The following is a 72,089-nucleotide window of genomic DNA, read 5'->3' as shown; positions in this document are numbered from 1 at the left end:
ATTAAGCAAGTTGGGCCCCAGGAAGATAGAATGGAGATAAGGTTCCAATACAAAGCTATTAAAGAATGTGAAGTAGGGCTGGGCACAGTGGCTCACACTTGTAATCCCAGCACTTTGGGAGGCTGAGGTGGGCGGGATCACCTGATGCCAAGAGTTTGAGACCAGCCTGGGCAACATGGTGAAACCCTGTCCCTATTAAAAATACAAAAAAGTAGCCGGGCACAGTGGTGCTTGCCTGTAATCCCAGCTACTTGGGAGGCTGAGGTGGGAGAATGACTTGAACCCCAGAGGTGGAGGTTTTAGTGAGCCAAGACTATGCCATTGCACTCTAGCCTGGGTGACAAGGGTGAAACTAGAAAGAAAGAGAGAAGAGAAGAGAAGAGAAAAAAAAAAAAGAAAAGAAAAAAGAGAAAAGAAAATAAAATAAAAAGAAAGAAAGAATGCGCATTAGGCAAAATTTGTCTTCAATCTCCCTTTTATGTCCCCTTTTCTGTCTTGGGCTGGTCCTCTCCTCCTATACTTGTTCTAGTCCCTCTATATCTAATGTTATAGATTTATCATTTTAAGTGAAGCAGCCCCTTCACAGCTCCTTTGAAAACCACGTGACTCTTCTTCTACCCTGACCCAAACACACACAAACCTCATATGATTGGATCAGGTGCAGGAACATGAATGAAGACAGCAGTTATGACAGGAGAGAAAAGATGAGGATGAGCCGGATTCATCAGAAATATCTCAGGAACTTACTTATAACAAGTGGTAAAGTATTTTGTTCCTTTTTTAGTCATTATAAATAGGATTGCTTTCCTGGCTTCCTTTTTAAGTAGTAGATGTGTAGACATAAAGACAGAATAGAGAGCCCCAAAATAAATCTACATATCCCATGTTGAACTGATCTTTGACAAGTGTGCCAAGAACACAAAATGAGGAAAGGGTAGCCTTTTTGATGAATGGTATTGGGAAAACTGAATGTTCACAGGCAGAAAAAACGAAAATGGACCCTTCTCTCACGCCATATACAGAAATCAACTCAAAACGGATTAAAGACTTAAATGTAAGACCTGAAACTGTAAAACTCTAGAAAAATAGGGGAAAAGCTTTTTGGCATTGGATATCACACCAAAAGCACAGGCAACAAAAGCAAAAAAGACAAGAGGACTTACATCTGACTAAAAAGTTTCTGAACAGCAAAGGAAACAACAGGGTAAAAAGACATGGAGAAAATATTTTTCAAACCATATATCTGATTAGAAATTAACATCCAAAATATAAGAAACTCATGTAGCTCAATAGAAAGCAATAGAAATAACTCAATAGAAAAACAAACAAACAAAAAAACCCAAATCCCAAATAACTCAATTTAAAAATGAGTAAAGGACTTGAATAAACATTTCTCAAAAAAAGACATTCAAATGGTCACTAGATGTACAAAAAGATACTTCAATAATCATCAGACGAACGTGAACTACACAATGAGATATCACTTCACCTGTTAGAATGGCCATTATCAGATACATGAAAGATAGTAAGTGTTGGGGAGGATGTGAAGAACAGAGAACCCTAGTATACTATCGATGGGAATGTAAATTGCTATAGTCATCATGGAAAATAGTATATAAGTTCCACCAAAAAAAAAAAAAAATAGAACTACCTTATAATCTAGCAATCCCACTTGTGGGTATATATGCAAAGGAAATCACATCACTATTCCAAAGAAATGAGTGCATTCCCATGTTCATTTCAGCATTATTCACAATAGACAAGCTATGGAATCAATCTAAGTGTTCATGACATATATATATATTATATATATAAAATATATATTATATATATTCATATATAGATAGATATACACACACAGATACACATAAATATTTACAGAAATACATATATAACATACATATATAATGGATTATATATATTTACATATTGGACTCTGTGTGTGTGTGTGTGTGTGTGGGTAATGGAATATTATCCAGCCTTAAAAAAAAAAAAGAAATCCTGCCATTTAGGACAACATGGTAAATGTGGAGAACAGTATGCTAAGTGAAATAAGCCAGTCACAGAAAATCAAATACTGCATTATCTTACTTACATAATCTAAAAATCTCAAACTCCATGGTGTTTACCAGGGGCAAAGAGGAGGGGACATGGGAAGACGATGGTTGTATTAGCCCATTTTTAACACTGCTAATAAAGACATACCGGAGACTGGGAAGAAAAAGAGATTTAATTAGACTTAACAGTTCCACATGGCTGGGGAGGCCTCCAAATCGAGGCAGGAGGTGAAAGGCACTTCTTACACGGCAGTGGCAAGAGAAAAATACAAAGGATGCAAAAATGAACACCCTTGATCAAACCATCAGATCTCTTGAGACTTATTCACTACCACAAGAACAGTATGGGGGAAACCGCCTCCATGATTCAAATTATCTCCCACCAGGTCCCTCCCAAAACACATAAAAAATTATGGAAGTACAATTCAACATGAGATTTGGGTAGGGACACATAGTCAAACCATATTATTCTGCCCCAACCCCTCCAAATCTCATTACCTCAGATTTCAAAACCAATCGTGCCTTTTCAACAGTTCCCCAAAGTTTTAACTCATTTCAGCATTAACCCAAATGTCCATAATCCAAAGTCTCATCTGAAACAAGGAACTCCCTTCCACTTATGAGCCCGAAAAATCAAAAGCAAGCTAGTTACTTCCTAGATACAATGGGGGTACAGGTATTGGGTAAATACAGCCATTCCAAAGGGGAGAAATTGGCCAAAACAAAGAGGGTTACAGGGCCCATGCAAGTCCAAAATCCCGTGGGACAGTCAAATATTAAAGCTTCAAAATAGGCTGGGCGCATTGGTTCATGGCTGTAATCCCAGCACTTTGGAAGTCCGAGGTGGGCAGATCACAAGGTCAGGAGCTCGACACGAGCCTGGCCAACATGGTGAAACCCCGTCTCTACTAAAGATACAAAAAAATTAGCTGAGCATGGTGTTGCGCATCTGTAATCCTGGCTATTCAGGAGGCTGAGGCAGGAGAATTGCTTAAACCCAGGAGGTGGAGGTTATAGTGAGCTGAGATTGCGTCACTGCACTCCAGCCTGGGCAACAGAGTGAGACTTCATCTGAAAAACAAAGTTCCAAAATGATCTCCTTCGACCCCAGGTCTCACATCCAGGTCACACCGATGCAAGTGAGTTCCCATGGTCTTGAGCAGCTCTGCCTCTGTGGCTTTGCAGAGTATAGCTACCCTCCTGGCTACTTTCACAGGTTGGTGTTGAGTGTCTGTGGCTTTTCCAGGCTCAAGGTGCAAGCTGTTGGTGGATCTACCATACTGGGGTCTGGAGAACAGTGACTCTCTTTTCACAGTTCCATTAGGCAGTGCCCCAGTAGCAATTTTCTGTGTGGGGGCTTCAACCCCACATTTCCCTTCTGCACTGCCCTAGCAGAGGTTCTCCATGAGGACCCTGCTCCTGCAGCAAACTTTTGCCTGGACATCCAGACATTTCCATACGTTTTCAGAAATCTAGGCAGAGGTTTCCAAACCTCAATTCTTGACTTCTGTGCACCCACAAGCTCAACACTATGTGGAAGCTGCCAAGGCTTGGGGCTTGAAGCACCCTCTGAAGCAACATCCTGAGCTGTACCTTGGTCCCTTTTAGTCACAGCTAGAATGCAGGGCACCAAGTCCCTAGACTGCACACAGCACCAGTACCCTGGGCTCGGCCCACAAAACCATTTTCTCCTAGGCTTCCAAGCCTTTACCGGGAGGGGCTGCCATGAAGACCTCTGACATGTCCTGGAGACGTTTTCCCCGTTGTCTTGGAGTTAACATTCAGCTCCTCGTTACTTATGTAAATTTCTGCAGCTGGCTTGAATTTCTCCTCAGAAAGTGTTGTTTTCTTTTTTATCACATTGTTAGACTGCAAATTTTCTAAATTTTAGGCTATGCTTCCCTTATAAAACTGAATGCCTTTAACAGAACCTAAGTCAACTCTTGAATGCTTTGCTGTTTAGAAATTTTTTCCACCAGATACCCTAAATCACGTCTCTCAAGTTCAAAGTTCCACAAATCTCTAGGGCAGGGGCAAAATGCCACCAGTCATTCTGGTAAAACATAACAAGAGTCATCTTTGCTCCAGTCCCCAACAAATTCCTCATCTCCATCTGAGACCACCTCAGCCTGTACCTTATTGTCCATATCGCTATCAGCATTTTGGGCAAAACCATTCAACAAATCTCTAGAAATTTCCAGACTTTAGCATATTTTCCTGTCTTCTTCTGAGCCTTCCAAACTGTTCCAACCTGTGCTTGTTACCCAGTTCGAAAGTTGCTTCCACATTTTGGGGTATCTTTTCAGCAGTACCCCACTCTATTGGTACCAATTTACTGTATTAGTCTGTTTTCATGGTGCTGATAAAGACATACCCAAGACTGGGAAGAAAGAGAGGTTTAATTGGACTTACAGCTCCACATAGCTAGGGAGGCCTCAAAATCGTAGCAGGAGGTGAAAAGTACTTCTTACATGGCAGCTGCAAGAGAGAATGAGAAAGATGCAAAAGCGGAAACCCCTGATAAACTCATCAGATCTCATGAGACTTATTCACTACCACGAGAACAGTAAAGGGGGAAACCAACCCCATGATTCAAATTATCTCCCACCAGGTCCCTCTCACAACATGTGGGCATTATGGAAGTATAATTCAAGATAAGATGTGGGTGGGGACACAGAGCCAAACAATATCGATGGTCAAGAGGTACGAAGTTTCAGTTATGCAAGATAATAAAGCTCTGGAGATGTAATGTACAACAATGTGACACAATAGTTAATATTTTACTGTATATTTGAAATTTACTAAGTAGGTAGATATTAAGTGGTCTCAACACACACACACATACACACACACACCAATGTAACTATGTGAGGTGATGGATACGTTAACTTGATTGTGGTGAATATTTGACAATGTATACACATATCAATTCATCCAGTTGTATAATTTAAATACATACAATTTTTAACTGGCAATTATACATCAATGAAGTTGAAAAAAAGTGGTGAAGCAACGAGTATAAACGACGGCAGCTGAAGCCAAGACTATGAGTCTGAGTTGGTCTGAAGAAGAGGAAGCGGAGGCGATGCCATGAGTCATAAAAAGCAGGTCACTGATTTCCTTAGCAAATATTTATTGAGCACTTACTAATGTGCCACACCCAACTTCTGGTCTGGAGACAAGATAGTGAACAAAGTAGGCAGAGTCCCAGCTCTCATGGAACTGACATTCCTGGAGAGAATGACAAGTGCTATGAAGAAAACAAAACAGGAGGAAATGATAGTGTGACCTCCAGGGATGGGGCGGTGGTAGAGGGGCACTATGGGTTGGTGTGGTCAGGGAAGGGCCCTCTGAAGAGAGGAGACTTCAGCTGAGTCCTGAGTGACACAAAGAAATAAGCGCAGGGAGGCTCAGTAGAAAGAACATTCCACACAGAAGGTCCAGCAAACACAAAGGCCCTGAAGAGAGGGTGAGCATCGTGTACACCCAAAAGAAAGAAAGAGGGTCTTTGTGACTGGAACACAAAGAGCAAGAAGAGTGCCACAGAATGAAATAGAAATGGTAGTAAGGGACAAATCACTCAGGCTTTGTAGGTCAAAATGAAGAAAACTCGGGGTCTTATCCTGAGTGAAATGGGAAGCTGTTGTAGGCAGGAAAGTGACATGAGTGGACTTACGTTTGAAGTAGATCATTTGATGAAGAACAGAGTGTAAGAAAGACAAGAATGGAAGCAGGAGAACAGGGAGGACACTGACACTTTAACATCCAGGTGAGTGAGGGCAGAGGTTGCACAAGGGCAGGGTAGTAGGGATAGACAGAAGCAGAGGTTGGTGTGTTGGGAGCACCTTTTAGCAGTTTGCTACGGGCAGGGCTCTCTAAGGAGGAAAAGGCTTTACCAAATATTCAAATACTTGTTACTTTTCACAATTCTTCCCCAAAGTTATTGAGATATAGTTGACAGTTAAAAATTGTATATATTTAAGCTATTGACACATGTATTCGTTGTGAAATACTCACCACAATCAAGCTAATTAACACATCTCCCGCTTCACATAGTTACCTTTCATGTATGTGTGTTGAGAATACTTAAGATCTACCTTCTTAGCAAATTTCAAGTATATAGAACAATATTGTTAACTACTGTCACATTGTTGTGTATTAGATCTCCAGAACTTCATTATCTTGCACAACTGAATAGACTACAGGGAAAAAAATAAAAATTAATTAATTAATTAATTAATAAAAAGACTCAATTTCAGTTTCTGTTGAGAAAGCAGTAGAGAAATGCTCACTCTCATGCACATTACACAATGGTACAAATCCTGCAGAGGAGAGGGCTTCCTGATGGATTTGATGTAGGAAGAGGATAGATGGAAAAACAAAAAGTGGTGTTTAAACTTCTAACGAGCAACTGGATGGTTTATGATGTTATTGACTGAGATGGAGAAGACCACACAAAAAACATGTAAGAGAATAAATGGGTAAACAGGTGATCGATTCCAACCCAGTTAGTTTAAGTTTGATTTTAGATGTGTTATATTTGAGATCCCTATTACACAGTCAAGTGGCCATACCAACAGGAAATTGTATATGCAGGTTTAGAGCACAGGCTAGAGAGGTATATTTTGAACTCAGCAGATTAGCTATGGTATCAAAATCATGGCCTAAACGGCCTTCTACGTGCTTGCTACCTCCAAAACCCTCTACAGTATACCTGAGATAGATCATAGTGGTTCTCAAACTGTGAGGCTCATAAGAATCACTGGGAGAGACTTAAAAAATTATGCATGCAAGCATTGAGGTGGACCCAAGTATTGATATGGGATACATATTATAAATGAAGATTTTCTGGGGTACATATTAAAAATGAAGATTCATTCTGATGCCAGTAGTCCGAAGGTCACACTATGTGAAAGAGCCATAGAACTCTTCAGAGACCAATTAAATAACCTGGGGATACGTTTTCAATTTATATAAATGATCAATATTTATACATAGATGGGCCTGCAACATTGGCTAAGTATTTTATGTTCACAAACTCACTTAATTCTTTCTTTTCCTCAATTTTTATTTTTTAAAAGGTAACAAATTCACATGGCTAACAGTTATATAAAAAGAGAGTATATTAAACAGTATTGTTCCCACTATTCTCAACTATTTTATTTCCGGCTCTGTGTCCCGTAAGGAATACTATTTCTATTATCTTGTTCTGAACATTAAAAATATTTCTTTCTGAAAATATAGCGAATGCAAATATATTCTCTCCCACCACTTCTCATCTTTCTTACATAAAAGGTAACCCATAATATATAGTGTCTGCTCCTGTTTTCAGCATAAATGCTAGAGATTTTTCCACGCCAGCATACAGAAAGCACCATCATTCTTTGCTTTATAGCGGCATAATATTTTGTGGTGTGAGTACATCACGGCTTATTTCGTCAGTACCCTGTTAATGAGCAGCTGAATTGTTTATCTTTTGCTATTAATTAAGGATCATATTAATATGTATTTATTTTCATGTATATACATATAATCTGTAGGATACATTCCCAGAAGTGGAATTGCTGGGTCAAAGGGTAAATGCATTTGTAATTTTGATAAAGATTGCCAAATTGCCCTCCGCAGGGGTTGTACCATTTTGCACTCCTACCAGCAATGTATCAGAGTGCCCATTTCTCTGCAACCTTGCCAACAGAGTGTGTTAAACTTTTGGGTTTTTGCCAATCTGATAGGTGAGAAATGTTATTTCAGTGTAATTTCACTGTGCTTTGTCTCTGATGAGTGAAATCGAGCCTATATATATATATCTATATAGGATCTTTGTGTTTTTTCCTATAAACTCTCTATTGATGAACTTTTTGGCCTTTTTCTTCTCAATTTCTTGGAGCTCTTTATATATGACAGAGACGAGCCCTTTGTGCTAAGACACAGCTATTTTCAATTTTTCTTTCATATTTGATTTGCATATCTTTAAAATATATTTAAATGGTTCAATTTTTCTTTATGTCCTCTGAGTCTTGAGTAATATTTAAATGTATCAATTTTCTCTTTTATGGCCCCTGGATTTTAAGTAATTATTAAAAGGCCTTCCCCTGCTCCGAAGTTATAAAAGAATTCACTCATTCCCTTCATTGTTTCAACAATCCTCTAAGTAGATCTTAGTCACCTTCTTTTATGAATGAGGAAACTGAAATTCAGGGTTTACAGTAGGTCTCTCAAAGAGTAAGAGTAAGAAAATGATTCAAAGGGTAAGAAAATGAATTTCTTTTCTCAGTGTCACTTTAAAAACATTTCGCAGGAAAACTTTTGCAAAATATTATCTAGGTTGCTAAAGAATATGATCCTGTTATTTCTGAGGCTTTAAATAAACACAGAACAGCTCAGGTTTTGTCAACATTAATGTTTGCATTGAAAGAAATACAAAAAGTCTCCCAAATCTTATAAACATCCATGCTCAAAGCCAACATGTTGAAACTGCCAGGACCCGTGCGCACCACCTACGGACGTCAGCAAATGTCCCTTTTAATTGAACGCTCAAAAGGATATCTGCAGGCAAGCAGAGAGGCCCTGCAGTGGCCACACTGGACTGCATTAAGGGACACCTGGAATTCATGGCAGCCCTTCGTCCCTGTCTCTCCCTTTCTCTCTGCCAGGGACAGCAGGGAAGGAGAGTGCTGACGTGTCTATTGAGGACTAGGAAAAATACTCGGTGTGAGAGCCAGTCCTGTGAAGGAGGATGACCCAGTTGAAGGTTTAAACCTGCAATCTCCTCTCCCTACCAAACTCCAGAACCCTGAGAGGCCAGTGTCCACATAAAAAGGTTACTGAGAGATTCACCTTGTGCAAATAGCAGGAGAAATGATTTATCAAGGTCACCTTCCAGACCCAGAGTTTGTGACACGTGTTCCTGAAGGATCAACTCTGATCAGTTGGTAAGCACTGCCTAGAGCATGTGGTTGAGATGAACTCAGAGGCCACAGTGCTACAGAGTGCTGGGATTCACAAGTGATGTCAGCTGAGACCATAGTAGGAGAAATAATTTGCATCCCTGCCAAGCGTCTGCCAATATTGACTGAAAACATTATAATTCATTTATAGAATCAAGACCTGACAGAAATGACCGAGATATGCTTGTGCATCAAAAATGCCAAAGTTTTAGAATGCCTGGTTCTGAAGGAGCTGCCCCGATTCATTTTCCAGAGGGTGGTATTTTATTATCTAAAAGGGTGCCTTGTGTTTGATTTTCCTTACCCTGCAATTTGCACATTCCATTACCTTCTCTAAAATCCAGTGCTTCAGGACATAACACGGTGTATTCCAACAGTAGATGTTCCATGAACACTGAACTGAATTACATCACATACAACAGGTTTGTGATACTTTGCACATATTCACATATTCATTCAACAATGACTTGATTGATAACACGGTGTATTCCAACAGTAGATGTTCCATGAACACTGAACTGAATTACATCACATACAACAGGTTTGTGATACTTTGCACATATTCACATATTCATTCAACAATGACTTGATTGATAACACGGTGTATTCCAACAGTAGATGTTCCATGAACACTGAACTGAATTATATCACATACAACAGGTTTGTGATACTTTGCACATATTCACATATTCATTCAACAATGACTTGATTGATAACATGGTGTATTCCAACAGTAGATGTTCGATGAACACTGAACTGAATTATATCACATACAACAGGTTTGTGATACTTTGCACATATTCACATATTCATTCAACAATGACTTGATTGAATAATTAGATATAGTCTCTAAGGTATATATTTTTCCCAAATGCATACTTTAAAAGTTTTAACTTTTGATGAAGGGCAATGTATTAATTTTTCATTTATAGCCCATGCTTTTTGTGTTAAGTCTAAAAACTGTGCCTATACTAACTGTTGAAATGTTCTTCTATTTTCTTTTCTAAAACGTTTATATTAACACTAAGAGAGACGTTCCTTTTTATTGCTGGACATGGGTCAGAGTTCTAGCTCTCATATTGTCTTCACTAACACCACACTGGCAGTGACTTTGCTATTTCTGGGCAATGGTGAAAGTCCTGACTCCACGTGAAGCTTCCTCGGCAGCACTCTGATGAGGAGAGGGAGAGGTACCTTATTATTGCCAGGCAGAGTGGAAGTATAGACTCCTGATATGATCTCCACAGACACTGGGACGGGAGGGGGCCTTGTCACTGACTGGTAGGGATGGAAGTCCCGGCTCCCTACTTGGCCTTCTCTGACTACCCATGCGAAGATGCCAGGGCACCTCATTTCAGCCTTGATGGTAGAAGTCTAAGCTCCCCACTTGGTATTTGCTGGCATGGGGTGGGCAGGCCTAGCTATAGGTAGTCTTTTCTGTAGTGTTTGCCTGGAGTTAGAGAAAGTATTGTCTGAATGTTTTCTGTCTTGCTAGGCTGCCTCTTTCCTGATCCTTTGGCTTTTTCCCCCTCTGTGTCTATCAACATTTCTGGTTTCCCGGATTTTTTTCACACCAAGTCCGGGATATATGAGAAAAAATAAATCCAGGGAACTCACCACCATGTTGTTCCTTGAATTTCAAGTTCCCTAGCCAGTCTGCCTTCTTCTTTAACATTTTTCAAGTCCTTCATGTTTATTTTACGTGTAATTTCCAGAGTTTTTCATTGTACTTGGAGGAAGGAATGGGGAAAAGTATATCTATTCCATTTTCCCAGAAGCAGAAGTCTGCCATGTGCTTTTTATGTCTTTTCTCTCTTTTGATCTTTTAGATCAAGAGTTTATCCCGGGATCTATCTCTGGACTCTGCACATGAGAGATGCTCAAAAAATACATTTTCATTTTATTTCATTTTAGAACATAAGAACAAGTACATTATTATAGACGAAACTTGTCATATTATTTCTCAACCTCATCATCACTGACATTTGGGGCCAGATGATTCTTTGGGATGAAAAGTGAAGGGGGATTTTTGTGTGTGTTGTAGGATGTCTAGCAGTGTCCCTGGGCTTTTCCCATTAAATGCCAGTAGCATCCACAAGTTGTGACTGTCAAAAATGTCTCGAGACGCTACCCCGTGTCCCTTCGGGGCAAAAATCACCTGTGGTTGAGGACCCCTGATACAGATTCACACATTCAATTTTTCTCAAAGATAGTGGGATTTTTTAAATGTACTGACCCCCCCCCCCAAAAAAACTAGCTTGACAGATATACTGCCTCCTATTTGATTGTGGGGGGCGGAGGGTGGGAGGGAAACACAAGGCAGATTTTCTCTTTGAAAATTGTCACACTGACTAGAACATTGCTTCACTTAGCGCTTTTCCTGCTTGTGGGACATCTGAGGGCCTGATGGGGTCCATGAATGGCTTCAGCGTGGCAGTGCAGTGGTGGGGAAATTTGTTAGCCACATGTGCTCCCACATACTTCACAAGCAACCGGAAAGATGGGAGAATAGAAATTATATTTCACAGTTTATATTTCAGTGTTGAATTTAGAAATGGGAGGCAGCAAACTAACATTTCCAGCAAAAGCCTTCATCCTTTTGTTAAATACAGAATGGAAAGATCTTTATCTACTTGTTAGGCAATGACAACTTGTTTGGAATTTGAGTTTATGATAAAACACAAAAGAGCACTTCTGTACTTTCCCTATAAAATCTCCAGAACCCCCAGAGTTGTTGAACTACAAAAGATGATTAACTGTGAAACAACGAAAGGACCCAGCTGCTCCTAACCACTGTATAACCTTGACAAGTCACCTCACCTCCTGGTGCCTGATGCTTCACCTGTGAAATGGGGATAATAATAGTAGCTACTTAATAAATGAATTAATAGATGCAAAAACCTGAGAACACTGCCCTCTGCAGAGTAAGGGATAGAGAAGGGCTTTCTATAATTATTGCTATTGTTTTTGTTAAGAGATTTTGGCTGATATCAAGAGAGAAAGTAAATGCTGTGTCTATGAAATCTCACAGGTTTCAGGTAGCACTGGGAGGTTTCAGATAAACATCTCTTATCAAATTAACAGAACCCTGTGGTGACTCTTTAGAGCCTGATATCCCAGTAAAGAGCTCCATTCAGGTAAATGGTACTAGAACCACCCCTTAGACCCACAGGGCATACATAAGTTTATGACTTCAGGGTCTTGGGAGGGACAGCCGTGGATTGAATTTGTTGGAATATGTTTCACATAAATCTGTTATTTTCTCTTATTGCACTTTGTTCTCTCTCCTCGGAACACTTATGCAATCAGCAATGAGATAGTAAGCTATTAATGTGTTTATTTGTTTAATATCTCTTTCATTACAAAATTGTGAGTGTAATAAGGCAAGAATCATGTCTCTTTCTCTCACAATTACACTTGTAGCATCTAACACAGTGCCCAACCCATAGTTGATTCTCAAAATATATTTCTCGAGTAGATGAGGGAATGTTAGAGAATTGTCATCCAAACAGGGTTCACTGATAGCAAACAGGGTACACAGATAGCAAAAATATATATGTGTGTGCGTGTATATATATATATATATATATACACACACACATATAAATATACTTTTAAGAATTCAGTTTCTTAAGCATTTTTTAAGTTTTGCAGAGGCCAAATTATGTAAAGAGTTTATTAGGAGATAGGAGGCCTGGTTCATTTTCAAAACTTATTTAGATATTTTATATCCAGATTATATTCTTTATCCTTCCCCCTTTTAAAAACTTTACTTATTAATTCATTCACTGAATTTATTAAACAATACGTACCAGATATTGGTCTAGTGCTGGAGATATAACAGAGAATCAACGTCGTGACCCTCATGACATTTGCAAAAGAGTGAGGGAGGCAGACAAAAATAAGCACATACATTTAAACCAGTGGGTGGCCTAAAGACATAAGAGAATCCCCTGCTGTTCTCTTTAAAGTCGTTCATATTGATGCTTCCATCTCAGCCCAGAATTCTTTGGTAGAGTTAGCCAAGCGTACAGACCCCTCCTCCTTGCTTCCTTTCCTCCATTCATTTAATGTACGCTTAATGAACCTACTCTATGCCAGGCACTCTCCTAGACTCTGAAGACAACAGCAAACGTGGCAAAGTCCCTGAGCTCACAAGCTCACATTCTAGTGCAGAGACACAAGACAAGCAAATAAATGAACAATCATCAAAATGTCAGCTAAGGGTCAATGCCACAAAGATAAATACAGCGGGCTGAGAGGCAGAGAGGAGCAGGGCAGGGATGCCGTTTTGCATAGGGAAGGTCATGGAAGGCCTCTCAAGTAAGACGACATTTGTGCTGAGACTTGAACAAAGTGAAGCCATGTTGATGTCAGGAGACAGTGATCCATCCAGGCAGAGAAGTACCTGTAGCCAGGACGTACCTGCTATGCTCCAACTACAGCAAGGAAGCCAGTGAGGCCTGGTGTAGAGGGAGGAGGTGGAGAGCGGTAAAAGCAGACATCAGAGAGGTGAGTGGGGCCACACTATTCCCATCTTTGCAGGCCACAGTTAAGATTTGGGATTTTTTTTCTTTTTTCTTTCTTTCTTTTTTTTTTTTTTTTTTTTTTGAGACAGAGGCTTGCTCTGTTGCCCAGGCTGGAGTGCAGTGGGCAATCTTGGCTCACTGCAACCTCTGCCTCCCGGATTCAAGCGATTCTCCTGCTTCAGCCTCCCGAGTAGCTGGGACTACAGGCCTGCGCCACCACACCTGGCTAATTTTTTGTTTGTTTATTTGTTTGTTTTAGTAGAGACCAGGTTTCACCAGGTTGGCCAGGCTGGTCTCGAATTCCTCACCTCAAGTGATCCGACCGCCTAGGTCTCCCATAATGCTGGGATTACAGGCCTAAACCATCATGCCCGGCCAGGATTGGGATTTTATTTTGAGTAAGATAAGAGGGACTGAAAAACTCTGGCAGAGGAGTGACATGATACGTGCTTTAAACGGACAGTTCTAGCTCCCCTCTCCAAGCATCAAAGCGCGTCTCCAGTCTCCAGTTCCCACTCTCCATGCCAGTCTTCCAACCAGAAGCCCAGGCTGTAAACTGTATCGTGGGGCTAGAGCCTCAGCCTGGAGACCAGTCAAATCCCCAGACAATGCCAGTAAGTATAAGGTATGGAGCATCACCGCTCTATAAGACAGAATTGGATTCAGCTTGAATGACAGGAAATAAATGGGTCTGGCAGTCAGGAAACATACATAACTAACACAATCAGGAAACCTCATAACTATGTTCCCCTGGGCCATATATTTCTACCACCTGAGGCTCAGTTTCCTCATCTGTGAAATGTGGGAGGTTGAACTCAAAGACCTCAGGGTACTTTCCGACTCTCAATCACTGTGGTCTCCTGACAGTTGATGTGTGCATAAAGGCAGCTGCCTTTGGACAGTAAGGTTGTGGGGAGAATTTGGGGGCCAACTTAATTATAACAAATAGTTCACACAGATCAGGAGCTTACTACGTGTCAGGCTTTGTGCTAAACTTGTTATGTGTGATATCTCCTTTCCACTTACAAATGGAAAAAAAGGGGTGGGGGCCTTGAAGAGATTCTAGTGAAGGCTAACCCTAGTGTCCCCTCAATGAGTTCCCTCAAAGTTCTGCTGTTCACTAGATACATCTGTATGTGAATAAGCATCTACCTTGTGAAAAAGAACATTTGACAAACTTATGGCCATTGTGGTTAACTCTGAAACTGTAGCTGGATTTAAATTAAAGAGACATCTTTGATTTCTGTCAAGATTATTCACAATAAATGTCTTTGTCATTCTGTTTTTTGTAAAACAAAAATCTGATTACAATTGGTTGTATATGTTGCTAACTATCTATGTAACATAACACACTAATTTTATTGGTACAGGTTGGAACTATAAAAGGATGAACAAATTACAGCATTCAACATACGTTTAAAAATAAGAGTGGAACAATGTTGCAGCTTTTGGGTGCTGATCAAATAGAAGTAAGTTAGTTATAATGTATTGAGTCTTCAAATTAATACAAAATATTTTCCAGCTAGTAGGTGAAGAATGTTTTCTTCTTTTTCTCCCTCCCTTCCTGTCTTCTCCCCCCACCCCAAACCCCTTTTCTTCCTTTGTTCCCTCTTTATCTTTCTTGCTCTCTCTCTTATGAGTTGTTCTTCTTTTTGGAAATTTCTACTAGTGAAATATTAATGAAAAATGCTCTACAGGTAAAATAACTTGTTAATTGCCCAGAGACTAAAAAGATGAGTGTCTATTTCCAAGACTGTTAAAATTTGCAGACTTAAAGAAGAAAAGGTCATAACCCATTCCTTAAGAATTGCATTTTTTCATGACACTTTCTTTTATTGAAGATATGAAAAGACGGAAGCATATTTCCAAAGTGACTGTATAGTGATATGAGAGCAGTTGAATGTTATTTGAACAAATTTAAGTTCACTTTATTGTGCAATATGAAACAAGTACAGTGATCATCAGTTCTGAACTGGAGGTAATGAGGCAATGAGTATGAATATCTTTTAGAACATAGAGACAAAATATTTGAAATCAGGGCCATTCCACAAAGTCCAAGATGTATGCTCTCCAGGGAGATAAGCTATAGCTTTCATTGTTGTTTTTAGGTTTTGTTTTTCTAGTATTGCTGTAATTGCATCTTTAAAATGCAGTGGGTTTTAAACTGTTCTGGAAAATGTCACTATTGTTGTTTAGATATCACTGGAAATTATGAGTGAAAGAAAACAGGACTTAGATTCATAGGAGAGAGAAATCTTGAGGGGGGAACCTAAATCTTCAAATAAAAGTATAGAACATCTGACTTTCAAACGTAGCAAATTTGCCTGGTTTGCTTGTGAAACATCAACTTTATCAAAGTTAGGAGTTCTCTGCTGAACATATGGTTTGGAATGTCTTTCAAACTAAAATGTAGACATAAGTATTTAAAATAAAATGCAGGAAATTGTAGCTATAGTGTTAAGTAAACCAAACATTCAGTGCTGTGAATAAACTATGGTTTGGGAGAGGCAACACGGTATAACTAATAGAACTGATCATGATAGAACTGACCATGTCATGCCCATGCTCAGAATGCCCGACCAGCTATCTGTCATACTTGAAACATAAAGTCCTAACATGGCTTCTGAAGTGCTTTATAATCTGACCCATGGCTCCATCTGTAACTTCATTTTTTACCATGGTTTGCCTCACCAACCTGCCTTCACTTTCAACCAAGCACTCTGTGGTCTTTGGTTGAGTTTTTGTCATTGCCACTTGACTATTAGCTTCTTGAATGAAGAGATTATCTCTCTCTCTCTTTTTTCTAATCTCTATATTACTGTGTCAGGCCTATGGCAAGTACTCAAAAAATATTTTTGAATGAATGAATGAATGATTAAACAACAAAACACAAAATTACATATTTGTTAACTTAAAAGTCAATTTCTTCAGTAAGAATCATGCAATCTTGGGAAGGTTGTTCAATCTATCAGTGTCTCCGTTTCCTCATCTCAAAAATAAGAAGGTTTCACTTTGGGAGGCCGAGGCAGGAGGATCATGAGGTCAGGAGCTTGAGACCATCTGGTCAACATGGTGAAACCCCGTCTCTACTAAAATACAAAAAAATTGTATATATATATATTTTTGGCCCATGCCTGTAGTGGTGGTGGTGGCCCGTGCCTGTAGTCCCAGCTACTCAGAGGGCTGAGGCAGGGGAATCACTTGAATCCAGGAGTCGGATGTTGCAGTGAGCTGAGATTGTGCCACTGCACTCCAGCCTGGCTATGGAGCAAGACTCTGTCTCAAAAAAATAAAATAAATAAATAAATAAATAAAAGCTTTAACAAGGATAGTAAACTCTTTCTTTTCAATAATTAATAATAAAAGATGTGTTTACAAAATGTTATGTTTTAAAGATAATGGAACACCATTTTCTGGCTGTACATGTGCCTAACATCAGTTAACAATACTGCTTAAAAGCCCTGGTGCATGAGAACCTGGATGGATGGATAATCTGTGTTTTCATTTTGAAATTTGTCTTGAATTAGTGATAAGTATGTATGTATCCACCAGTCCATGTCTTTGTATTGTTAAAGTGTATTTCATTTTCTGTCACTGGATATAAAAAAGATGGACACCCAACATTGTAATTTTTGCCATCTACATTTTGTGGTTCTCATGTAGTGACAGGAACTGGTTGGAGTAATGTGGGCTTCAAAGCAAGACTGAAATGCAGTGAAATGCTGAAAGCTAGATTTTTAAATAGCCCCCATTAAAGTTGTTGGGAAAATCCACAACCCTTAGTGTTTTATGATTTTCAGTTTGACTGGTACTCCTTGTTTCTTACAATGAACTCAAGAGGTGTTGCTTTAAAGAAAATCAAAACTAAGATTGGCATATATAACCCAGTGATCAAAAAGCATGCTACAATTTGATGAAAAGATAAAATATAATTAAGAATTGTGTCATCTTTAAGCCTAGAACTCTATATATTCTTAAGTAGGATCCAAAAGTTGGAACCTTTTGAACTAACTAAATATTCTCATTGTTTAAATGTCTTGTACACCCATTGCATTTATCTTTTCTTCTTCAGCTATATTTCATAGTAACCAACCCTCCTTCTATGATTTGGCCCCTATTTAAAATAAGCATGTACAAATAAAAAATTAAGCTAATAAATAAGGAAGTAAAGTAGTGCTTAGAAGAAATCAACATAAACAATGACCTCTAACTCTTCTGTTAGAATTTATAGTATTACAATAAAATCATATACACCATTCAGATGTTTATAACATAAAATTTATGCATTAGCATTGGTGGTAAGCATCTTTAACACATATCATTCTAAAATAAACAGACCAGGAGTTGGTTAATATCTTTCTTCTCTGTTTTTCAGGCTAAGGCATTCATAGACACGTGTTATTTGTTCTTTCAAACAAACAAGATTAAATGAGAAAACCAAACAATGAAGAGAACCCAGCGCAGAGCCAGGTATGTCATTAGCTCTCAGTTAAATGTGTTTTCCTTCTTCTTTATGTCGTACACTCTGTCACACTAGTCAATCTAATGGCTCATGTCTAGCCAACTATCTAAATGTTGTGTTAATTATCACCATTGCCAGAAGGAGCATAGTAGACCCTAAGCTCTGTGATTAGGGACTGTATGTGCAATAGTGGAAAAATGACAGTGTGAAGTCAAATTGAGGTAAGTTTGTTTTTATTTGATGCTTTAAATAAAAATGTTTATATTGCTATATCTTGACATTTTCATATTTCAGGGTTTTGTTTGTATGTATGTTTGTTTTTTTAGACAGAGTCTTGCTCTGTTACTCAGACTAGAGTGCAGTGGTGCCATCTTGATTCACTTCAACCTCCATCTCCTGGGTTCTTCTCACGCCTCAGCCTCCCAAGTAGCTGAGATTACAGGCATGTGCCACCACACCCGGCTGATTTTTGCAGTATTTACTGGAGACAGGGTTTCACCATGTTGGCCAGGCTGGTTTCGAACTCCCAACTTCAGGTGATCTGCCTGCCTCAGCCTCCCAGAGTGTTGAGATTACAGGTGTGAGCCACCGCACCCGGCCAGTTTTAAACATTCTCTATTGACTTTCCCTAACAAAGAAAAATGTCTTGCTTTCTCTCACACTACCTCCATCCCTAGTCACTCATGAAGGCTTCTCATCTTTTTATACTGTTATATTATACTGTTGGTTATACCATTGTCAGTGTTCCTATGACTGTAAATTCCTTTCGTAGCCGAGATGTGGAGTATCCCATGCTAACTTTTATTTCCTTATACATTTATTTTTCCTATGATTAATTATAGTCTTCTTTGTTGTTAGTTGATTGAAAAAAAATTAATCCGATCTTCACTCACTCCATTCATCATCTAAATCTTCTCTCAAGATATTTAGATGTTTCAGGTACTTAACGATTTCTGCTTTTTGTGAAAATATAGAAATGGAAGAACATTCTGACCGGCTTGTAGGTGGAGTTACTGTCCTACTCCTGCATAGCCAACAGCCTGCAGACTCCCTTCCACCTCTTTTCTGAGCTGAATCCTCAGTTTCTTGTATCTCACACCTTTCTCTTTCTTGGCTTTATTTTGGTGGAGCATATATTCCAGTTGGTTTCTAAGAAACTATTTTTTTAAGGTAAATTTTTGAGAACTTACATCTGAAAATGCCTGCATTTTACCTTTATATTTGATTGACAGTTTGACTGACTATTCTGAGCTAGAAATCATTTTTCTTAAGAATGTTGAAGGCATTGCTCCCATGCCTTGTAATTATCAGTGTTGTTTTTTACAATTCTAAATAAATTCTGATCTCTGATTTTTGTGTATACTAATTTTCCCTCTCTTGAAGTCTGTAGGGTCTTCTGTGGGGCCTTTTCTTTATCCCAGAATTGAGAAATGTTGTGATTATATGCCTTGTGATGGTTGTATTTTCCTTTTTTTTTTTTCTTTTGCTGGGTACCAAATGGACTTTTAAAACCTACTAACACATTTACTTCCTTCCTTTTTTCCTTATTCTTACAAAAAGTATTTATTGAATTTCTACTATAGGCAAGGTATTAGCCTAGGCACTGAAAATGCATAAGAAGATGAAATCACAACTCTCCTGGAACTGACATGCTATTAGTACTTTCAGTTCTGAGATATTATAGTGAATTATCCTCTTTATAACTTCCTACCTTAGGCTGTTTGGACTGCTATAACGAAATACCTTAAATTAGGTGGCTTATAAACAACATAACTTATTTCTCACAGTTCTGGAGGTTGGAGAGTCCAAGATCAAGGAGCCAGCAGGTTCGATGTCAGATGAGAGCCAACTTTCTGGTTTATAGATGACACTATTTTGCTGAGTCCTCATGTGGTGAAAGGTGATATGATATGCCCATCACAAGGCATATCATCACAACATTTCTCAATTCTGGGATAAAGAAAAGGCCCTACAGAAGACCCTACAGACTTCAAGAGGAGGGAAAATTAGTATACACAAAAATCAGAGATCAGAATTGATTTAGAATTGTGAAAAGCAACACTGATAATTACAAAGCATAGGAGCAATGCCTTCCCCATTCTTAAGAAAAATGATTTCTAGCTCAGAATAGTCAGTCAAACTGTCAATCAAATATAAAGGTAAAATGCAGGCATTTTCAGATGTAAGTTCTCAAAAATTTACCTTAATTAGTCCTTCTAAAAGAGGTCCAAGAGAGTCTCCTAGCACCTTTCACCACACGAGGACTCAGCAAAGTGGTGTCATCTATAAACCAGCAAGTTGGCGTTCATCTGACATCGAATCTGCTGGTTCCTTGATCTTGGACTCTCCAACCTCCAGAACTGTGAGAAATAAGTTCTGTTGTTTATAAGCCCCCTAATTAAAGGTATTTTGCTACAGCATTCACCTTTCACCACATGAGGACTCTGCCCTCATGACCTAATCACCTCCAAAAGGCCCCACCTCCTAATACCATCACCTTGGGAATTCGAATTTCAACATATGAATTTTAGAGGACACAGGCATTCAGACCGCAGCACTTCCTCCCCTCCATTGTCTCTGTTAAGATGAGATGGTCTCTAAGATCATGTCAGATTTTAGAACAGGAAGGGACCAGAAGAATACATCAATGACAAGCCTCCAGGGGCTGAAGATGTACCAAAGATCATTCGTATCAAATCACCAATAAGGCCAGTTGATATGTAAAGCTTTTAAGTGACTTTTCCATTGTCACCCTGCAGGTTAGTCTTAATGTCCTCTATTAACTTTTTCTATTTTATCCTTTATAGGCTGGAAATTACTAAATTTGAAATAATAATTGATCTTTTTTGCCTTGTGTTTTGTTCTTTTGAAAAGAATTTAATGAACCCTGTATCTGTCTTAAGCTCATTTCACCAGGAGAGTCAAATCTTATGATAAAACTTACTTTCATTCTTAAACAAAACAACAAACACCCCAAAAAGAAATCCCTACTCTCTGATTGCTAGGATTTTTATTCCAGAAGATTGCCTCTAAAGAATATCAAGATTTTTTAATCAGTTAAGTTCTTTCTTATTAACTGAAAAATAAGTAAGACTTTTTTTGCAAAAATTATTACTCTTCGCCCATTGGTGTCCTAGCATTGAGCTGTTTCTGTTGTAATTCACTCAGCCCAAGAGACTTCATATCACTTATTCATGAAATGAGAATGCCATTTGTTAACTGCGTGTTCATTGTTAGATTAAACTTAATGGCTTATCTTATGTACCTTTTGTATTTTTCAGAATTCCCAGCCCATACTGTACATCTAATAAGTAATGCTTAAACTCTTATGTAAGTGAATTACTTTCTTCCTATAACTTTCTTAGATATGTATTCATTGAAAAGTTGTGGGCTTACTCCCTATACTCAAATATATATACAGTCATATACTTGAATTAAGGAACACAACTCATATACAAAATTTCTTATAGGGAAGAAAAGAATAAATGAATTTATATCAATTATTTTCTAATGTAGCCTCTAAAAACCCAATTTTAATTTTCTCATGTATGAATTGTGAGGTCTTAGCCTCATTATTTTTTATTGGAATCTTAGTGACTTTTAGTGATTTATATGAATTACACATATTGGTGATTTTAACTTTTTGTCTAAAATATTTGTCACTTTTTTTATTTTCTATATTTTGTATTTTGTTATTTACTTCTTAATTAATTTGACCCAGGCCAGGTAGAGTGACTCACGCCTGTAATCCCAGCGCTCTGGGAGTCCAAGGCAGGTGGATCACCTGAGTCAGGAGTTCAAGACAAGCCTGGCCAACACGGTGAAACTCTGTCTCTACTAAAAAAAAAATAAATAAAAAACCCAAACAAACAAACAAAAATTAGCTAGGTGTGGGGACAGACGCCTGTAATCCCAGCTTCTCAGGAGGCTGAGGCAGGAGAATCGCTTGAACCTGGGAGGTGGAGGTTGCAGTGAGCCGAGATCACGCCACTGCACTCCAGCCTGGGCAACAATAGCAAAACTTTGTCTCAAAAATAATAATGATAATTAATTAATTCATTAGGCCCAAAAAAGTCCAATCCATTGCTATTTTCCAATTGGTAAACTTTCCCATGCAAGGTTTTCTAAATATTCACTTTACCCCACCCAGAGATTTTTTCAAACATTCATTTGTTTCTATTTATTTATTTATTTATTTATTTATTTATTTTGAAACAAAGTCTCCTTCTGTCGCTGGGCTGGAGTGCAGTGGCGTGATCTCAGCTCACTGCAACCTCCACCTCCCAGGTTCAAGCAATTCTCATGCCTCAGCCTCCCCAGTAGCTAGGGCTACAGGTGCACACCACCATGCCCGGCTAATTTTTTTCTTTGTATTTTTAGTAGAGATGGGGTTTCACCACGTTACCCAGGCTAGTCTTGAACTCATGACCTCAGGTGATCTGCCCGCCTCAGCCTCCCAAAGTGCTGGGATTATAGGCGTGAGCTACTGCACCTAGCCTCAACTTGTTGTATTTTCTAGGAAGAGAATTACTTTTCTTTATTTTCAGTGGAAATACCTACATTTCTGTTATACTCCTTACTGCATTTGCCAAAAATTTCAAAGCAATGTGTAAAAAATAATCATGACACTGTTATGTGCTGCTACTTAAAGTAGGCTATTAATTTTTGTCATGCTAAAAAAAAAATCAACATTGAATATGAAATGTTACCGTCATTTCCCTCTGTATTAGTTTCTAGTTGCTGCTGTAACAGGTTACCACAAATTTAGTGGCTCAAAACAACATGAATTTATTTTCTTAATGTCTGGAGGTCAGAATCCAAAATCATTCTCATCAGGTTTTTAAATTAAATTTAGCGTAAAGCTACCTTTTCATATATTTTAAGTTTAGGCTAAGGGTTTATCCATATCAAGTGAACTGTAATCTAACCAAATGTGTAAACAAACTTGCTCTTCTAATAGTCACCAAGTTTTGGCCAATCACAGGCAGCCAACTGTTCAAACCATCTTCAAATAAGGCAAACACCAAGCTGTAACCAATCCAGCTATTTCTGTACCTTTCTTCTATTTTCCATATGTTACTTTCCTTTCTGTGTTCATAAATATTATCTGACCATGTGGCAGCCCTGGAGTCTCTTTGAACCTATTCTGGTTCCAGGGGCTGCACAACTTGTGAACCATTTTTTTGTTCAATTAAACTCTGTTAAATTTAATTTTTCTAACATTATCATTTTAACAGGGCAAAAGGCAAGGTGTTGGCAAGACCAGTTTCTTCTGGAGATTCTGAGAAAAGAATCTGTTTTCTTGCATTTTCCAACTTTTGGAGGCCCTCTGCATTCCTCAGTTCATGACTCCTTCCCTCTCTTCAAAGCATATCATGCCAGTCTCTGCTTCCATGGTCACATGGCCTTTTCTAGCTCTACCTCTACTGCCTCCCTCTTACTAGGACCTTTGTGATTACATTGGGCTCACCTGGATAACTCAGGATACTCTCATTATCTCAAGATCCTTAAATTACATATTCAAAGTCCCTTTTGCCATATAAAATACATATTCATAGGTCCCAGAAATGAGGATACAGACATTTTGGGGAGGCCCATTATTCAGCCTACCACACCCTTCTATTAAGGTGATTATATATATTTTCTTATTTGAAAGTTGGTTTGATTCAGTAAGCTCTATTGACAAATTTTTCTTTTTCTTTCTTTTTTTTTTTTTTTTTTTTTTGAGACAGAGTTTTGCTCTTTCACCTAGCCTGGAGTGGAGTGCAGGGGCACAATCTCAGCTCACTGCAACCTCGACCTTCCAGTTTCAAGTGATTCTCCTGCCTCAGCCTCCTGACTAGCTGGGATTACAGGCACTCACCACCATGCCTGGCTAATTTTTGTATTTTTAGTAGAGACGGGGTTTCACCATGTTGGCCAGGCTGGTCTCAAACTCCTGACCTTGTGATCCACCCACCTCAGCCTCCCAAAGTGCTGGGATTACAGACATGAGCCACCAGGATTGGTGACAAGTTTTTCTTACATTAAACCATCTTTGCATTCCTGGGATAGACTTTGGTTATGGAAGGTGTATTACTCAGAGTTCTCCAGAGAGACAGAACCAACAGAATACATATCCATAGATATAGAAGATGAGATTTCATATAGTTTGGATGTTACCTCATGCTGAATTATAATCCCTAAATTTGAAGGTGGGGCCTGGTGGGAGGTGTTTGGGTCATGGCAGTAGATCACTCATGGCTTGGTGCTGTCCTCAAGATAGTGAGTGAGTTCTTGTGGTATCTGGTTGTTTAAAAGTATGTGGCATCTCCTCTCTAACTCTCTATCTTACTCCTTCTTTTGCAGTGTGATATACTGGGAACCCCTTTGCCTTCCACCATGAGTTAAAGCTCCCTGAGGTTCCCCAAGAAGCCAAGCAGATGTCAGGACCATGTTTCCTATATAGCTTACAGAACCATGAGCCAATTAAACCTTTTTTTAAAAAAATAAATTACCCAGTCTCCAGTATTCCTTTATAGCAGCACAAGAATGGCTAACACAAGATTTGTTAGGGGAATTGGCTCATGTGGTTATGGAGGCTGAGAAGTCCTAATATAGTTCATCTGCAAGTGAAAGAAACAGGGAAGTTGATAGTGTGACTCAGTCCAAGCCCAAAGGCTTCACAACCAGGGAAGCCAATGATGTAACTCTCATTCTGAGGGTAACAGCCTGAGAACCTTGGGGGACTGCTAATGCAAGTCCTAGAATCCAAAGGTCATAGAACCTGAAGTTCTGATGTCCAAGGTTAGTTGAAGAAGAGTGTCCCAGCTATAGAATACAGTGAATGAATTTGCCTTTCCTCTGCCTTTTTGTTCTATCTGAACCCTCAATGGGTTGGATGGTGTCTGCCCAGATTGGATGAGGGCAGATCTTTCTTACTCAGCCCATTGATTCAAATGCCAGTCCCTTGCAGAAGCATTTCCACAGACATACCCAGAAATAATGTTTTACAAGCTATGTGGCTATTCCTTAACTCAGTCAATTTGACACTTAAAGTGAACCATCACAGTGAGTCAGTCTTTTTATATACAACATTAATGCTTTTTTCCATAGTATTATTGTGGTTTATTCTGTATTCATACCTGATATTAGTCAACTGTGTGTGTTTTGCTTACTTAGGTCTGGTAACTGAGTTAACCTGATATTGTAAATGGTCAGGTAATAAAAACTCAGCTCACATTAGCTGAAGTGAAAGGGAGTTTTCTTCACTTATATTGCTAGAAAAGATACTGGACTATCTGAGAAAACTGAAGGAAAAGTTGAAGGAATCAGGTCGCAGGAATTGCAAGTAGTAACCTGTGAACCCCAGAACTTTCTCTCATTCTCTCTCTCTCTCTCCCTCCAGCTGTCACTTGTATTTTGTATTAGGATAGACAGGCTCTCTCTGTGTGACAGAAAACATGGCTAACAACAGACCAGCTGAAACAAATCCAGAGTAAAGAAGATCTTTTTTCCCAGCAATGAATGTGGGAGATGCCTCATCTAAGGTCATGTCCCTTTCCAGGGTGACCCACATTCAAAGACTAATTGATGTGGAAATAAAATCTTTGAATTGTGTCATCCCAACTAAGGGCTGCTGTAGCCTCAGAGTTTCTGTAGGCCCTGCTGAGAATGTTTGGGGGCCTGTATGACAAGTCAACATCTTCCTCTTCCTGCTCCTGTTTCTCCTGTCTCCCTTTCAGAGAAATTCATCCCTAGCACACTTCTTAACAAACATCCTTCCTGCTAAACGCCATATTTATTTTATTTGAGACAAGGTCTCTGTCTGTCACCCAAGCTGGAGTGCAGTGGAATGATCACAGCTCACTGCAGCCTTGATCTCCCAAGTTCAAGCAATCCTGTCACTTCAACCTCCTGAGTAGCTGGGACCCTAGGCACGTGCCACCATGCCCACTTAATATTTTTATTTTTTGCAGAAATGGGGTCTCACTTTGTTGCCCAGGTTGGTCTCGAACACCTGAGCTCCAGTGATCCTCCTGCCTCGGCCTCCCAAAGTGCTGGGTTTATGGGTATGAGCCCCTGCACCTGGCCTAAACATCATGTATGTTAGACTCTGTTTCCTAGAGAAAGCAGTGAGAATCCTGTGATACTTAGGATGAAATAGTGTTCTGGGAAGACTAAACATCTGTAGCTGTTAGCAGTGGTGAATCTGCGTGGGTCTGCAGCAACCTCAATTCTTGCCTCTTCAGAAGAAATAATTCAACTGAGGAGACATAAGGCAGAGAGATAGAGGCAAGTTTTAGAGCAAGAGGGAAAGTTTATTAAAAAGTTTTAGAGCAGAAACAAAAGGAAGTGACACACACTTGCAAGAGGGCTGAGCAGGTAACTTGAGATATTCAAGTGTGCTGTTTTGATCTTTGACTTGGGGCTTTATATGTTGGCATTCTGCATGTGCACTGGCCTGCAAGCACTTGGGAGAAGTCACATTTGCAGTGTGTCTACTGAAGTTGTACGTATGCTGACTTGAGGCATTTTTTCCTTACCAGTTGAGCATCCCCAGAGGAAGGTCATATAGCAGTTAAACTGCCATTTTGCCTCTTAGTTAAGATGCTTGAGCCCACTCGCCCAACTCCTGAGATTTTATCAGGAAGCTGATGATAACCAGTTTAAGGTGTTTTCTGTCTATTGTCTCAGGTGCCTTTCCCTGGTTCTTGCTGCAACCAACTATTAGTTTAGAGAGACAGTTTAACAACTGCCTGACCGTCACCTACCTGATGGTTGCCTGACATTTCTGGTGGTGAAGGGGGGCCTCTCCTGCCCTGCTTATGTCTGCCTAACTACCTACTCATATAACTACTATAGTCATCTTAATTTCATCTGATACTATTATATCTAGTATTTTTTCTACTTATTCTTACATGGGGTTTATCTATAGTATTCTTATTAGTAGGGGTAGGAGGATTCTTATCCAGTTTTATATCAGTGTTGCTATCTTTATAAGGTTAAATGGAATGAGGTTATTTTTTTTTCTATTTTTACAATGCTGTAGCGTGGATTATTGTAACACACGTATTTTCTATTTTTTAAATTTTAGGGAAAGATTTCCTGTAAAACCAAATGGGCCCAGAAACTTTTTTAAAGGTCATTTTTTTAATAAAGGGGGAAAACAATTGCCATGTTGTTAGATGACTGTGCCTAAGTTGAACGCAGTGCTGCATTTATGCACTTGGGCTGAATGAAGGCAGCAGACTTATTTAATGCCCCCATCCCTTTTGTTTTTACTGCTCCAGTCCATACATGCTGTTTTGATTTTGCTTCAGAAGGTAAAATATGGGTATTCCAGGATATATTTCTCTGACCAATGCCATCAAAGCTATAGTTAATAAAAATATTCCCCTTTCTGTAACATATAGCCTTGTATTTTTCCCCTCGAAGAATGGTTTTAGTCTCTCCCTCTCTTCTTGCATTTTCATGTACATTTTCATTGAACAATGAGAGAGAATTTCTCAGGAACTATTAGCATCCCACCAAACTGACACAGAAACCCTCATGTCTTTCTTTAAACAGAAAGAACTTCACACTAGCCTATGTTATAATTTCTCCTGCTGTCCTCACTCAAAGAACAGCTCTTGCACACTCACCCTCCACCCCCAACACCAGAGCACTGAAAGCGTTCCCTTGATTGCATTAACTGTGGATAACAACGCATACTATTAGCACTTCTGTCGTGTTTGATAAATGTGATCAGATTCAACTTGGGGCAATACGATACTGGGGAATTCTTAAGGTAGAATTTCCCTCTTGGATTCCACAGTTGTCTTGAGGAGTGGTGAAATGATAAGGTGCTTCTCCAAGGAAACTCCCTGACAACTCTTGTTTTCTAAAGAAAAGCAGAAAAAAAGGTGAGGAGAAAGGGAGAGAAGAGAGTAAATTTAAATTCAGTCTTCTTTTACTTCCATTCATTCAGTTGGTCATATGCATTGTTTAGCTGCAGGATTCCCTATGTGTTTATTCTCCAAGTGGTATAAACAATGCTTTATAAATCTGGCAATATGATTGTACACCAGAATAAACCCCAATTTTCCTAAACAGAAGTATTTTTATACTTAATAGAGAACTTAATTCAAAATATAGGGTACTTGGTTCTGGTAACTGAAATTTTGGAGTGACCAAAACTTTTTTAGTGCAGCCTTGACAAATGCTGTGCTAAACTAGAATAACTGCTCAGGCAGAAGAGAAATAAAAGGTAATTATATTCGTTCCTTTATCTTAACTGAATCAGCATGTTGCGAGTAACTTTTCATGTGAGCTGGTTTAGGTTTTGTTTTGACCCCAAATAATAATTACTGGTCCTGAATAAATAAGAATGTCTGCCCACTACATATTTCTTTTTTGATTTTTTGTTTTTTTTCTGTCCTAGACTACTTTCATGACTGGTAGGGGTTGATGAACATATATTTATCTATGAGATTCAATTAAAATAAACATTTTGATCCCTGAAAGCTTCAACAAAATTATCTCTTTTCTTTGCTTACAGACCATAGTGCTAGAAAAGAGATAATGTTAAACTTTAACGTGCACATTACTCACTTAGGAATCTTATTAAAATCCAGATTCTAACTCAGTATGTGTGGAATGAGGTCTGAGATTCTGCATTATTAATAAACTCCTGAGTGATGCTAACACTGTTGGCCCATGAGTCACACTCTAACTAGATCACAAAAACCCATCCCTTCCAGTCCTAGGCCTACCACTAACTGGCTGTGTTAGTGATATTGCCAAGCATCTTAGGAACCTGCATTTCCTCTTTCACAAGGGAAAGTTATTTGCCTACCCACGTGTATGAATGCTCTTAAAGAAAATCTAACCATGGAGATTCTAAGGTATCAAAGGGTAAATCACAGATAGTATCTTCATTTTAAAAGGATTTCTTTAAATAGAAGCTTAGAATTCACAAGGGGCCATTTACAAGTATTTTTGATAAATCATTCTACTTAATTCAATAAATGTTTATTGGTCTTCTTTTAGGTGAAGTGTTTTCTCAAGTTACCTTCCGGCAATTCCAAAATAGTGACAACGTCCCTTCCCTATGGAAGTTTGTACCTTGCAAGGTATTCAGTAGCACAGAATAAAATTTATTGTCTAATATCTCCGAAAGAATTTCATGTGGGAATGAAAAATGTGAGATTCTATTGGAATATTTACGGAAAACCTTAGGAGCTTCTTATTTTGTTTCCAGTGCGTGGACTAAAAGGAAATTAGGATACTGTGTGAGCTGTGCTTGGAAATTTGGGGGCACTTGGGATGGTGGAGGCCCAGCAATGGGAAAGTAAAGGAAGGTTCAGCAACTCCACTCAATATAAAGCATATATTTTAGAGTTTAGTATGAGAGAATAAGACTAAAATAGTGAGAGCCAGATTATGAAAAGTTTTGAATGGCAGGTGAAGGGTCTGTAACTAATCCGCCACATGGTGGCGATTCACTAACTGTTGCAAGCAGGTAAGTAATATATTTGAATGTGGACATTAGGCAAATTAACCTGTCTGTTGTACAGATTTTTGGGAAAGAAGACCAATAGGAAGAACCATGAGAAAGGCAGTAGTAGTTGGAAAGAAAGACAGGGGATGGTTTGAGATTCCTTTAAGATCAATTGGAAAGACTGGAAAACTGTTTTCATATAGAAAGTGGGATATTAAACAATCATAAGTCAACTGATAAGCGGGTGATGGGAAAGGTTTGAAACTTTTAAATGTTAGCCTCTATTGTTGATGGAAAGTCATTAGAAATAGTCTCTGAACATGTAGAGTAAAATCAGTATTTCTATTTTCTCTGAAACTTTATTGCGACTTGAAACAATGTAACAAAATACCAGTCTAATGCCTCATTACTGATTTTACCAGTGCTGTAATTTTTAAAATAATAAATATACACTTTATTAAAAATAAATAAATAAAAGAAATAGTCTCTGAAATAATAATAAATAAACATTTAAAGCCAATTTTGTGTGAGGCCCTGTAAGGCTTTTTGGAAACATATAAGGCCAAGCCCATTCCTCTAGGAACTGATAATTGAGTAGGTCAAATAGAAGTCAATGATCAAAGACTGCTTACTTTCCCTCTACTTTCAAACCATTATCACAAGTCAGTTATGTTAACCATTTATGTTTTAGAATAAAATCTACCAATTATTTTCTTTGTAAAATCTACAAAATACTTCTTTCCTTCTGTTATTTTAATCATGGAATTTGAGAACTGGGAAGAATTTAGACTTCCTCTAGTGCAAGTCATACATATTACAAACAAGAACATTTAGGTTCTAACCAGTAAATGATTTCCTTAGGGTCACACAGCTAGTTAGCGATAGAATGATTGCCGATCTAGTTGAGAATTATCCACCATAACACTTTTAACATGGCTCATTACTAACAGAATTTTAGATAGTTGGTCCAAAGCACTTTTTAAAAATCAAAATAACTTTGAAGTTACATACTTTCTAAAGATCAGAAACTCTCAGATCAGTGACACTTGATTTACTTCGAAACCTGGGTGTTTGTTTTTTCCACACAAACAAACAAGTGGGGGAGGGGTGCAGCAAAACAACCCTGTTTTTCAGCAGTCCTAGGAAACTATCACCAATACCCCTCATCTGCTACTTTCTAAAATTATACTCTGGGGTGTAAATTCCTGCTATTTAACCAGTTGGCATAGGGAGTCTTTTATTTTTCCTAAAATGTAGATACCGTTTTGTCCAAAATACTCAAAATCCATTCAGCCATAAAAGCTCCATTTTGCTGTTTGACATCATAGAGCATTTATTTGTCTTTTCACTAAGCATCAAGGATGGCTAACAGCACAGATCATTTGCCAATCATCTTGTCTTTGTGCCATATTTATTAGTCCTTTGTGACACTATCTCCATCTACTGATACTCTTGTCCCCAAATCCTCTTTCCATTTTCTTGTGTGACACACAAACTGATGATGGGCAGTCTTCAGCTGAAACACTGTGACCCTCCCCCTGTTTCACAGGTCCCCTTTCCCCCACTTCCCTGCTGGCACAGAGCAGGCTCAGCATCAGGAGTCTGCTTCTGATGCCACACGCTTTCTGAAATGGTTATGTCAGCATGGTTTTCCTAGGAGATGGCAACGCTACAACTCTCCACCTTACCTATTTCAGCCAGTGCCAGGATTTTATTTTCCACTGCTTTATTAAAAAACAACATACTGTGCCATTTTGGGTGCTTCTAAAAGTGGGCCTACCCTCAATGGCTCATTAACATCATTTCTCAGTTCGACTTCATCCGCTAGTCTCTGCAGTGGTTTGACATCAGTTACATTTCTATCTTAATTCTGACCCAATAAAAGTCATCTCTTCCCAGCTTATCTTTATCTTCTCTCAAGTGTGAATATAAGATTTACCAGTTATTAAGCTGTTTATTTTTTTAAAGGTATCTAGCTTTGTGTCAGTGTTGATTTCACTATTTGCAAACTGACTTTGTCATTTTATTGATAGCACTTGAGTGAAGAGCTCCCTGTTAATATATGCAAACTCACAGCTCCCAACAAGCTTTCCAGCCCTGTTAATGAGAGGATTAGCAAGAGCACTGCAATGTATTTAACCTGCGGCACTAGCTCTGTTTCAATAAGACTTCAACAGCCTATTAAATGGAGTGGGGGCTCAATTAACCCACACAAAGGCCACTCTACCCAACGTGGCAGGGAGGACCACATTTAGCATCTGCCTAAGCAGCTTGTTGGAAGCTGGAAATAAAGGGGGTGACATGTTCTTGCCTGGAGCTATGATATAACTGAAATGGTGATTCTAGTTCATCTGGGCTGACTGAATAGGTGACAGCATTGAAACCCACTATCTCGCCATATGACAGTTTTTTGAAAAATCAGAGTATACTCAACGGTCACTCCACCCCCCCATGCCTTCTTCTAATGGAGCACCCTCATTGTTCCTGGTGCAGTCAGTAGGAGTCATGGATCATGAATTTGAGGATGGAGGGTGTCAGGGTGTGACAATTTGTGTATGGGGAGGAGGGATGATGGTGTACACCAAGATGTCCCAGGAAATGCATTATGTTCAGACAGCATTTCCTCATGAAATTAGAAGTTAGAACTGGCTCCTCATGTCTCATAAGCATGCTTCACCAAACAGCCAACCAAAGGCCAGCCATTTTGTGCTGGAAATCAAAGTATAAGCAATGGCAACTCATTGAGCTGGATACTTCTACATCTTCACTTGAAGCTTGTTAGGATTATTGAGTTTTGTGGCTTATAGTGTCACCTACCTGTCAGAAAATCCAAACAAATGGTTCCAACATTTCAAGTTGAAAATGAAAGTTGACTAAGTAGACTACTATTTGCTTGCCCAGGAGGGCATGAATCAACTATAGTGGTAAACTGAAATCTCCTCTAATTTTCCACCTGTGAATTCTCCATGTCATAAAGTCAAAGATTTTTTTGGGATCAAGAGATATGCTGGTTGATGTTTCCTCTCCAATTTTCCAGTCTCTTTTTAACAACATCTTCTCTTGAAACTCAGCCATACCCAAATATTATTATAGATTGACTATTTAACTTTCTGTGTTTATTTTTAAATTTATCATTGTTTTTATTTTTTCCCATTGTATGCTGTATCTAGGTATTAATGAAACTTCCTATTAATGTGCCTTACTTTTTTCTCCCATTGCTTGTCACCTCCAAACATACTATATTATATACTTACTTATATGTTCATTGTGTATTGTCTTATCTCCTTGCTACAATTCACATTTAACAAAGGCTGGGGTTTGGTTTTGTTTATAGATGTAATTCAAGCATCTAGAAATCTGTAGTCTAGAATATAGGAATTTAACATTTGTGGAATACATTAATGTAAAGAAGCAGCACAGGTTATGTTCTAATTATGGAATCATAACCGATGGTTCATTAGACAAAACTGCCATATAAGAATAGTCCGTTCCACCCTTACAAAATAAAAAAAAGCTCTAAATTCTAGGTTGACAGGCCAGGTGAAGTCACCAGAGTGAATGTATATGATGGTGCACCATTTCCTTACAACGGAGTGGTGATGGCCTGGGTGGAGGATAATTTCTTAAATTTGGTGGAACCACACAGTGTTGTGAAGTGGGCTGTATGCTTATTAGATCTGAACCCTTTCACTTACTTATTCTGGGATATGCTAAAGGCACAGGTTTATTTAGAGAAAATTAGAGACATAAATTACTAAGGCATTGTATTCCAGATGTATACATGGGGACTGATGGAAATTCTGCATGAATGCACCACGCTCATTGCAATTTTGTACAAAGCATTAAGCTATGAATTGCTAAAAAGGAAGAACACACTGAAGACATCATACAATGCTTTTGACTATATAACTTATCATAATGTAACACTAATAACCCATTTATTGTGGAAATTCATTTGCCTGTGTTTCCAGGCTTCAGGTTACCATAAAACTAGAGAGTGTTTTACACTCTTGATCATGAACTCTTCACATTAATAGCACTGACAGCTACAACTTCCATTTGTATATCTGGGTAACCTCACAGCTGACACAAATTTTTAATTTTTTTTTCCTTTGGATGTTCATGTAAGCAGGTGGGTACCTGTGACTGTTCCATGGAGGGGCTACTGGAAAGACAGCTCTAACTCCCAGTCTTGGATACACTTTGGGCCTCTTGATAGGTAAGAAAGAGCATTTTCTGTGGGTGTGTTCTCTAAAGACAAGAGCTATCTTCTGTTTGCCAACAAAAGAACCCTGTTCAATGTAGATCCCAGCTGTACCATTGCCTCTGAGGCACATGGATATGATAAAGAATGTATCATAAGAGAGCATGTTTTCACTTGTTAGGCTAGAAAGACATTCTCAGGTAATGAGATCAGTGGTACTCCAGGGTACATAACTATTCTCTAGTTGATTCTTCCATCAGTTGATGGGGAAAGATCAGAGAAAATCATGAAGAAAATTGTATTAATTGCGCCCCATTCTTACTCCACTGTCTGGGCACCAAGACGCTAAATGTTTGCCCCATTCTCAAAGAAACTTGTCTGTATCTCTTTAGTTCATGAAGAAGTTTGTTTGACATTTTATGTTTAAAATGTTGACTGTACAAGGAGACACAAACTAGATCAGTAAATGTTCTAATGGTATTGCTGTCTAGAACAAAGATTTCTCTAGTTAGTATCAAAGTATAACTGAAAAGATAACTTTCAGTTAATTAGTATTTCCACTAAATCTTCCATACAATGAGTTATTGTGAAATTTGACATTTGAATGAAATATCTTTAGAATAACTGGAGCAACCACCTTATTCTGACCCCAGTTGAGTCACAAGGAGACATAATAGCCTTCATCAGCAGCCTGTCTAGGGTACTGTTCATCACTTTTTTTGTCAATAAATATTTTTCCGGTTTATGAACACACCCTCCAAAGCTGTGATGTAAAATCACTGCTACTTATCTATTTTATGGAAATGATATCATGTAAGATTACTCATCTCTTTATTTACAAAACAGAAACAAAGAAACAAAATAACCCTCAAATAACCCTTAGCGATTTTTTTTTTATCCAAACCACAAGATGTTTTACAAAACTTATGGTGGTAGAAAAACTACTTAGAAAACAGAAATGAGGTAATTTAGAATCTAGATAGTGCCAGATTGTTTGAATAAATTAAATTTGTCCCCAGAAACAACACATAAACAAAATGGAATCCCCTACAAAAGCCACCGAGATGTTTAGCACAGTTTGAAATCATTGTTATTGATTTTGGTTATTGGTTTTTTGGGGTCCTAGCTTTAACCTGATTGGGGAATAAAAGAATGTGGAGATTTGCTGCTCAATATGGATTTATTGAAATGGGAGGAATGATACTCTATTTCATTTTATTAAGACAAGAGATGAAAATATTGAGAGCTATTTCCTGCAATAATCTTCAGTGTTGCTGATGTGTCAGGTGCTGCAGATACAAAATTAAATAAAATTTAATAACTAACATCACAGAAGTTTGAAGGTACTCAAACAATTTCAATAAAATATGATAAATGCTAATATCAAGAAATACGATCAACGATAATCTCTGTTATGTGAACATGGATTGCTCATGATTGAAACTAACAATATTTCTCAAATGGATTCTGGAACTTGGGTCTCACTCTGTGATACAGCCGTCCTTCATTTTCTGTGCTGTATTTGCCATATTGTATGGTGATAACCATCATATGAAAAGTAGATTCAAACTTGGTTGAATCTCAGTAAAATGGAAATTAAAATTCCTACTTCTTGGCTTGTTGTGCAGGTCCAACAAGATTAAAGTAGTTGCTGAGTTCAGTGCCTGGCATATGGTAGACCCTCAACAAATAATAGCTGTTGTTGATACTGTTCTTGTTATTGTGGTTATCATTAGATTCTGAGAAACTCCAGTAAGCAATGTTTTTCTGTTACCGTTGTGTTAAATTGCAGCACTTTTGACTGCCTGTGGTTCACCTACTTGCTGTTGTTTGTTCCTCTCTTCCTCTCTTTTTCTCATGCCCCTAGTGTGTTTCCATTTTACCAATGAGTAACAGGCATCTCCCCTCACATTTTTCTTCCTTCCCAAATCATTCTCCTTTCAGGAAAAAGAGTATGAGATATGAGAAATTAAGGGGTGTGGGCGTTTTCATGGGAAAGGAGATGAGAATTAAGTAGGTGAGGACTTTTAATTGATTCAGACACTCCAGGACATCACTGATAAACTTTAGGGGAGTCTAGAAACTGATGGGGGATCAATTGACTTGGTCTGAGAACAAGGTAAGGACATTTTTCTATGTTTATCAGAATACTTGAGAGAATGTATTGATATGAATATTCTGTAATATTCAGAAAGCCTAGTGTAAGTAAGAGGCAAGAGAAGCCAAGAGAGGAGGAAAACGAAGCACCAAGAGTAAAGCTTTGGCAGCAAGAGACCATTACAGAGTCAGTCCGGTGCGTGGGCATCAAAGACGACGAATTTGGAACCCAAACTGTCATTGAGCACATTTTTAAAGCTGGTTTTAGTTCTGCAGTTATTAGTAAGTAGTCAAAATAAAATGACAATGCCCTGTGGCTTTAGGAGATAGTAGAAGGTTAGAGAAATTCCAGAAATATAATCAACTCTGTGGAAGATTTTGAGCATCTATTTCTTATATGTGGTCAAAATATATCTTTTCTCTTTAATTCATACTATATTTTTCCATGCTCTTTTCCTCTTTAAGAAAAATAGTTTCAATGAAGTATAATATACCCATTGAAAAGTACACAGAAATGTTCAGGTTGGGAAATTTTTACAAAGTGAACACACTCTTGCCACCAGAATTCAGATCGTGAAACTGAACATTATTAGAACCTCCCAAACATCCCTTGTACTGCCATTTAGTCATTAACACAACCTCCCTTCCTTGCTCTGCAGAATAGGTGATGATCCTAACATTTGCAGCTTAGAATAGCGTCCCTGTTTCTGTAGTTTTTTAATGGAATTATACAGTATGTACTCTTTTTAATGTCTGACTTGTTAATCTTTTTTTGTTTTTTGGTAAGGTCCCTCTACCTAAGGCTTTTAATAGTAAATAACATTTAATATAACTGTTTCTAAATAAAATATGTATGGGATTGCTATCCAATATGTTGTATATACATTTAATAAAAATTAGTAAATCTTTTATAAATTGGTTTATTCATTTATTTAATTGGCATTTCTGCCATGAGAAACAAGGAAAGGAGAGATATAATCCCCGCCCTCAAAATCTTAGCATCAATGGTGAAGACCAAAATTAATTCCAAGGATGAGCATCTTCACCACTGATGATCTCAAAATCTCAAGATTTTGAGAGCAGGATTATATCTCTCCCTTTATCCCTTAGAATAAAGGATGGCATGAGTGGGAACAAAGTGGAACGCTTTGGAACTCTTAATGCATACTTAGCTTTGGTAGAGAAGTCAATGGAGTACTTAGTGGGATATTGGGAATGATACTCTCCAAACACAGGCATTGTCTGTAAAGAATTTAAAAATAATAAATCGCAACTGAAAATGCTTTTTATTACTATCGTGCACCAACAATTTAAAACTTATCAATGATTATTCCCCACACACACATAACAAACTTTTTGAGTTTAGGTTCTAGACAATTGCTATAAATGTAATCTTCAGATTAGCATATTTTTATTGCCCTTTACTAAACAGGTAGTCTACATGGAAGTTACTCTGGAAGATTCTCAGTTTTGTGGTTGGCTTCTGACACCTGTGGACTTGACTACACGTGTTTGTTTCAGCAATGAATTCTCAATAGTTCTGAGTCATTCAAGTTTGCTTCAAGCACAGTTTGAGTCTTAAACTCCTGTGGTGGGTCCTAAATTACCAATAATAAAGATGAAGCAACATAACTCAAGTTATTTCATTTTTTTCTTTATCTTTGTGATCACTTGGAGTTTTAATTTATGTTTAAATTTAAAACAGTGAACCAGGACATGAACTGCAAGATGTAGTATTTCATTTGGTAAGTACAAATTTTAGTTTATACATAAAATATCTTAAATAATGAATATCATTTGAATAACTTAAATTTGAGTATCTTTAAAATTGATGTTTCTTCTTTAATGTTAGTTAATTAACTAAGAAATGAGCAAAAACCTCCAATGTTAAATTAATGGTATGATTTCATAGTTACTGAAATTGGACATTTTGCATTTAATTTAAAAGTATTAATCCATTCTTCTTTTTTTAACTTTGGTATTTTATTTTATTCTATTCTTTTTTACTAACATGACTAGATATACAAAGTTCAATAAAATAACATTTTTTACTGTTTACATTTATTTTCTGATTATCATACATTTAATTTCATGATTATTGCTGAAAATTTTTGTGTACAGAGGGGGAGGTATTAAAAATGATGTATCCAGGGTATTGGGTACGCTAAGTATGCCACCAAGAGAAGAAAAGTACAAGGTATTTTAGATATACAAGATGCTGTTGCTTATGGATTTAAAAAGACAGTTATTTACCTAAATGTGTTTGAGGGAGGGCTAGTTCACATCTTTCTCCAAATGAAAGTGAAAATGGAGCTTGCCTGTCATTGGGAATGCTTAGTGAGCATTAGAGTTTGGAATAAAGATGAAAGCGTTGTGCTAACACGGTGTTTGATAGGTCCACTGCAGCCTGTTCAGTTTGGGACAGAACTGACCATCTGCTTAGAGCTTTTTAAGTGTGTTTAAGCAGTCTGAGATGGTCTTTGTTGCTTTGGGTCTTTGTGTTGATGTGTATTATTATTCCAAATTGTTGGAAGCCAGTCTTGCAGGAGGTAAGGTTTTGAATTCCTGATGGTGTGTGAATTTTTGTCCCCAAGGTTTCTCTCTGGGATGAATTGATTTGCTGGCCAGAAATGAGGCTGAATTCCTCCATCAGGTTAAAGGCTGCTGACACAGGGTGTTTGGTTTAGCAGCCTGCCCCAAGCGCCTCATCTGCATACTGATAAAGCCTGCTTGCCTCCCAGCCCAAGCTTGGCAGTGGCCAGTTGCTAATGCAAGCTGTCTGGGGAACAAAGGAGAACTCAATCTAGTTTTCACCTGAATGTAAGTAGGCCAAAAGGAAAGGTTCCTCATCTTTATTAAAGTCTACTCCCTTTATTTTTAAGCGGGCAACTACCTTTAGTCACATTTCACAGACTTCTGCTGCCTCAGAGACTGAAAGAACTTCAGTTTTTCTTAATCTTCCCCTTTGCCCTAATCAGGCATCTCTTCTCCAGATTTTCTAAGACACTCTATTAATTTGCTAGGGCTGCCAAGATGAGGTACCACAGACCGGGTGACTCAATCAACAGAAACCTGTTTTCTCATGATTCTGGAGCCTAGGAGCCCACGATCAACAAGATCAAGGCATCAGCAGGGTTGGTTTCTTTTGAAGCCTCTCTTCTTGGCTTGCAGATGACCATCTTCTCTCTGTGTCTTCATTCACATGTTCCCTCTCTGTGTGCCTGCCCTAATCTCCTACTCTTATAAGGACACCAGTCATATTGGATTAGGCCCAACTATATGACCTCATTTGACCTGAAATACCTCTGTAAGGTCTCATCTCCAAATACAGTCACAGTGTGAGGCACTGGGGCTTAGGATTTCAGCATATGAAATTGGGGACAAGAAAGGGAGGGCACAAGTCATCCCATAACAGACAGGATCTTTCAGGTGTAACTTCAACCTAGGCATGACACTTCTGGTCCCAAATGATGTATTAGCCATCTTTTTTCTAGCCTTGGAAAACGTTCTGGATTGAAATAAAATATTGCCTCAAGACAGGCTAGACCTACACATACATGTCTTGGCAAGTCAGCTCTCAGTGGTATAGATGGGCATTTTTTTCTGATTTTATACTTGTGAGTACTTCATTCCAGAGCTTTCAAAGATACTTGGCTGAATTTCAAAAGAATCATCATTGGGCAAGACTAATATGCTGGGGAGAGGATTGTGAAGATATTATTATGATTATGATTATTAGTAAATCATGTCTAAGTTCTATTAATGGAATAAATAAGTGGGTAAAAATCTAGCAAGCTGGTCAATAATTTGAGGAGGATAGAATTTATTTGACATTTTCTATATAAATGGATCCAGGTATTATTTTAACCATTGTCTTGATGGGTGAAAAGTATATGGTCTCAAAGCCTGACACTAATAAGAAGTGGGGAGAAAATATCAGCTAGGACTATTTCTATATGATTCTAGCATATTTTGCTTATAACAAAGAAAGTGGGTAGCTTGGTCTGTTTCAAGACTTGGACTTTGCCAGGAGAGAATATCTACTTTTTAATCATGTTATAACCACTGTTATTATGTGGCCTAGGAGAAAGAAATGACTGATATAATACATATGGCTTTTTCTGACTTTATTTAAATACAGTAAATGTTAACTTTTAAAATATTTTCTTTGTTCCTACTGTATTCACTTTTTTCTTTCAATATGCCTTGTTATCAAGGATAAAATGGAGCTGCATAGATGAAGAGTTAGAATGTGATGGGGAGGTATGGTCCAATGTGTAGCAAGGTAGAGTGTCACAACAGCAATGATAAAACTTAGTCTGCATTTTGAATTCATTCATTCATTCATTCACTCTACACTGGACCATGTTGCAAAGAAATCAACAAGACAGCCAGAAAGTCCTGGTCTTCCAGGAAGCCGACATTTGTAATGAATGTACTACATGGATGTGGCAGGCAATCACTAAGATAAATGATTTTTCCAAAAACAAAGTTTGAGCATAGCTTATAAAAACTGAAAACATAAATTAAAATGTAACAGAAATTTTAAATTTCTCCTTAGATTTGAAGGCTGGTACTGCTCCAACATGCTAGAGTTGAGAGTCTCTAACAGGGGAAAATCAAAACATTTTTTCCAAGTAGGATTAAGGGAATCTGTACACTGGCTATGAAATCAAAGAAAAGCTTTTACTTAATAAGTTTGAAATTACTTGTAATTTTTCCTATGATTAACTATCACAAACACCCAGGAAATTCTGCTCAGAGCTCAAGTTATATCTGAAATAGTGTGTGTCCCAATAGTTACAGACCTGACTCTTTTCCTTAAAAAAAAAAAAAAAAAAAAAAAAGCTCTATACCCTTGCTGTTTTCTAGGGTTACTATGTTTAGTTTAAATCAGGTGTTAGTTGTCATGCATTTTTGAGAGCCATCCATTCACTGATATAATCATCATAAATGTATCCATCCACCTGTCCATCCGTTCATCCATCTATCCATCCGATGCCTTGGCAAGTGTCTGGCCTATTTTAGGCCTTCAGCAAATATTTGTTGAGTGAATAAACAAATCCACCTAACCTTGATTGTCTACCACGTGCAACTAATAATCTGCAGGTATAGTAGCCCAGTTATACCATTGGCTTATTACATATTCACTTGCTGCTTTTGAGGAGGATTTTGTGTTGATTGTTATGATGGTGACAGGGGAAGTGTGAATATAATTTTTGTAACAAATAGCTTTCCAAACACAAAAATGTCCCAATAATATGTAACTTTTAGATATACATAGGATGAATTGTTAAGAAAACTAAGGATCAGATTCTCAGATTAACAGTTAGAAAACTCTTGCAGGCAGTATAAAGTGTGATATTCCTGTGACTTGCTAACTTAGTGTTTGTCACTTTCTCTGAAGGGAGAATACAGTGAATCAGATTCACTTGAAAAACCCCCAGAAACTTGCTGGAATCTACCTTAATGTCTCCTTAGGGAAATTAAATCCACAGGGCCAATCAGTTCTCAAAGAATTTTTCAGTCTCCCAAGGGAAGTGGAACAACCTTTGGTGGATGGTATTAGAGGGAAGAATTCTAGAGCTGGTGGATATAGGCATATACTAAAAATGTAGCGGAACAAATTTATGCTTCATTTGTGTGTCCGACCCCTGGCTCTTGGTCATACTGAAGAAGCTTAGCAGACACCAGATGCGTCATCTCAATTAACATTTTTTGTGTTTTATGGTTTGCCAATGATTTTCTTAATGTTTTCCAAATTGTTCCTTCAAACTACCTTAAGAGCAGAATGGAGTATACATAATTCCATAGCATCTAAGGAGTGGCTCTGTACATCCAGAGCAAACCAGAAATTTGCTCTGAAATGTGTGTTTTAGTATGAAACCATGTGTATTCCTTTCTATTTAAATATAGCTCTGTGTTTGCTTTAATGTGGACAATGCTTTAAATTAATTTTGGAGTAAAATGTATTCTGAAAACAGTAATTTTCACATACCATCACCCCCCTTTACTCTTCCCTCTGAGCTGTACATTCAATACTTACACTAACCATATGAAATTAATATCACCATTATCCTCTTCTTCAGAAGAGAAGTCAAGGATTACAGAGGTCAAAGTTGATAATTACCTAAATAATACTCATTATCTCAATTAATAGCTTTATACACATTTAATTCTAACAGCCACTCATCACCACCACTTTATAAAAGAAGAAAGAACAATGTTTAGAGGTTAAATAACTTGCCTTTGTTCTCAGAGTCATAAGGAATGAGACTGGATTCGAACCCAGTTTTTCTGGCTTCAAAGAACCCACTGTTTTCATTATACCATTACTCTTTTCAAATGTTCCAAATGAATTTGACATCTTAAGCAATCTGAGTAAAGTAATAAGAGGGGAATTTTTTTAAAGGAGGGACCCTGTTATCCACTAATTCTTTTAAGGGTACCAGAAAGGAATTTTTGAAGTTGTGGATTTGCCACCTGGAACCTTTGAAAAACATAATAGGAAGTGACCTAGAGATACATGTTCCTTCTCTGTCAACCTGCTGAGGAGATAAAACATAGCTCCTTCCATTAGTCAGTCTGCAAGGGTCAATATGCACTATGTACTTAGCCACTTATGGTATACATGCAACCACAGTCTTGCTTTTGATGAACTTATAATGTTGTCATACACTTTGGTGAATACTTCTGAATTAGTCCATTTTTTGCATTGCTATAAAGAAATATTTGAGACTGGGAAATTTATATAGAAAAGAGATTTAATTGGCTCACAGTTCTGTAGGCTGTACAGGAAGTATAGTGGCATCTTCTTCAGGGAAGGCCTCAGGAAGCTTACAATCATGCAGAAGGCATAGGGAGACCAGGCAGGTCACATGGCAAAAGCAGGAGTATCAGAGTGAGGAAGGAGGTGCTACATATTTTTAAATGACTAGACGTTACAAGAACTCACTCACTATCACGAGGACGGTACCAAGCAAGATGGTACAAAACCATTTATGAGAAATCTTCTCCCAGCATCTCATCACCTCATGTATTAGTTCATTTTTGCACTGTTGATAAAGACATATCCAAGACTGGGAAGAAACAGAGGTTTAGTTGGACTTACAGTTCCATGTGGGCTGGGGAGGCCTCAGAATCATGGCAGGAGGCAAAATGCACTTCTTATGTGGTGGCAGCAAGAGAAAATGAGAAAGATGCAAAGGTGCAAACCCCTGATAAATCCATCAGATCTTGTGAGACTTATTCACTACCACAAGAATAGTATGGGGGAAACTGCCCCCATAATTCAAATTATTTTCCATCGGGTCCCTCCCACAACATGTAGGAATTATGGTGGTACAATTCAAGATGAGATTTGGGTGGGAACACAGAGCCAAATCGAATCGCCTCCCACCAGTCCCACCTCCAACAGGGAGATTACATTGCAGTATGAGATTTGGGCAGGGACCCACATCCAAACTGTATCAACCACTATCAAGCAATATATGGTTAAGTGCCAGTAAGTAGATTAAACCTCATTACTGCAGGTATGAAGATTCGTGGAGGAGCTGTGTCACTGAAGAATGGTACAGCAGGCTTTATTTGGGAGAAGAGGATGGCAAAGCCCCCATTCCATTTTTACCCAAGACGTTGTCGTTTTTCCTTTTCAATGCTTTACTAATATGTCAGTTCTCCAAGATATTCAGATCATTTTTTCTAGTTTTTTTGGTTCTCGGTAGCACCGGAAGGAGAACGAAGTGACTAAATTGCCTAGGGCTTCCTGCAAGCCTTTCCTCCTCCTCCCATCAAACTCTGTGTGCACATCATCTCTCACCTCTCTCCCTGTATATGTGAGTGTCCTTATATATTCACCTAGAAAACATCCATTCATTTATGAAATATTTGTTAAAGACCTACCAGGTGCTGGGTATGATAGTGAACAATATAGAAGTGACTACAGCCTTTAGGTGGAGATAAGAGGTAGAACAGAGTAGAAGGACCAGAGAGAGGAGATAATTATAAATGCACATATTTTCTATATTCACCTTTCTTTCTGCTATTCACCTTCTTAAAATAACTATGCCTTCATATAGTGAGAGAACGGGAGCTGAGAGGAGGATGTGGTCATAATTCTGTGTCTTTAAGACTCATACCTTCCTGAAATAATCTTTCCAGACTCTAGCCTGAATAACATGATTTGAAACAAACTTACGCGGTGGGATGGCTCTTTCTGAATCAAACAGTCCACTTTTGGCAAGTCTTACTGACAGCTGAGAAGCAGTTGTTGGATTGCTTGTTAGCCCTAGCAATTAAATAACAATCACTTTAAAAACAGTATATGGACCAATTGGAAGCAGTATGATGCTACATGTTGGGTATAAAGTTGCCTGGACTTGCTGTGCCTGGTGTTGATAAGGTAGCAGATGGTCTAATAGACTTCATCATTGAGCAGCTAAATTGGTAAGGTCTTAGTTTAATAATCTTGTGTTCTAATGATTTAGGCGAGCGATGAAAGGCAAGGCAATTACTTGTACTTGTAATAATGCCCAGTTGGCCTGGATGGAAGGGACACTCACTCATACATAGTGTGATGTAATTAACTCCCATTCCCCAGAAACATGGCTGCATGGCTGTTTGTAGACAGGCTACCTTGATAATATACATCTCACCTTGATACTAAAACTTAAAAGCATTTTCCAAGTCAAAAATGACTCTTAATTACTTAAATCACTCAAGGAAAGAAAATTTAACTTTTTCTATTTTTATATTTCCAAAGCATGAGTATGATGTTATTGGATTCTCAAATATGTTGCTGGGGAATAAAAAGTACTTCAGTGATATGAAATATTTACAGATGAGATAGTCATTCAGTGGCTTGCCCGAGCCACAGAAAATATCTGGAAGGCAATTAAAATCTAGATATTTCAAAGCCTGGGTCTGCAATCTTTCCCCCATCTTGTTCTCTTTAGACTCATTTTACCCAATACTTCCTCCCTGTCTCTTTGCAGGGCATCTCATCAAATCTATGGATTAAAATTTCGTCTTATAGTTTTCACTACTTGAATCTTTGCTAGAAACAAGTTGAATGGTAAGAATACAATGTAAGTAGTGATCATTACACTTTAATATTCCCCAAGATATGATGTAATTTGCACAGAATAGACTACTAATAAATACATTTTAAAATAACACTGATTCTTAAAAGATCAATTTACAAGATCAACATGCAAAAATCAATCCCATTTTAAAATACCAACAATGAACATGTGGAAAGCAAAATTTAAAACACAATACCATTTATAACCACTCCAAAAAAATGATATAAACTTAACAAAACAAGTATAAATATGAATGCTAAAAATTATAAAATATTGATGAAATAAATCACATAAGACCTAAATTCATGGAGAATATACTCTATTCATAATTGGAAGACTTAACATATTAGTGATGTCAGTTCTACCCAAACTGATATAGAGGTTTAACAAAATTCCTATTAAAATTCAAGCAAGTTCTGTTGCAGGTAGAACAAGCTTATTCTAAAATGTATATGGAAAAGAACAAACCATAGAATAGCCAAAAAAAATTCACAAAGAAAAATAAAACAGAAGGAATCACTCAACCAAATATTAAGGCATGCTATATACCTACAGTAATCAAGACTGTTTAATACTGGCAGAGAGATGGACGCATAGATCAATGGGACAGAGCAAAAAGTCAGAAAGAGACTAGAACCCACACAAATAGGCCAAAATTATTTTTCTCTCCCAAAACACAGACCAATTTAATGGAGAAGATTAGCTTTTTTAGCAAGTGATGCTGGGGTAGTTGGACATCTATACACAAAATAATGAACGTTTACCTAAACCTCACACCTCATAAAAATTAACTCAAGATACACAATGAACTTAAATATACAACTGTAAAACTTCTACTAAAACAGAAGAAAATCTTTGGAATCTAGGACTAGGAGGAGTTCTTAGACTTAATACCAAAAGCATAATCCAAGAAGGGAAGAAATAAATTGGACCTCATAAAAATTAAAAACTTTTGCCCAGCCAAAGACTCTATTAAGACAACGAAAAGAAAAGCTACAGTTTGGGAGAATATATTTGCCAGTCATAGATCTGACAAAGGCTAGTATCTCTAACACAAATTGCTCTCAAAATTCAGCAGTAAAAACGAAAACAATTCAAGTAGTACATGGGAAAAGGACATGAAGACACATTTCACCAAAGAAGATATACAGGTGGCAAATAAGCATATGAAAAGAAGCTCAGCATCATTAGCGATTAGGGAAATGCAAATTAAAACCACAATGAGATATCACTACACACCTATCAGAATGGCTAAAATAAAAAATAGTGACAATGCCAAATGGTGGTAGGATGTGGAGAAAGAAACTGAATGACTCATATACTGCTGGAGGGGATGTAAAATTGTTCAGCCACTCCGGAAAGTAGTTTGGTGGTTTTGTCAAAATAAAAAAAAAGAAAAAAAACACCTATTAAACATGTAACTACCATACAACCCAGCAATTGCACATGTAGATAATTTTCCAGATAAATGAAGCCTGGTGTTCACATAAAAACCTGTACACGAATATAGCAGCTTTATTTATGGACCCCAAATTAGAAACAATACAGGTGTCCTTCCATGGTGGACTGGTTGAAGAAACTGTAATATGTGCATACTATAGAATACTACTCAGCAGTAAATAAGAATGAACTATCAATTCACGCAACAATCTAGATGAAAATCTAGAGAATTGTACAGAGTGGGGGAAAGAAGCCAATCTCAAAAGGTTACGTTTCCATTTATAAATGATAAAATTATAGAAATGGAGAACAGGTTAGTGGTTGCTAGGGGAAAAGCAAGAAATGGGGCTGTTAGGGAAGTGGGTATGACTTTAAAGGATAATTTAAAAGACTCTTGTGGTGATGAAACTATTCTGTATCTTGACTGCATCAATGTCAACATCCTAATTGTGATATTGTTCCGTAACTTTGCAAGTTATTACCATTGGGGAGAACTTAGAAAAGGCTCCACAGGGTCTCACTGTACTATGTCTTATAACTGCATATGAATCTATAATTATCTCAACAATTTTTTAAAAAGCTAAAATGATTTTTTGTAACTCAGGATTATAGGCTTCATAATATTTCTACTTGAGAACACTTTGTTCAAGTCAGGTAAGGTCTCCAAATTCGTCTTTGTATGGTGCATATGATCCTTGATTATTGCTGGTTTTTACTTCATTGGTATCCAATATCATCAGCAAATCTCACATCTCACTGATTTCTCCCTTTACAACTCAGTTTGCTACAAGTAATGCAATTAACCTAGTAGACTTAGATTAGCACTCCACATTGTCTCATCCTATCTTCCTATTTACTATTCTCCACCATTGTTTTACTCAGGTGGGCATCACACCATAGCTAGCCACCTACCGACCTGCCAACTCTCTAGTTCCTTTTAGTTAGTGACCTACTTTGCTTTTTAATTCTAAATATTTTCTTGCAGTGCAATTGCTGAGGGGGACACCACTACAGTGTACTGAATTCCTACTATGTATCTAAGTCCTAACCATGAGGTGATGGTGACTGTGTAACTGGCGCCAAAATAATAGAAGTAAAAGAAAAATAATTGAATGGTATTGTCCTGACGAGATACCATCTCCATCCATGAAAGTCAGGTGTATGGTAGGACCTTTTGGAGGGTTTGGGAGAAGGACCTGATATAACTTGTTGATGCTGGAGCAGCTAGACTCAACCAAATATTAAAAGATAGGCCTAAAGCAAGGTATTTCATTTAGATATACCCACACATTTTCTGAGTAGATCTTAACATTATCCCCATTTTACAGATAGATAGGGAAATTTAGACTTATTACTGATACGTTGTACAAGATCTAGTAAATCAGGAATCAGCATGCTGACTCATATCCACTTGATTTTGAAACTTGATTGATGTCCCCATTTGCTACAATGAGTGAGCACTGTAAAGTAACTAGAGTTTTCTCTCTGTAGTCTTAGTCACTGTGTTACGAAGAGATGGACATCATAGTAATACTTATTTCTTATGCAATTAAATGTCTCTAGTTCTTAAAAGGAAGACAAGGAAAATTCTATTCTTATAATCTTCCTCCGTGAAAATATTTCTTTAAAGCTTGCATCCTCACTTTTTGTCCCTTTCCCCTAGGGACTCATCTTCCTCTTACCTACTTCAGTAATGAGCTATTTCCACAAATCTTCGTGGTTGGTTGTTAACGCAGCAGTACTGTCGCAATAGTTAATTGACCCAGTGGGCCACTATCAGTCTCTGCCACAACATCAAACAAAAGTCCAATTGCCTTTTCCACCATTGACAAGAACCCGGTACTATCTGCCACCATGAGGTAACTGAAGATTGAGAGCCCAGGTTTCTCAGCTGAAAGTGTTGAATTTATGCTAGGGGCATCTTGTTGCCTAAAGAAATGTACTCATCCTGGGAGACAGTTTTCTTTATTTTCAAGGTCAGGAATATCCCAGAAGGAGCCTTTAATAAGAAGATGGATAAATATTCATTGATACAACAAATATTAATTGAGTGTCTCTATGTTCCAGGTATGGTTTGTATTTATTAAGCTCTATATAGGTGCCAAGCTTCATGTTAAGTGCTTTATATGCACCTCATTTAGTCTTCTAAAGTGTCAGTTATGTAATTTTGCATATCTCTTAAAGTTTGCCACATACCACATCTTACATTACTCTGCATAAATCTTACATGTCTGTTGGAATATGGCAGGTTCAAGAGTCTTCAGGTATACACAGAACCAAAGAGAGACCCCAGCTTGTCTTCCAAGGTTCATTCTTTACCCGCTTTTCTTACCTATGTAAAAGCTGTGCAATGTAGAGGATAGAATATATTTTCTCAGTCATGGGATCTAGGTTCTGATCTGAGTTCTGCTACTACCAAGCTGTTGAATATTAGACAAATTAATGAACCTTCTTGTGTCTCAGTTTCCTCATTTGTAAAACAATTTCATGAACTAAATATTTTTTTAAACCTTCTCTCTTTTGAAATTGTATACATCACCATCTGATTATCTGTAGTAAGGTAATTTAATTAGAAAGTCGAGAGCAGATTTTGAAACTTAAAGCCAAATTTCTGACAATCCAAAGAATCATTGGCTGAAAGCTGAATCTGTCTCTTCCTGGGTCCTGCTTTCCAGTTGGACCTATCAAAGCATATGTCACATTGTAGGGATCTAGGCAGCCATAACAGATGTGAGTTTAATTTTTTGCCGCCAAGTACTGAAATATACCTAAGTTGATGTTAGGGTTGAGTTTCTTTTTTGTTTTTTGTTGTCATTTTTAGCCTCTTGGCTTCCAGCTCTTGTGACGCATTCATTTATTTAGAGGCAGACTGAATTATGTTTCAAACCGGGAAACACCCTCCTGACAATAATTATTTTTTAAGTGTCAGAACATTTTCAACTCCAGCCTCCTTTAACCCAACTGAAAAATATGCAAAGAAAAAGAGTATGTGGTTTCAAGTAAAAAGAAGAAAACACAATTGAGAGTTTCCTTGTGGGTCCACAAAGGATTTTATTTTGTCTCTACCCTGTACGGCAAGAAAATACATGCCAGGACATTTGTAAAGCTGTAATATTATAGGGCTGTTGGTGAAAAACCAAAAAGCATTGAGGGAGTGGGGAGGTGGAGGTTGTCTCTTTGATTGCTAGGGAAATTATGTAGACTTAGTTTCAATTGCTTGAAAATTCCACATCGGGGAATTTGGGGTTGCCTAGCGCGGCCAGCTGGCATATAGGGGTCAAGATTGCTTCCTTTCTGTGCTTATGTGACGAAGACATAGCATGATTTTATTAGTGGTACTAATCTAACTGGCTAAGTTACAGGTAAGAAACAGGTACTAAGTTTCTTAAGCACTTGGGAGTATTGAATTGTGTGATCTGGGGTTGGAAGATAATGCTAGAGAGAATTATTTGGGGAAAGAGTTGCCCAAAATACTGTAATAGTGGCAGAGGTAAGCATCCCTAAGGACCTGTACAGAAAATCTGTCTGAATACATACAGAAGACATTTATAAATGGAAACAGATATTCACGAAAAGATAGAAAATCAAGCAGACTGCTAATCCAGAGAGGAAATGAAAAGTTTGTCAAAGATCTATAATAAGATGCCAGGCTCGGAGTATAACTAACTCTCCAAAGACAGGCAGTTTTGTGTTATTCAGACTACAAAACCAACACAATATTCACATCAGAATAAAAAAAAAGATAGCATTAAAAGAAAAGTGCTAGTGAATTATCCCTTAATAATATACAAACAAAAATTGCTAAGCAAAACGTCAGTGCAGTAAAATCAAATGCAGTGAAACAATTTTTAAAATACACCATTTTCAAGGATGATTCAATATTTTAAAAACCTATTAACACATTTTTAGTTGCTTAGTAGATTAAATGAAAAACATTATTGCATAAAGTGATGCAACAAAAATATTAGAATATCTAGGAAACTTTAAAATTGTACTGAGGGGCATGAAATAATCTGAAAAAATGGAGAGATATGCCATATTCTCTAATGGAAATAATAAATATGTAATTTTCAGATTAATTCACTACAAAAGCAATTGTTTTATATGTGTATTTAATTTTAACTTGACAAATTGATATTAAACCTGGGAAAATACAGGAAAATAGCCAAGATAATCTGGAAAATGTATCATAATGAGGAGATTAGCACTAACAGATTAATTGTAGGAGTAGAATCCAGAAAATTTCAAGAATAAGTAGAAATGTAATACTGATAGGGACAGGAGGCAGAAAAATTCTAGACAGAAAAGGGAGGGGTTCATGGTGAAGCCCCACTTTCAAGCTGAAAAGCCTGAAATCGCAGCCCAGAGTGAGAATTTATATCCCTGTTCTGCCGCTCAAATGTTGCCTTTTCCTAAACCACCCATGGCTCCGCCCCACCTCATCCTCTACGTATAAAGACCCCAGACTCAGTCAACAGAGAGGAAGAAACTGCTGGATGTCAGGACAACTATGGCTGGACATTGGAGAGAAGCGGCTTGACTTCAGAGGGAAAGCTTGAGGGTGTAACTTCAGAGAAGAATCCAGTCATCTCTGGCCAGACTTCTGAAGAAAATTACCTACCTCCCTGTCCCCTTTTCAGCTCCCCTTCCCACTAAGAGCCACTTTCACTGGCAATAAAATCCCCTGCATTTACCTTCAATTGGTTCATGCAACCTCCTTTTTCCTTGACAATAGACAAGAGCTCCGGAGCGAGTGCAGATACAAAAGGGCCCACTGACCTGTTGGCACTTAAACCATCTGCAACAGCAGAACTAAAAGAGTACTGTAACCTGCCCACTGGGGTTTCAGAAGTCACAGGTACCCCCGCTGATGCTGTCGCGGGGCCTGCACAGAGTTTGCTCCTGCTGGCACCCAAAAGTGCTCACCCCAGCTCCTGCACCCGCTCACCTGCACACTTCCTCCTACGAGGAGTGGAACGCGGCAGATCCAAGTAAGTGGAGTTCGCTGCTGCTGACACTGAAGCAGCTAACTGGTCCTAGCACTGGTGTACTCCAGTTCACTCACTCCCTCCTGCAAGGAATTGAGAGTGACAGGCTGAGTAAACAGGGCACCTCTGTCAAGAGTCCCGCGAAGGGATCAGGGAAATATCCTGTTTCAATATGTGCTAACGTAGTATTTTAAATCCCAAGGAAAATGGATTGAGGCAAATTTTGTTAAAGCAATTGGATGTTTATATATAAGAAAATAGTTAGATGTTACTTTGTATCACATACAAAAATGAATTTAATCTGAATTAGAGATCTAAATGTAAAAATAAAACAATAAAAGCATTAAAACTAAAGATAAGGGGAATGGTTTTCTAAGCTTGGTATTGGGAAAGCTTAAAATTCAAACTCCCAATATAAAAATTTAATAATTGTATAAATATTTTTTAAAAATTTTAATCAAAGAATACATAAACAAAAATAAAAGTGGCTAGGAGAAAACACAACATATTACAAATAAATGGTTAATATTCACAACACAAAATTACTTTAAATAAATTAATATGAAAAGGCCAATGCAATAGAAAATTAAACAATGGATCTAAACAGGCAGTTCACATAAAATAAACACAAATGGCCAATAAACATAAAAGAGTTGGAAATGCTTGGCAATAACTAAGGACCTGCAAATTTAAAAGCACTAAGAAGCCATTTTGCTTATCAGTGACAAAACTTTAAATAGCTTGCTAAGAGCCAATGCTGGAAAAAATGTTTGGAAAAGAAGAATCTCCTGTTTGCTAAGGGCTTACAAGTGTATTGTTTTGAATAAAAAATTGGTAGCAGCAAACCTAATTTTAGGAATCCATCCTAACGTATTACAAGTACAAAAAGGTCTGCAAACATGCTCACTGCAGCCTGTTAAAAATGTTAAAATGCCCATCCAGGTTGAGCATGGTGATGTGCACCTGTAATCCCAGCTACTCAGAAGGCTGAGGTGGGAGGATCGCTTGACCCCCAGGAGTTCAAGGCCAGCCTGGACAACATCATAAGATCCTGCCAAAAAAAATAATGAAAAAGCCCATCTATAACAGAATATGTGAGAATGTCTGAATAATGGTACATTAATATGATGGAACGACACCAGTACAAAATAATGTAGGAGATCAACATTTATGGAAACAGAGCCAGGAACAAAAAAAGTTGTAGGACGTATGTATGGTATGATTCCATTATTGTTTATAGGTTTTAATGGATGGAGTTGGTGATCTTTATCTTCATTTTGTTATTTTTAATTCTTCATTTTAGATTTGAGCTGCTTCTTATGTTTTGCCTCCACTCTGCAACTTCTACAGATCTTCTTTAAGTTCTTGAGCTCAGGAGCAAGGCTAAAATTCAGGAGCTACACAAACCATCCTCACCCAGAACCACTCAGAACCACTGAGGAGCACCTAGGATACTCACTTCAAGATGGGAGCGCTTCAGTGCTTCAAAAATATATATGTAAATACACAACGTATTTGTGAGTGTGTGCTTATGTGTGTGTAGTTTAATTAAGCTTGCAACTGGAGAAAAAGAAATGTTTTTCTGTTGAAAAGCCATTTAAATACTGGTTGTTGGGTACATCGATAATTACATGACACAGCGCTTGTTCATGTGTTCATTCAACATTCGGTCAAAAAACGCTAATTCAGGGCTCAGTATGTGCCTTGCACTATGTTAAGTGCTGGGAATCAGAAGTAAACAAAGTTCCTACTTTCATGGAATTTTCATTTTGGTTTTATCTCTACGTGGAGGCCAGCTGAACCCGCATTGGCTGTCCTCTGGAGGTCCCATCTACGCTTTATCCTGAACGCCTGAGTTCACTGATCACAGCTTTTTGGCTGTGATCCTTTTAACCTCATGTGACTAAGGAGTCTTTATTGATTTGGAAAGTGCTTCATATCCAAAAATGTTTGGATTTTGGGGGTTGGGAGGTGAGGAGGAATGAAAACAAAGCATGGAATTTTTCTAGTTCTTGACTTGAATTCATAGTTACCTGACCCCTAAAAAAAATTCTGCATTGATGAAACTTAGAGCTTAAGATGATAATGCTGGCTTTTGGAAATCTATTCGATTTCCTGTTTCAACATAAAGTTACTTTTCTTACCTTTTTATGTGCATCATCATCATGATCACAGACTATTTAGTAATTACAATACTAAAACCTTTGCCAAAACACACTTCCCAGTAACCATAAAAAACCTCCCCCACTTCTTGATTTAATTCCATTTCCCTTTACCTCAGTTCTCAGCAAATGTTCACCTTTTATTTAATGGATAAATTAATCTTCCTAAGGAGATTCCTCATCTTCCACCTTGAAATACCCTTCACATTCTCTCTAGCCTCAAAATAAGAAGGCTTTGAAATTAATTCTCTCTGCTTTAATCTCCTTCAGCATCAGTCTTTTCTCTCCTGGTTTCTTCTTAAAACATAAAAAGTTCTTCTCCTTTAAAAACACAAAATAAAGCCAAACTGTGCTCAACCTTGTGACCAGTCAAGCTCTGGTCTTTCTTCTTGTTGCTAAACTCTTCGAGTTGTGCCTTACCTCTGCCGCTGCCTTTCCTCACTGACAATTGAACCTGTACTCCTAGTAGTCTCCATTCTCACCACTGAAGCTGTGCTCTCAAAGCTTCCCAGGCAACTAGATGCCAAATCCAGTTGTCTTCTCTAAATTCCTATCTGCTTTGGCTTTTAATGTTTGGGGTTTTTTAAAAAAAAAATGTTGTTTTGCTTTTGACAAATTGTCCACCCTCATTCTTAAAATCATTATCTGTTGGTCCCCTTGACATTCGGTTTCCCCACCAGCTTGCTCATTGATCTATCTCTTTTGCTAAATCCTCTTCTTCCAACTACAGTTGAAGCTATTCACAGATGCCTAATCCATTATGAACATAACTTCCTATATCTTCTATATATGAATATCTCCTTCATCTAATTCTGCAACTCTGGCTTCTTCCCCAAGCCCTACCTCTGCATCTCTTATAGTTGACTAGACAGTTCCATTTCGGTATTGGTCTGATATATTGAAATAAAGTGTCTGAAGCCAAGCCCTTTCCTTAGGAAGTCATCCTGGCCTCCCATTTTTGTGACTTTCTCCAGTCCCTCTCAGTGCACTCTGACCACCTTTACTCTTGTTTCCCACAACCAAATTCTTGGTAGGTTTTCTCATTTCCACGGCTCGTTTTCCTTTTATACTACCACCAAGCTAGCTCTCTGTAAGTAAATCCCAATAGTCTTTCAAAACCTAATTTTCTAACACTTTCCTAAGAGTAAGTATTCTGTTCAGTCAACCTTGGCAAGCTATTCTTTCAACACACCAAGTATCTTCTACATCCCAACCTTAGGTCAGCGCCTTTCCTCTTCAACCAACTTCTTACCAGTTCTGTGGAGTCTCTCAATATTTGCCCGCTCTGAATTTATAACACTGCACATCAGAGCATTTTTGAGGCAATATGTTCAGTCTACTTCTGATGCTATTACTATATCTACTTACATTTCCTTGTATTTTTATCTTCTCTTTTTAAATGATACAAGCTTCTGAAGGAAAATGACCATTTTATCAGTTAGGAATTATATTTGTTTGCCAGTAACAAAACCCTGAAACAACAGTGACTTAAACAAAGTGGAATTTTCTTTTCTCTTAGTATAAAGAAATAAGAAGGCAAACAGTCAAACTGGTATCCATAAAAGGGACTCAGACTCTATTTACCTTTTTGCTTTACATTCTTTAGCCCGTGGCTATAATCATTAGAATCTCTTCATTGACACAATATATCTGTGGGAGTTTCAGCCATCAAGTTCATATTCCAGCTAGGAATGAGGAAAAAACAGGTAATCACACAATAATATGTTTCCCGGATGCATCATTCCCTTTCATAAGACTGTCCCCAAACCTCTCTAGCTACCTAATGACTTAGGCTTAAATCAAATCAATCACTCTTAGACACAAAGTACAGTGTGAATAGTATTTTCGATGGGTTTATTACTATTTTGAATAAACTCAGTGTTTTGTTAGTGAGGAGAAAGCAGAAAATTGGTTCAACAAATATTGATTGAGCATATTTTATGTGCCCAGCACTATTTAAGGTCCTAGGATTAGAACAATGAATAAAATAGACAAAGGTCCTTCCCTTATGGATCTCACAGTAATAATGTGTGAAGAGAGTAAATAGGCAAGTAAACCAGGAAACTGGTAGTCAAGAAACTCTTCACTTGTAAGATAATATTTCAGTAGCGATCTGAAAGAAGTGTCAGAGAATCTGTGCAGACATCTGAGGGAAGAACATTCTAGACAAAGAGAAGAGTAGGTGCAAAGACCCCAAGGCAGAATAGTGTCTGACATGTATTAATAAGACCTGTGTGGTTGGAGCAGAGCAGGGAGAGAGATCTGGGGGTGAAAAGGTTGTGACACCTTTCTTCGCCTATCATGAGAGTTTGCCTGACACTCCTATAACAGAGAACGGGTTAACAAGAGAAAAACATAACAAATTTCTTTAATCAAAGTTTTGTTTTACATGAGAGACTTCAGAAATGAAGACTCAAAGACCCAGGTCTTCATTATTACCAAAATCAAAATTTTATGTAAAGTAAAAAATACTGCCTATTTTTACATTTGGGTTCCATAAAGAATAGACAGTCATGGCCAGGCACAGGGGCGCACACCTGTAATCCCAGCACTTTGGGAGGCCAAGGCAGGCAGATTGCCTGAGCTCAGGAGTTCGAGACCACCCTGGGCAACATGGTGAAACCTCGTTTCTACTAAAATACAAAACATTAGCTTGGCGTGGTAGCGGGCACCTATAGTCCCAGCTACCTGGGGAGGCTAAGGCAGGAGAATCGCTTGAACCCAGAAGGCAGAGGTTGCAGTGTGCTGAGATCGTGCTGCTGCCACCCAGCCTGGGCAACAGAGAGAGACCCTGTTTCCAAGAAAAAAAAAAAATAGACAGTCATGTAGAAATGTGATTAGATATGATTTAATAGACTGAGCTGGGAGAAACCCAGTAAGGCCTGTCTGTTTAGACTCTTGACCTCTCTGTGTAGCATTCCATCTCCCTGGATATAGGGAAGAACCCTTCTGGAAGGTTCTTATGACCTACTTTCATGCAAGCTAGATTAGAGAATTTCTTTATAGCCATCTCCTACACAGAAAGGTGGGGAAGGTTTCTTCTTGCTTCTGAGGCCCTCCCAATCTCTTTCATTCAAAGTACTTTGGAATAGTGTTTCTGATCCCCAACGTAGGAGATGAAGTCAGAGTAGCAGTGAGAAGCCACACAGTAAGGATACTAGGCCAATGCCTTTTCCACTGGGTCAGATGGGAAGCCATTGGTGAAATTTAAGAGGAGTATAACATGAGGTAGCTTGATTTGAAAGAATTAATCTGGCTCTTTGTAGCGAGTAGACAAGAAGAATACCCTAAAGGAACTGGGAGGCCAATTAGGAGACTATTGCAATAATCCAGGTAAAAGATGTGATGACTCAGGAATTGGATTTTGTATCTATTTTAAAGTCAGGCTGACATAATTTGCTAATAGTAGAGCTAATGGTTGGAGTACAAGACAAATGATTAAAGAGACACTGAATAGGAAACTGGAAGCCTCTGCCACTGCTGTGTACATAGTTCTTTTATAATCTTCCATAGTGCCTATTACAGTGCTAGACATACAGTAAGGGTTCAATAAAAATTTAGCGAATTAACAGACTAACTTTTTAGAAGACCACTTGAAAATTTTTCTCTTGGCCAGGCGTGGTGGCTCATGCCTGTAATCCCAACACTTTGGGAGGCCAAGGTGGGAGGATCACTTGAGGTCAGGAGTTCAAGACCAGCCTGGTCAACATGGTGAAACCCCGTATCTACTAAAAGATACAAAAAAATTAGCCAGGCATAGTGGTGCGCACCTCTAATCCCAGCTACTCAGAAGGCTGAGGCAGAACAATCCCTTGAACCCAGAAGGTGGAGGTTGCAGTGAGCTGAGATCATGCCACTGCACTCCAGCCTAGGTGACAGAGGGAGATTCCATCTCAAAAAAAAAAAAAAAAAAAAAAATTCTCTCTTATAGTATGAGATACCCACCGTTAATGATGAAACAAATTTAGGAAAAAACCTAAATCCTAAAAGCATACACTGAGACTGCATTTTCCTTTTGCGTCTTGTTAGTGACAGCTACTTCTAGAAGCTTGAGGAAGAAAAAATACTGGAAAGGAAATTAGTTCGCATCATTATTAATAGAACATTTAAGAGGAAATCTCCTATCCAACCACCATGGAATTTACCTGCTGTGTAAGTGGCTGTTCAGACCAACTTATTTTTCACACTTGTGCGTGGGGGTGGGGTCACATGAGGGCACATTTGGTGAGAAAAAAAACAATTGAACTGGTAGTTGTAAGTAGGAGATGGAAAAAGGGAGGGAACAGAGATTTTTTTAAAAGACATTCCCAAACTAAGAAATAGAATAACATAGATGGAAGGACAAATGTCACCAACATCGTGGAATCTCATGTAAAATGTTCAGTGTCATTTTCTGGCACACAAAGCTGTGAGGTGGAGATAAGCAACTGTTTCCAGCCATTTTGCTCTCATACAGTTACCCTGTAACTTCATTCTCTCAGTGTCCCTGGCCTCAAGGATCGGTGTGACATAGAATCAAAAAGCTAGAAAAGAACTCAAAGATACTTTAGGGTATATTTCAATTTTTAAATGATTGTATATTAAATGAAAGCCCTTAGCTAGTAAGAAGACGGCTCTAAAAGCCCTCCTGGCACAAGAATGGGGCCTTTTATTCGTCACAGCTTCGCCCCAACCACTAATGCTTATTTCTCAACTACCACCACCCACCCATGTGAATTAAATTAATGATCTCTCTAACATAGTCATATTCATCTCACCCGCCCAAGGGGAAGCTTGGGACTCTTCGTATGTATGCTTCTGAATCTGAAAACTAAAACAAAATGAGATTCCCAGACAATTGTTACTTGGTCAAATTCAGTGTGACTTGGGCCTCAGAGAGGTGATTAGGTCCAAGCACTCTGAGCCTCCAGTAACGTGGGGACCGCAAAGAATTGTCCCGTTCTAGCAAATGGATATCCTACTCTTTCAAAGAGTGAATGAAGAGAAACGTTTAGAACAAAACAGTCTGTAGTGAGCTACCATTTCCAATTTATCTTCTTCCTGTGGCTCCGGGAAGGGGAATATTTCATTCACGAAATCCCTGCCAGAACAAATTCTGTCATCATTATTGATTTTCCTCTCAGAGAGCTCACTGTGCCCTCAGCACCCTCCTCAATTTCAGTCAGTACCTTCCTTCCAAGTTCAAGATGGCTTTCTGGCTTTGGTTTTGAGGTCTTTGTGTCTTTCCATTGATCTATCTCTGTTTAAGGAAATTCAGAGAAAAAGAAAAACAACCATCAAGACTAGGAAAAATAAAAAATGACGATGACAACAACAATGTCAACAAAAGGTAAAGATTGAAAACCAGGGAGGGATAAAGCAAAAGGGACTAAGAGTTTCTTTTCAACGTTGTTATTTTTAAAAATCTGGCTCCTTCTTAGAAGTTTGAAAATAAGCTACAAACACATGAGTTCACAGGGACACAGATCAAGCTCTATCTCACACAGACCTCGTTGGAATCTTTAGTCATTATATGATCTGTATTAACTCTATAGTTGCTGGGCTTTGTTTTGAACAGTGGAATCTGACATAATTTTCTTATGTTGTCAAGAAAGAACATCCACATACATTTCTCTATATTTAGAGTATTAGAGAAGCAAGGTGGCTATACTGTATACTGTAGACATAGAATTTCTCTTTGTAGTCAGCATGCCTGGTTAAATAATTGGTTAGCCAGTTAATTACCTGGCCAAAAAAAAAAAAAAAAAAAAGGTCAGGAAAAGTGCAAAAGTCAGAAAAAACGACTGGCAGGTTGACCAGTTTCTTAGAGAATAAGCTTTGTTTCCCCAAATGCTCTTCATTGCATGTTACCTGTCTCTTCTGCTTTTTGCTTTTCTACCATTTAGACTGGCTATCTGTTAACAGTCCATGCCGAAAATCCCTTTCTCCTGCCTGGAGCGGTGGGGAGATAACTTGCCTCTAATGTTTAAAAGCTCTGTTGAACTCTTTCCCAGCTTTGGTTAAAAGCTAATTGGATCCTGTGCGGCATCTTGTGCCACCATCTATCTAAACACTTACATTTTATTTAAAAAGCAAATTTTGAAACCACTTATGAAAGGGAAGTCGGGTTGCAACGGAAGGGGTGGTAACATCAGGGCCAGAAGAAATATAATTACCGGGACACAGAAAGCTCATTTAAGAGCCTCCTAAGGTAATCGTGGAAGTAGCCAAAGTCTTTATCTATCAAGAATCTCTAATTTTTTGAGAGCATTGAACAGGTGCTGTGGGGCATGATGGCAGAGATGCCAATAGCATTAGCGTAAGGAGGCCAGGCATTGCTTTTCTCCAAGCTTTTTTTTTTTTTTTCTGGTCAGATTAAGGGGAAGCTAAAGATACTGCTCTGGGCCCTGGACTCCTTGCGTCCAGGAGGCTTGGAGGCTCCTAGTCTTAAGTCTCTGCAAAGAATGGGGTAGGGGTTATGAATCTGAAAAAATTATACCAAAAGCATATTATTTCTAGGCTAAGGAATATACATGCTAAAATCAAGTGTGGAGGAATGGGTGGGGGAAGAACCCTGTAAATCATTTTGTTCAAATGCATTGAAAAACATCCAGTTGTTACAGTCTATTTCTTTAGTTTCTGTACTTCGTTAAGCTAGTGAGTTATAAAGAATCACCACTAAAAAAAAAAAATGCAGTGGCTCACGCCTGTAATCCCAGCACTTTGGGAGGCCAAGGCGGGCGGATCACGAGGTCAGGAGATCAAGACCATCCTGGCTAACGCGGTGAAACCCTGTCTCTACTAAAAATACAAAAAAATTAGCCGAGCATGGTGGCAGGCGCTACTCGGGAGGCTGAGGCAGGAGAATGGGGTGAACCTGGGAGGCGGAGCTTGCAGTGAGCCAAGATCTCGCCACTGCACTCCAGCCTGGGCGACAGGGCGAGACTCTGTCTCAAAAAAAAAAAAAAAAAAAAAAGTTTTTCTCTCAGGAATTCACAGGAGTGCTGTTTTCTCAGCCTCTGGGGTGTGATCCTGTCTGCATTTTGTAAATCTTTAGTAAGTGGAAAATGTACCCATCTCAGTCTGCCTGTGGTCTGTAAGTAGAACGGGCTCTGTAGAGGCGTCAGACTTTCTGTCTTATAAACAGAAAGATAAGTGACATGCCACAGAAGACTGGAGAATTGCAAGTAATCAAGTTTTATTTGTCCCTAGACATCAAGCCTGGGTCTTTAAGAAGGTGTATTTGCAAAACGAAGGTCTTAGAAATGTCAGTCATGGTTTCTACTCCATATAAAACTCCCCTCTTCACATGAAGCAGCAAACCAGCAGCCTCCACAGGGGATGCAGGAGCGATTCTGCCCTGTGATTCCTACTCAATCACTCATATTACGGTCAAGCTGATTCAGAGTCCACCTCTCAGAAACTGGAGTATGGAAACAGTGGAAAAACTGTAAGACCTTTTAGAATCAGAAATTAAGATTGGGGGTAGAGTAGGACTATAAAGACAATAGGGAATTCCAAGTTATGAGCAGGACAGAAATGCTAGTAGCAGAAGCTAAAGAAAAAATACAGTCTGGGGTGAGCGGGAATGCTTACCAGTGGGTAGTGGAGAAGGTGGTGACATTATATGTGTGTGTGTGTGTGTGACACTATATACATATATATATCTAGAGAGTCATATGACATAATGTATATATGTCATATAGTGGCATTTTACATACCCTATATATCATTTAGATACCATGTATCTCGATATATATATCTATAGAGATATCTATATCTATATCTATAGATATACATAGATATCTATATCTATAGATATACATAGATATCTATATATCGAGAGAGAGAGGAAGGGAAAAAGACAGACAGACAGAGGCTGACTCACAAAGAGATTCAGAAAGACAGCATGTGTGCTTTCTAGGATAGCTTTGATACCCGAAGATGTTCCAGTTGTAGTCCAATAAATTCCCCTCTTTCTGAAGCTGGCCTGCATGATTCTGTTTCTCTAGAAACCTAAAGTGCCCCAGAAGCACAAAATGACTTTTAGATGACCCAAGAGACTGAGCCCAGTACAGGCAGCAGTGAGTGATCTGGGAAACTGGTGGGAGTTGTTTTTATGAGCAGACAATGATGGTGGCTTCCTCGGTGTGACCTCAGAGGGAAAAGAAAGCAGCATCACCTTCTTGGTCCTAATTCTGTCTTTCACGAGCCCTCTAAATTATCTCTCCCACCTCACTCCACTCCCTTTTTTAACTAAAACATAAAATTAATTCATGAATATGGCTTTTTAAAAAATTGGCCTGGCGCGGTGGCTCACGCCTGTAATCCCAACACTTTGGGAGGTTGAAGCAGGCAGATCACCTGAAGTCAGGAGTTCAACACTAGGCTGGTCAACGTGGTGAAACCCTGTCTCTACTAAAAATACAAAACTCGGCTGGGCATGGTGGTGTGCACCTGTAATCCCAGCTACTTGGAGGGTGAGCTGGGAGAACGGCTTGAACCCGGGAGGCAGCGGTTTCAGTGAGCCAAAATTGCACTCCAGCCTGAGCAACAGAGTAAGACTCCATCTAAAAAAATGGCCCGGCGTGGTGGCTCAAGCCTGTAATCCCAGCACTTTGGGAGGCCAAGACGGGCGGATCACGAGGTCAGCAGATCGAGACCATCCTGGCTAACACGGTGAAACCCCGTCTCTACTAAAAAATACAAAAAACTAGCCGGGCGTGGTGGCGGGCGCCTGTAGTCCCAGCTACTCGGGAGGCTGAGGCAGGAGAATGGTGTAAACCCGGGAGGCGGAGCTTGCAGTGAGCTGAGATCCGGCCACTGCACTCCAGCCTGGGTGACAGAGCAAGACTCCGTCTCAAAAAAAAAAAAAAAAAAAAAAAAAAAAAAAAAAATTACCCAATACAAAAGTAACAGGTAAATCATCTCCTATTCCAAAACTCTTAGTTCCTTGAACATTCTCCTCTGTCAGAGATTATGCTATTATCTCTTTCTTTTGTAGTTTTCCAGAGATATTTTACACATGTTCTAGCATATAAATATAGTCACACATAAATAACTTTTTAACAGAAAATATAGACTGTTTTTGCACAAATATGAGCGTATCTATAGGATATATTTGCAGAAATAAAAATACTGGACTCAAAAGTATGTGCCTTTTCCATTTTGACAGATAAAACCGAATTCCCACCTTCAAAATTGTATTTATTAACACTTCAACCAGTGATGCATGAGAGAAACACATACTCTTTCCTACCATGCCTCATCAAGTCTTCAGAGCTTTGCCAAAGAGATAGGCAGGACATGCTATTCCATGGTTTTAATTTGCATTTCTTTCATTTCAAAATAAGGCTGAGGGGCTCTAAGTTTCCTTTCGATACCTTTCTAGTCGACCTACCTTCCTTTCTCCTTTGTTCTCCCGGTACGGCACATTCCGCTCAAAGTATTGCCCCCAAACCGGTCGCATTGGCATTACCTTGGAGCTTGTTAGAAATGTAGAATTTCGTACCCTACCTCAGGCCCGCCTGATTCAAAATCAGCATCTTAACAAGACCCCAGGTAATTCTTAAATTTCAGGAGCATAGTTACAGACATTCTTTCCTGGCTTATGATGTGGAGCTCATTTCAAGTTTACAAACTTCCAAGAAGTTCGATTTGGTTCATGTGAAAGGATTCCGTGGTACTTGGCCATGGTGTGGTTACTGTCACCACCATGGTTTGACTTATCAAATCCTCTGCCTCCGTTCCTCCCCTGTCCCCGGGGTGTAGACAGCCTATTTCTAATTCACATCACTGTCATCTCTCTACATGTCACTTATTTTTTAATGGGGCATACACAGCTGATGATTTACAAAAGTATGCCAAACCCATGAGTGTGCTTAACCAGAACATATAATTATAGAAAATATTACCATCAGCTGAGTAATGTATTCTCTATTCTTCCTCTCTAGTTAATCAGAAACTGCACATCCTGTGCTCAGAAAGTCCATTTCGAGGTGTGAATCTGATTCACAATAAGGAATGATTTTCCTAATTCTGTAAAATGAACTGATATCATTGCTCTGTTCATGTAGTTTTAGCTTGGTAAAGGTAGCCCCTTAAAAACAAACAACAACGTAAAATTGGTGTTAATAACAACACCTCTTATAGGAGAGTTATAAAGCAATGCATATAAAACATTGAACATAGCACTGGATGTGTTGTAAGTGCTCAATAAATTTTACTGATGGAAAAAACAAAAACAAAAAACAAGAAGGACCCTTCCATATAAGTTTGCTATGACTATCATAACAAAGTACCACAGACTGGGTAATTTGGACAAGAGAAATTGCTACAATATCAAGGGGTCAGCGGAATTGGTTTCCTCTGAGGCCTCTTCCTTGTCTTGTGGATGGTCGTCTTCTCCCTGTATTTTCACATGGTCTTCCCTCTGAACTTGTCTATGTCATAAACTTCTCTTCTTTTTTTTTTTTTGAGACGGAGTCTCGCTCTGTTGCCCAGGCTGGAGTGCAGTGGCCGGATCTCAGCTCACTGCAAGCTCCGCCTCCCGAGTTTACGCCATTCTCCTGCCTCAGCCTCCCGAGTAGCTGGGACTACATGCGCCCACCACCTCGCCCGGCTAGTTTTTTGGTTTTTTTTCTTTGTTTTTTTTTTTTTTTTGTATTTTTTAGTAGAGACGGAGTTTCACCGGGTTAGCCAGGATGGTCTCGATCTCCTGACCTCGTGATCCACCCGTCTTGGCCTCCCAAAGTGCTGGGATTACAGGCTTGAGCCACCACGCCAGGTCAACTTCTCTTCTTACAAAAAGAGCAGTCACATTAGGTTAAAGCCCACCCCAATGGCCTCATTTTAGGTTAGTTACCTCTTTAAAGACACTGTCTCTAAATATAGTCACATTCTGCAGTACTAGAGGTTAGGACTTCAACATGTAAATTTGGAGGAGACAATTCAGCCTGTAACACCTTCCAAATAAGATGTGATTTGAAAAGTAAAGATATAATGACTGGTTTCCTTTTATTGTTTTAATGAATATAGATATTGCTAGAATAGTCTACAGAAAATATACATATGAAAAATGATCCAGTATATGCATTTAGATAAGTTACCTCAATCTCTATATTCCAGTTTTTCTGTATAAACCAGGAAACAAATGTATACGCTATCCTGTCCAAACTTTTCCAACAGACCACAAAATACCAGTCTTAAGAAGTGACTTTTGTCATGTTCAAAAGCTTGTGTTTATTCTCCTCCCTGTGGTCTTTACTAGAGTGCAGCCATTTCCAAAGCACTGCTGCACGGTCCAACATTCACAGCTGTCCCTGGACAGAGCAAGTCCTCGGTCACCATTTCGCAGGTGAGGAAATCAACATCCAAGGAGCTTAGGCAAGTTAACAATGTTTCACAAATCACACGTAATAAATTGCAGCTTTAAAAACAGAACCAATCATATACACTGTAGATTCCAACTACTGTATATGACATTCTGGAAGAGGCAAAACTGTGGAGACTGTAACAAATCAGGGGTTAAGTGGAAGGAAAGAGTGAATATGTGAAGCATAGAAAACAGAGGATTTGTAGGGCAGTGAAACTACTCTGTGATACTATGATGTTAATACATGCCATTATAAATTTTTCCAAACCCATAGAATGTACAATATTTAGAGTGAACCTTAATGTAAATATGGACTTTGGGTGATAATGATGTGTCAATGTAAGTTCCTTATGTAATAAATGTATCACTCTGACTGGGGATGGTGATAGTTGGGGAGGCTGTGCATGTGGCCGGGGAGGAAGTATAAGGAAAATATCTCCATACCTTCCATTCAATTTTGCTCTGAACCTAAAACTGCTCTGAAAAATTAAATCTACTAAAAAAATAAGAAACCCAATTCTTCATGCTCCTCCAGTGAGGCATTTCAACTACATTCTAAGTAGATTACAATTTTGGTGAGCATTTTTTGAGAGAAAGTAGAAGTACAAGAGGACACCATTCTGAGACAAAAGAGTTAGAAGCACAAATAATCTTAGCACTTTTCTCTAGAGCTAGTTTCCCTCTCCATAAGATTAACTAGAATGTGGCATTTTATGGTGGCTTCCGTAAGGGTGGAAATTTTAGGCATCATTCACGTTATGTGTCTTTAATAGCTTTCCAGGCACTGTGTTGTAAAATGATGGTGACTGCCTCTCACAAGTGAGTCATGTTCTATGCTTTGTATGTTTTTCCTCTGCTGATAATCATTAGCTGAGTATCATTATGGCTTTTTTCCTAGACTGGTTTTAATGCTGAGTAAAACATGACTCATAAGTTTTGTTCAAAGACTATGCCCACTCATCTATTTTCTTGTAATACATTTTTGCAATTTCATTTCTCTTGGATTGCTTGAATTTTACTTATTAGATTTCCCAAACTCATTAGGTAGTACAGATGTTTATACCCCTTGTCTTATAAAAATTGCAAATATTTTTGACAGACTGTCTGTTTATGTTGTATTTGCCATATGGAAGTAAGTTTTACTTTGTTTTTGTTTGTTTCTGGTGGTAAAATCTACCAAATTTTGCCTTTATGGCTTCTGTATTCCACAGTGCTTGTATTCTTGTTAAGATTACATAATAATCATTTATATTAGGGCTTAGTACTTGATTAGTTTTTAAAAATACATTTCATTTACAAATACATCTAGAATTTTTTGTGTTTGTGATGAAATGAGAGGTATAACTGTATTTTTCTCACTGTATAATCAATTATACCAGCAATAACTTTATGAATTTATCCATATTTTCTCCACCTTAATCATATACTCAATTCTCATCATGTGAGTGATGCTAAATGCCCATCAATGATAGACTGGATAAAGAAAATGTGCAAATTATATTATAAGGCTACAGCAAGCAAAACAGCATAGTACTGGTACAAGAACAGACATATAGACCAATGGAACAGAATAGAGGACTCAGAAAGAAAATGTGGTACGTATACACCATGCAGCCATAAAAAGGAATGAGATCATGTCCTTTGCAGGAACATGGATGGGATTGGAAGCCATTATCCTCAGCAAACTAATCCAGGAATGGAAAACCAAACACCACATGTTCTCATTTATAAGTGGGACCTGAATGAGGAGAACACATGGACCCACTGTTTTGGGGGGAACAACACACACTGGGTACCTGCTGGTGGTGGGGAAGAGCATCAGAAAAATAGCTAATGGATGCTGGGCTTAATATCTGGGTGGTGGGATGATCTGTGCAGTAAATCACCATGGCACAAGTTTATCTATGTACCAGACCTGCACATCCTGCACATGTACCCCTGAACTTAAAATAAAAGTTGAAGAGAAAAATAATTTGGGCTTTTATATCATACTTAAATTTACAGAAGAATTTTTCAGTTTTCTAGTTTTAAAAACAACTTTAAGTTTTTAATTTTAATCAATTCCATTTTGATTTTAGAAATGATTAAAGCACTAAACCAAAATATAAACAATTATTATATAATTTTAGATTGACATGGAATCCAGAAAGCATAAAAGTAAAATTTGATAGATTTTACTACTAAAAACAAACCAAAAATGATGGCAAATATATCACAAACAGAATTTTAGAAAACAGTTGATAGTGTCAAAAGATATTTGCAATATTTATTGAGCAATTTCATGCATCAAACATACTGTACTGGGAATACCTCATTGAATACGTCCCAATTTCTGCTCTCCCATAGAGTTTACATTCTAACAAGGTGAGGCAGACAATAAATAGTCCACACAATAAATAATTATCTAGTAATTATAAGGTAGGTACACCATGGAAAAAAGGAAAAAGCAGAAGAATTAGCAAGGGAGTTGGTGAGGAAACCGGTTGAAATTTTGAATAAGATGAATAAGAAAATTTTGAATAAGAATAAAAGGCTCATTGAGAAGGGGACATTTGAGCAAAACTTGAAGGTGAAGGAGTTAGTCACATGTGTAATGAGAATTATTAACTGAGATTGGTATTTAATTTATAAAATAATTTGCAGAGAGTTAAAACATCATCGATTACTCTTATCAAAGAATAAAGTATGTCTTTCAATTTATTTAGGTCTTCCTTTAATTCCCTCAGAAAATGTTTATATATTTATAGATCTTGGATATTTGTAGTTCTTCCACATTTTCAGTTATATCTATTTCTTGATAATTTATGATTCTTACTTTTGCTATGTGTGAAAAGGCAACTTTGTTATATTTTATAACTATTTATTTCTGCATTATAAAAAAAGTATAAATTTTCACTTATTCATCTTTTAGGCATCTACCCAACTTGACTCTTTTATTGGTTGTAATTTTTAAATTTATAAACATTTTGCAATTTTTAAACTTGCAAACCAATTATAAGCAAATTGTTTGATCATCTATAGACGACCATATTAACCTAAAGTAATAATTGTTTTATCTATTTTTTGTATTTGTCCTTTTATTTTATTTACCTATGTCAAGTATTGACTAAAGCTTCAAAAACAACATGGAATACTATATGTATATAAGTTGAAATGTTTCAAATATTTTACCATTAACTATGATATTTGCTTAAGGTTTCAAATAGATCACTTTAATCAATTTAATAACATTTAAGAATTAGAAACAGATGTTAAAATGATGAGTTTTTAAAATTATCTATTGAAATCACTATTTGTTTTACTTTAAACGAAATGTAGTGAATTACATTAGTGAATTTTCTAATTTAAACCAATGTTAGATTATTGGTTTAAAAGAAAAAAATAATGTAGACCAGGTACAGTGGCTCACACCTATAATCCCAGCATTTTGGGAGGCCAAGGTGGGAAGATTGCTTGAGTGCAGGATTTTCAGACCAGCTTGGGCAATACAGGGAGATGCCATCACTAAAATAAAGAAGTAGCCAGCGTGGTAGCACATGCCTGTAGTTTCATCTACTCAAGAGACTGAAGTGGGAGGATTGCATGAGCCTAGGAGGTCAAGGCTGCAATGAGCCATGATCATGCCACTGCACTCCTGCCTGGGCAACAGGCCAAGACCTATGAAAGAAGGGAAGGGAGGGGAGGGGAGGGGAGGGGAGGGGAGGGGAAGGAAGGAGAGGGGAGGGGACGGGAAGGGAGGGGAAGGAAGGGGAGAGGAAGGAGAAAGAAAGGGAAGAAAGAGAGAGAGAAAGAGAAAGAGAGAAGGAAGGAAGGAAGGAAGGAAGGAAGGAAGGAAGGAAGGAAGGAAGGAAGGAAGGAAGGAAGGAAGGAAGGAAGGGTTGAAGGAAGGAAGGAAGGAAGGAAGGAAGGAGAAGGGAAGGGGAGGGGAGGGGAGGGGAGGGAAGGGAAGGGAAGGGAAGGGAAGGGAAGGAAGGTTGGTTATTTTTGGTATAATGTTGAATTTGGTTCATGCTTTATTTTCGTATTCATATTATATTCCCAAATGAGATTGCTTGAAGAGCAATAAAAACTTGTAGAGCACTACAAGTTTTTATACAATAATAGGAATTATCTCTCTTAGACCTTAAATAAAATGACCTTGAAGATTATCTGGGCTTTCTACACAGTTTGTCATTACCTTTCAGATACTCATTTGTCTAGCCCTTGAGTTTGTTAAAATATCATCTGCTTCAGCTAGATTTGGACCTTTTTGGTACTAAGATGTATCTTATCCTCTTACAATTTCCTTCCTATTATCATTTCCTGTTTCAGTTGTGTTTCAATGTTATTATTTCCTCTTTCTTATTGTTAGTATTACTTATTTGTTTGTTCTCTCTTTTTTCTTTGTCAGACTTGGCCAACATTTTACTATCCTGTTGGGCTTTACAAGAACAAGTTCTTGGTTATCTTGATTGAGTATGTTTTTAGTATTTTATTTGATTTCAGTTTTATCTTTATTAATACTTCCCTTCTGCTGTCTTTAGTTCTTTTCATCTTCTTTCTAGGTTCTTTCATCTTCTTTCTAGGTTGTTTTTTTGTTTTGTTTTTTTTGACGGAGTTTCACTCTTTTAGCCCAAGCTGGAGTGCAATGGCACAATCTTGGCTCACTGCAACCTCCACCTCCTGGGTTGAAGGAATTCTCCTGCTAGTTGGGTGGATCACCTGAGGTCAGGAGTTCAAGACCAGCCTGGCTAACATGGTGAAACCCCGTTTCCACTAAAAATACCAAAAATTAGCCAGGTGTAGTGGTGCGCCTTTAATCCCAGCTACTCAGGAGACTGAGGTCAGGAGATTTGGCCAACATCGTAAAACCACATCTCTACTAAAAATACAAAAATTAGCTGGAAATTGAAAATGAAAATTCCTAATAGCTTATTCCTTGGCCTCTTAAAGTGCTGGGATCATAGGCATGAACCACTGCGCCCAGCCTTCTGTCTAGTTTTTTAAGTTTGGTTCTTCACATATTTTTCTTTTGAAACTCAATGCAAACTTTTGATGAATTATTCCTTACAGTTCTACTAACTTCTGTGAGATGTTCTAGAAGTTATATTACTTCTATTATTATGATATGGTCTCTTACAGAAACTCTATACAACTCAAAATCCTCTTATGTTATAATTTGTTATAATTTTGGCTTAAATTTTAGTCAGCATTTACAATATGAGTGTGTAAATATAGTTTGCTGTCGAGTCACGTAATCTTTTGTTTCCTGTGCAAATTTTTGTTGTTGTTTTTCTTCTGGAGTTAATATTTGTCTTGCCATTTTCTTTCATTTTGTAGTCTGTGTATTTAAGTCCATGATTTTCCAAATGCTCCAAGAATTCTGTCAAAAATTTTCCAGTTCTTTTGTAATCACTGAAGCACAGTGAACAATCTTTTTATTCTACTTCTGTCCTAGTAATTTCCCAGCTACAGCTCTCCAGTGCTCTACTCCATCTGGATTGGTCGCTCTTGAGGCCAATCTTATACTTGTTACTCAGAGGCTTCTTTTCACACTTTTCCTATGTAAAATCCTATGTTTATTGTTTCACATTTTCATTTTTTGTTTTACTCTCTTATTTTGCTGAATTCTCCTACATTTCCCCTGAAAGGATAAATGGGAGATTCTTATAGGTCTGAAATAGCTTAATTTTAAAGCAGTTTAATGGATAGTTTAGTTAGATATGGAATTCTAATTTATAAATTAGTATTCCCTAATTCTGACGGCATTGTTCCACAATTTTCTAGCATCTAGTATTGAGTTAAGAGGTGAAATGTGATTCTCATCCCCATTTCCTTGTGTAGTTATATTTTTGCATTTTCTTTTCATCTCCAGCATTTCAAGTTTTTATAACAATGAATGTTGGTGTGTCTTTTTCACTTATTATGATGGGCTATTTCAATCTGTAGTTGTGCTCTTTAGCTTTGCGAGCTTTTGTTAACCATTCTTGATAATTTTGTCTCTTCTATTTTCCCAACTTTGGCTCTATAGCTCCTAATATTGTGATGCCACATTCTTAAATTAATCCTTGAATGTTCTCATATTTTCTTTCCCATGTTTCACATATTTGTATTTATTCCTTTGTTTATTTTATGTTCTATGAGATTTCATTAACTTTATCTTTTAATTCTTCTATTGAGTTTTCAATTTCTAATAGTTTATTCCCAATTGCCAAAATATATTTCTATCTTTTTTTTTTTTTTTTTTTTTTTTTTTTTGGAGACAGAGTCTTGCTCTGCTGCCTAGGCTGGAGTACAGTGGCGTAATCTTGGCTCACTACAACCTCCACTTCCTGGCTCAAGCAATTCTCCTGCCTCCGCCTCCTGAGTATGGATTACAGGTGCATGCCATCACACCCAGCCAATTTTTGTATTTTTAGTAGAGATGTGGTTTTACTATGTTGGCCAGATCTCCTGACCTCGGGTGATCCACCCTCCTTGGCCTCCCAAAGTGTTGGGATTACAGGTTTTAGCCACCTCACCCAGCCAAAATATCTTTCTTACTTACTGATTATACCATCTCACCGTTTATTATTAATCTGCTCTGCATCCCTTCTCTTTCTTTCCATGTGGTTCCTCTTAAGCAACAATGGGTAAAGTCCCTCTCAGTCTTCAAATCTTTCAGCATTCCCTCCTGAATTGCTCTTACTCTGGAGAAAGTTCTCACACATTATTTTCTCTCTCATGTTATAATAGTTATTTTGAAATTTTCATCTGTTATCCTAATTATTTTGGAATTCCTTTTTCCTGTTTTTTGGTGGATTTCTTTTTTTGTTTGTTTTTCAGAAACCGTCTCACTCTATATCCCAAGCTGGAATGCATTGAACTCAGTGCTGTTGTGTTAGAGCAGAAAGGAAAACCAGACCAAACTCAGCTGATGCCCACCCACAGAGGAAGTATTCAAACTAGCCTATTTAGAGGGGAATCACAGATCCTAGCATTCTGAACTTAAGTGCCCACAAACCTTGCCAACGAGAACTACAGCACTGTTTGTCTCCAAGTAAACTTGAAAAGCAGTCTAGACCCTAAGGACTGCAACTCTTAGGCCAATCCTAGTGCTAAAATAGTCTCAGAGACAGTGGACCAAGGGGGCACACAACATACTGAGATACCAGCTGGAGCAGCCAAGGGAATGCTGGCATCACCCCTCCTCTAACCCCAGGATGCACGGCTAGCATCTCCAAGTGAGACCTCTTCCTTCCGCTTGAGGAGAGGAGAAGTAAGAATAGGGAGGACTTTGTGTCGAATCTTAAATACCAGCTGAGCCACAGTGGAATAGAGGAACTGT

At 38.1% G+C, this 72,089-nt stretch overlaps 1 long non-coding RNA gene across 1 annotated transcript; it reads left to right on the top strand.

Moving 5' to 3' along the window:
• Window positions 1-28,747: 28,747 nt before the first annotated feature.
• On the top strand, window positions 28,748-52,778 carry LOC119625795 (uncharacterized). The gene is made up of 5 exons (XR_012095661.1): window positions 28,748-28,860; window positions 29,006-29,088; window positions 33,589-33,675; window positions 37,463-37,502; window positions 52,572-52,778. It is a non-coding gene; the product is annotated as an uncharacterized lncRNA (long non-coding RNA).
• The last annotated feature ends 19,311 nt before the right edge of the window (window positions 52,779-72,089 follow it).

This window comes from Chlorocebus sabaeus, chromosome 15 (assembly GCF_047675955.1).
Source record: "Chlorocebus sabaeus isolate Y175 chromosome 15, mChlSab1.0.hap1, whole genome shotgun sequence".
NCBI classification, from domain to species: domain Eukaryota; kingdom Metazoa; phylum Chordata; class Mammalia; order Primates; family Cercopithecidae; genus Chlorocebus; species Chlorocebus sabaeus.
Note: the sequence above shows the minus strand (reverse complement) of the source record. Positions and strands in the feature narration are given on the sequence as shown.